This window comes from Poromitra crassiceps, assembly GCF_964638095.1.
Source record: "Poromitra crassiceps genome assembly, chromosome: 9".
NCBI lineage: Eukaryota > Metazoa > Chordata > Actinopteri > Beryciformes > Melamphaidae > Poromitra > Poromitra crassiceps.
In genome coordinates, this window is record NC_139630.1 from 7,647,129 (window position 1) to 7,719,217 (window position 72,089).

At 44.6% G+C, this 72,089-nt stretch overlaps 1 protein-coding gene across 1 annotated transcript; it reads right to left on the reverse strand.

Annotated features, from left to right (window-relative positions):
- Positions 1-24,697: 24,697 nt before the first annotated feature.
- bub1 (BUB1 mitotic checkpoint serine/threonine kinase) lies at positions 24,698-52,870 on the reverse strand (the record flags this gene model as incomplete). The annotated part of the gene is made up of 21 exons (XM_083642841.1): positions 52,795-52,870; positions 52,437-52,496; positions 51,572-51,713; positions 50,750-50,946; positions 47,125-47,294; positions 45,502-45,638; positions 44,791-45,234; positions 41,043-41,109; positions 38,078-38,197; positions 37,375-37,482; positions 36,799-36,877; positions 36,397-36,487; positions 34,248-34,428; positions 33,352-33,409; positions 31,959-32,878; positions 31,329-31,429; positions 30,512-30,673; positions 27,516-27,673; positions 26,456-26,633; positions 25,918-26,024; positions 24,698-24,890 (listed from the first exon to the last, which is right to left on the reverse strand). The coding sequence occupies exons 1-21, from the start codon at positions 52,809-52,811 to the stop codon at positions 24,698-24,700; spliced, it is 3,690 nt and encodes a 1,229-aa protein (XP_083498967.1). The 5' UTR covers positions 52,812-52,870.
- Positions 52,871-72,089: the final 19,219 nt, after the last annotated feature.

Consider the following 72,089-nt stretch of genomic DNA (forward strand, 5'->3'; position numbering starts at 1 on the left):
GACAGAGCGAAATATGGGATTATTTTGCTTACGTTACATTGCTGACAGTGACAGGGACTGACACTACATAGCCCGTCAGTAAACAATGTTTAAAAGTGCGGAGGCGAACTGGCGAAGGGAGCTGACCAAACGCCGACAAACATCCCGACTTAAAAGAGCAACAGGTTAGCGAATGTGATCGATAACCTAATTACATTCCCTCAAATAAGTTTTTTATTTTGTGACGAGCAAACATTTTTCACCGTCAGTTTGACGAGGAAATGTGCTCAGTACGAGCGACCCTCTGCCAAGTAACATTATTGAGTCATGACGCTGTTTATTTAATAGGGTGATCTGGTTGTAAAAATAAAACATTTACATCAGAAAGACATTGAAAGCAGTGATTGATAAATGAAATCCAATGTTTTTCTACAAATTGCATCATTGGGAGGTTGATTCTGGCACTCAATATTAAGGGTGGGCAATATATCGATTTTATATCAATATTGTGATATGAGACTATACATGGCAAGGCTGTCCAAACCCTTTTGAATGGGGGCCAGATTTGATAATGTGAAAATACCTGGGGGCCAGCTACTTTCTGTTGTATCTGAATTCTGTTGAATTGATACAGTACATAGAAGTTATGGCAAACTTAGTCTCGACGCCAGACCCATGAGAGTTCTTACGCTGATACACTAGGTTACTGCATGCTGCAGAGCTCTCTCTGGGTCTGGGACACTTTCCCTCAGAGGGCTGGTTATGGGAGGGAACCGTTCACTTGGCCAGTCATATGCCAGTGATGGCTTCAGTCCTCTCCAATCAGTAACGACTTTGCGATCAGACAACACGGGAGGCGCAGCCCATTTGCTCTCTCATCGGTGCTACGACCTGTCACTCATTCAATTTCAACCCGCCTTCAAAACCAGCAGTGGCTGTTAACTGGCACAGACTCACTTATGTAGTATACGGAGCGCAGCGATTCAACGTAATATTTGAGTCTGGGGAGAGACTATGGCAAACTAAGACAGATGGAATTGAATGCTTATGGGAGAGGAGAGTGACTGCTGTGAGGAAGATGTTGAAGATGATGATGGCTAAGACACATCCTTGTTTTACTCCTACTTTGACGTAGAAGGGTCAGACTGTTGTCCACTTATTTGAACGTGGGCTTGCATGCCGTCATGAAATAGCTTTAGAATGGAGAGGAATTTGGGTGGGACTCCAAATCGACTGAGTAGGTCCCAGAGTAGCTTTTGATTTACTGTGTCGAATGCCTTCGAGAGATCAATGAAAGCCATATACAGGTCTTGCTTATGTTCTCTGCACTTCTCCTGGATCCAGGCAGTGGTGGCCGATACAAATTGGCACTGACCTCAAACTATCCAATCAGACAAAAGTTGACATTTTCTCGGAAACGGAAGGTCAGATCGAGATGCCTATAAAGGACTATAATATATTTTCTCACCCCAAATCCATCCATGAGTCTCTACGAGTTACAGTTGCAGAGATACGTCCGCCCTGCATGCAGGACTACAGGAGAGACATAGAGGACAGCGAAGTTGGGGGTTTAAGTCACTGATCAAACACTCGATTTCAGTGATTGCTGTCAGAATATAGAGCCATTTAACACTTATTTTAACACAAAAACATTGCTGAATGTACCTTTAATGTGATAATCTAATTTCTTACGTTCTGAAAATAAATCCTGTTTTCTAAAATTCTGTATTCAATGTTGATTTTTTTCTTTTTGTGATACGAAAGTTTTGACATCAACCAGATTTAAATTTCTACCCATGTCTAGCCAACATTGGAGGCTGATGCCTAGCCAACGTTGGAGGCTGATGTCTAGCCAACGTTGGGTTTTGATGTCAACCCCAACCAAAATTCTGTGTCTATATAACGTTGGAGGCTGATGCCTGGCCAACGTTGGAGGTTGATGTCTACTCAACATGGGGTTTTGACGTCAACCCCAACCAAAATTCTATGTCTATCCAATGTTTGAGGCTGTCTATCCAACGTTGGAGGCTGATGTCTAGCCAACGTTGGAGGCTGATGTCAGCCCAAAGTTGGGTTTTGACATCAACCCAATTTTCATTCTCAACCAAACTTCTACATCTATCCAACGTTGGAGGCTGATGTTTATACAACGTTGGGGGCTGATGTCTGCCCAACGTTGGGATTTGATGTCAACCCGATTTTAATTTCCAACCAAAATTCTACATCTATCCAATGTTGGATGCTGATGTCTAACCAACGTCAGAGGCTGATGTCTATCCAACGTTGGAGGCTGATGTCTTGCAAACGTTAGGTTTTGACGTCAACCAGATTTTCATTCTCAACCAAAATTCTACATCTATCCAACGTTGGAGGCTGATGTCTATACAACGTTGGGGGCTGATGTCAGCCCAACGTTGGGATTTGATGTCAACCCGATTTTCATTTCCAACCAAAATTCTACATATATCCAACGTTGGATGCTGATGTCTAACCAACGTCAGAGGCTGATGTCTATCCAACGTTGGAGGCTGATGTCTTGCCAACGTTGGGTTTTGACGTCAACCAGATTTTCATTCTCAACCAAAATTCTACATCTATCCAACGTTGGAGGCTGACGTCTATACAACGTTGGGGGCTGATGTCTGCCCAACGTTGGGATTTGATGTCAACCCGATTTTCATTTCCAACCAAAATTCTACATATATCCAACGTTGGATGCTGATGTCTAACCAACGTCAGAGGCTGATGTCTATCCAACGTTGGAGGCTGATGTCTTGCCAACGTTGGGTTTTGACGTCAACCAGATTTTCATTCTAAACCAAAATCCTACATCTATCCAACGTTGGAGACTGACGTCTATACAACGTTGGGGGCTGATGTCTGCCCAACGTTGGGATTTGATGTCAACCCGATTTTCATTCCCAACCAAAATTCCACATCTATCCAATGTTGGATGCTGATGTCTAACCAACGTCAGAGGCTGATGTCTATCTAACGTTGGACGCTGATGTCTTGCCAACGTTGTGTTTTGACGTCAACCCGATTTTCATTCTCAACCAAAATCCAACGTCAGTTCAACGTTGGAGTCCAACGTCGATATGACGTTAAACTGACGTCCCGTGCCAGCTGGGTAACAAGGACCTCTCATCAGTCTTCCAGTTCCTACGTGAGGTTCGAGGGGGGACAGAGTTGACACAAACGCGCACACCTCAACAACCCCAAAGCGTTCCCCAGACCACCTTTTGAATTGGATCTTGTCATAGCGCGGAAGGGAACACAACATCAAAAGTGTGCTCGGGAACAGTACCGGGGCGGCAGTGTGAAAGCAGCCTTGGAGTCGATGTACACCGGACTCTGGAACATTTCCGTACCCGTTCTATTTTTGTTGGATTCCACATCCGTCAGACAGATGAGATGAGTGTGGGCCTGTTCGCTGCTGTGCCGTTCCGCATCTGTTCCGGAGGCAGGGTACAACATTGCCCCTTAGCCTACTGTTCTTACAGTTTTCATTGCTTTTATATTTACTCTTGTTTTATTACCACAGTTTTCATTGCTTTTATTTACTGTTTTATTACCAGTGTTTGATCAATCTGTAAAGCAGTTTGTAAAAGTGCTTGAGTTGCTTCTGTGCAATTGGCAGTAAAGACTGGTTGTGCTCCACAACCAAAGTTAGGTTTAACTGGGTTTTGTGAAGCAGCGCAGTGCTGGATAAATTCAAAGGTTAAAAAACAGCTCATTAAGAGCTCACTCGAAGCGATGATTCCCATCAGTCTTCCAGTTCCTCCGTGAGGAGGGGGGACAGAGTGGACACACCAGCCCTCTCGTGAGGAGAGGAGACAGAGTGGACGCGGCTTTAGCTCAGGAGGTAGAGCGGGTCGGCCAATGACGCAAGGGTTGGCGGTTCGATCCCCGCTCCCTCCCAGCTGCTGTCGTTGTGTCCTTGGGCAAGACACTTAACCCTCCTTGCTCCCGATGGTGTGTAGGCACCCTGCGTGGCAGCCTGCCGCCATCGGTGTATGAATGGGTGAATGTAGACTATCTACTGATTTTAAAGCGCTTTGGATAAAAGCGCTATATAAATGCAGGCCATTACACACCAGCCCTCTCGTGGGGAGGGGGGACAGAGTGGACACACAGCCCTCTCGTGAGGAGGGGGGACAGAGTGGACACACAGCCCTCTCGTGAGGAGGGGGGACAGAGTGGACACACAGCCCTCTCGTGAGGAGGGGAGACAGAGTGGACACACCAGCCCTCTCGTGAGGAGGGGGGACAGAGTGGACACACAGCCCTCTTGTGAGGAGGGGGGACAGAGTGGACACACAGCCCTCTCGTGAGGAGAGGAGACAGAGTGGACACACCAGCCCTCTTGTGAGGAGGGGGGACAGAGTGGACACACAGCCCTCTCGTGAGGAGGGGGGACAGAGTGGACACACCAGCCCTCTCGTGAGGAGGGGGGACAGAGTGGACACACCAGCCCTCTCAACAACCCCTTTCCTCACTATTTTCAGGAGAGACTAAGACCTTGTTGCCCTCAGGCACTCAAGAAATGTAAAGGATTTGTCATGTTTTATTTAGTTTTTTGCTGTATACACTCGTTCTGTAAAAAGGCTTTTCAGTCACTGTAGCCTGAATAAAAACACATCTGTCATAAGAAATTCACTGTTTTTCTTCTTTCTCAAGAAATTGTGAGGGGTGGGGGAGCAAGTTGGCAGTTTTGAATCTCTTTCACAATTTATGGACTTTGTCTTTGCCAAACGCACCTGTCCTGGAGAGATGTGCTGTAAGTGCTGTATTGTACAGAATGTCTGAAGTTAAAGTGGCATAAATCTGTTCTAGTGTGAGAAGTCTTAGATTTCAGTTTTAGTCTAGTATGGTATTGTATTGGTCTATAGCATACCGTGCCTAGCTTAAGGCCATTCAATGAAGTATATGCATTTTTTGAGGATTGAGGCTATATTCACAGTAGGGATGCACCGATATGAACATTTTGGCCGATGCCGATAACCGATATTAACATTGCTGTTATGGCCGATAACCGATATTTACCGATGTCGATATGAGCTGTATAAAAACACATTTCTATGATAATAAAATTTTGTACATACTGAAAAACACATGTAAACACTGAATTTGAAAAAGTAATGCATTTCTTTATTTCAAAAACATTTGTAAAAGCCCATAAATCATAGATTTACTGCATTATTTCATCTCAATGTGAAGAATTTGGCTGATACCAATAACCGATATCAACATTGCAACATCGGACCGATACCGATATGTTAAAAAATGACTAACATCGGCCAATACCGATATGATTGCCGATATATCGTTGTAGTCTACGTCACCTCCGGTGCGTTACAGGTCATACACGGTAGAGGTCACATGTTCCCGGAAGTGATCCGGTAGTTTATGATAGCTCAGAGAGCTAATGTCACGAGCATAATAAAGCAGAGTCAACTGTTCGTACTGGTGCCGTGTGTCAAGTGTTTACGTTAAATCAGGACACTACATTTGGCGACGAGGAACCAAAACGGAACGTGAGGTTTAATCCGAAGAAGAAAAAAAGAAAAGGGGAAATAAAAGAAGACGTGATGGCGCTATCAGGTTTACCGGCGGTCGCTCCTTTTGATGTGCTATCCGACTCAGCTAACGTTGGTGTGCGATGGCAGAAGTGGGTAAATAGTTTCAAAATCTATTTAACTGCATCGGGAGTTTGTGATGCCACACGGAAAAGAGCTTTACTGCTACACTTAGCAGGCGCCGAAGTCCAAGACATTTTCTTCACGCTAGAGAACACGGGAGAAGATGACGACTACAGTGAAGCAGTAAACAAGTTGGATGAATATTTCACACCTCAGAAAAACATCCCCTACGAGAGACATATGTTTAGACAAGCGGAGCAAGCACAAGGAGAGTCAATGGACAGTTATGTAAGCAGATTGAAGAAGCTGGCATCCACGTGTGAGTTTGGAGATAATAAAGATGACTTCATACGTGATCAAGTGATTGACAAGTGCAGCTCAAACGCACTGCGCAGACGGCTGTTGCGCGAAAAAGATCTAAAGCTGGCTGGGCTCCAAGAAATGGCAAGAGCAACGGAGACAGCAGATCAACAAGCTGCAAAGATGAGGCCCTTGCGATTGTGTGGGGATGTGAGAAATTCCACATCTTCCTCTATGGAAAAGACTTTGTGATGGTCACGGACCACAAGCCTCTTGAAACGATATATTCACCAAAGTCCAAACCGCCAGCGAGGATTGAAAGGTGGGCATTGAGGCTACAGCCATATCGTTTTAAAGTTGTGTACAAGCCAGGGGCACAAAATGCAGCGGATTCACTGTCACGCCTCACAGTGAACCCACCAATTAGTATTGGGACTACAGAGGAGCACGTCTACTTTGTGGCTCAACATGCAGTGCCAAATGCTTTCACACCACGACAACTAGAGGAACTGTCAGCAGAGGATCCTACACTAGTTGTGTTACGGAAATGTATCCGGACTGGAGACTGGAGTACATGTGACGCAGCTTATCGGACTGTCAAAACCGAGCTGTCCACTGTTGAAAATAGTGTTGAGAAGCTCTCGCATAGTCATTCCCCATGCTGCACGACGCCAGACACTGATGTTGGCGCACGAAGGACATCAAGGAATAGTAAAGACAAAACAAAGACTGAGAACAAAAGTATGGTGGCCTGGAATTGATAAGGAAGCGGAGGAGCTAGTCAAGTCGTGTCATGCTTGTCAACTCAATACCTCGACTTCACAGGAGGTCCCTACGACAAGAACAGAGCTCCCAGCTAAGCCATGGCAGACACTTGCTCTCGACATGTGTGGACCATTCCCATCAGGGGACCACCTACTAGTAATGACTGACTATTATTCAAGGTGGGTGACCGTCGATATCCTCCGGAGCCCCACCTCAGCAAACATAATCAAATGCATGAGACACGCATTTGCTACTCACGGCATCCCAGAGTGCGTTGTGACAGACAACGGCACTCCATTTCTTTCGAAGGAATTTAAGACATATCTGCAGGAAAGTGGTGTGTCACACCGTCGTGTCACGCCATACTGGCCACAGGCGAACGGTGAGGTTGAAAGGCAGAACAGGACACTTGGTAAAGCCATACGCGCAGCTCACGCTGAAGGCAAAGACTGGCGTGCTGAGCTTGATGTTTTCCTTATGGCCTACCGCAGCACACCTCACTGTGTTACCGGCCGCAGTCCAGCAGAACTGCTATACAACCGCCAGATCAGAACCAAACTTCCTGAACTGTCAGGCGACAGCAAGCGTCCTACTGGTCAGGATATTGCTGTCCGCCTAACCGATGCTGCCAGGAAGGAGAAGGGACGTGTGAATGCAGACAAATCCAGACGGGCAAAAGACAGCACAGTGCAACGGGGCGACAAAGTTCTTCTCCGTCAGCACAAGCAAAACAAACTCTCAACACGGTTTGAACGAGACCCATACACCGTCGTGGACCGAAAAGGACATTCACTGATTCTTGAAAAGGACGGCAGGAGGATGATGCGTCATGTCTCATTTGTGAAGCTGTGGGTTCAGCCAGAACAAGAGCAGTGTCAACCAGCATGGAAGGAGAGAGGTTGAACACACAACTGATGAACACTCAACCTGCTGAACCACCTCAAGCACACGAAATCCAATCTGCCGAACCACTAGCACCACCAGATGAAACTCCTCAGCAGGGCATTCGGCCTCAAAGAGACAAGCGTATGCCGCCCCATCTGATGGACTATGTCACTAAGTGAGACATTGCCATAACAGAGCAGAATCATCTCTGGCATTGTCTTAATGGCAGGGTAGTCCACCTCTCGCCATACAGGTTGTGATTAGGAGTAGAGAAAAAAAAAAAAAAAAAAGAGAAGTGGAATGGACAATATGTACGGATAAATTTGTTATGTATTTTCTGTGAATACCTGTACTCATATTGTTGGTTTATGAGAAGTTGAGCGTTATAAGATGGCTGCTGTCTATTGGAAGTTGAATGTTTATGGTATGCAAAGTGATCTGGGAAATTGTTGGTTTATAGAATACTGAATATGCTATTGTTAATTTGATGAGTATTGTTCTAGTGAAAGTGAATATGCTATCAGTAATATAATTTGTGACCGGAGTTATAGATGTATATTTTGTTACAGAAATTTGATATTGTAAGTCAACATCTAAGAAGGGGAGGGATGTAGTGTACGTCACCTCCGGTGCGTTACAGGTCATACACGGTAGAGGTCACATGTTCCCGGAAGTGATCCGGTAGTTTATGATAGCTCAGAGAGCTAATGTCACGAGCATAATAAAGCAGAGTCAACTGTTCGTACTGGTGCCGTGTGTCAAGTGTTTACGTTAAATCAGGACACTACAATCGTGCATCCCTAATTCACAGTGACCAGTGACCACCATGGTGCCTGCTTACTCTAACAAGGTTTAACTCTACTCTTGTTCTAATACGTGTTAGCAAACACACAAATTCACTATTCAGAATCATTATAGTACTCACGATTTCAGACGGCAGCCCGTCTTTATTGTCACACGAACACACTACACACACTCATGCTGACGGTGGCCGGTGAAATATGTCCTCTGCATTTGACCCATCCAGGCTTGTCCAGCTCCAGGGTTGTGTAGGTTAATGGACTTGGTGGCCACAATTTGTGTGAAAGCCACAGTTTTATTTTTTATTCTTGTTTTCTTTGTGGGTATATGAATAACTTATTTTGCCTTTTTATATAAATATCCTCGGAAGAAAATATAGATATGTGTCTGATTGGATGGATGGTTGTTTATGCCATCAGTTACATTTGTTTCCGTTGTTTACTTATTTCAAAACACTAAATGTAGCCTAACTCTTTGTGACTGCAAGGAATTGAACATACTCTACATACATTTCAATAAAATAAAATCTTTGAAACTGCACCTAATCTTTCCAAATTTTTTCCCCCTAGTGTTGGGTAAATAATTAACAATTTATAGCAATTTGGTCAAACTTCAATAATATTTTGGAGTTGAAGAGTACCAACTGACACATACTGTAGCACAGCTGAACATATTGATTGCTCATTCATTGTAATCCAAAGAGGGGGATCACAATCATATGCGAAGGAAAATAAAATGTACACTTTGCACTGTATTATTAAATATGAATTGCTTCTGATGTATATCTGTCTTTACATGGTGTCTTTTGCTTTTATAATATGAGAGCACATTTGTTTTCCCTGTAAACATGAACAGGTAAAAAGATGCTGTTGTGCAACAAATCCATGTGAAATATTCCTGATTTGTGTAAGGCATGTACTCATACATGCTTCTATTGTAGACACTGCTTTGTCATTTGCTTGATAAGATCACCATTGTACCATAATGGTATCTGACTATATTTAGGGTTTAGGATGGTACATGTAGCTGGATGATTTACTTAAGATATTCCAATTAGATATGTTCAGTTAATTTTGGTATTTGAAAGCTTTTGTTTAATGTGGAACATTTAATCAAGAGAAGAAACTAATATTGAGAAGAATAATACACAATGTAAAACTATACTAAACAGCTGGTTACAGAGGGACATCACGGTGTTTGGGAGAGTTTTACTCTATGGCAATTCTTCACAGAGTAGATTTACTTATCTGGCATACTCTTTCTATCACATCAAGAATGATAAAATCTATAAAAACCAAACGAATTTCAATTTCACTTGGAAAAACGTGTCAATATATCAGGAAATGTGGCCTCTTAAAAAGGGGGGATTGAACGCCATTGATTTAGACATTATGAATGGTATATGATCAAGCTGACGTGGCAACAAGCCTTTGTCAAAGATGAGAATGTGATGCTACCTAATGCAAAAATGGAGCGTTTCTTTGGAACTGTGATTGTCCAAGTTACCAATACATGTATCTGTCTTTCATAAGCAAGTTCTACAATATTGAAACTGCTGTTTAAACACAACTTTACCTGCCAATGATGCTCCAATTGGAAACAATAAATGTAGCATATCTTGTTTATTAAGAAAAAAATCTCTTGTCTTTGTACAGTGGTGGAAGAAGGGTATTTGGTCTATTACACACATCATGGATGACAGGCAATTTATAATGTTATAATGAATATAGTTTTTCCTCTACTTTTTTATTTGTTCCTTTCCTATTATTTCTTAATAATTTAGTTCTAATTTCCTGGCTTATGTGATTTTCTTGTAGGCCTACTGTTGACAGCTTGCTATGTTGTATTGAGTATAGTGTCCACTCCACTGTGAGATAATGGATTTGGAAGCAAAAAGTAGAAATAGGACTGAGGGATGCAGGGCAGAGTACTGGACACAAGCAAGTGAACCGGTCCAGATCAGCATGTCCTCTGCAAAAGCAAACCCCACTTCTTCCCTTCCATCCTTCCTTTCATCCTCAGTGATGAAGGAACGTCAGATCATAGCATGAGAAACATCATCCAGAATGAGTGATGGGGACATGAAGGAGCAAGGCATCCCACAACAGGGCTCATAAAAGGGGGGGTTAACCCATTATATTTGATTGCCTGTAATTTTTTATATAATTTGTGGAAGCAAATAAAGAATTCAAATGTGTGTTTGTGTGAGTGAGAAAGGGAAGGAAGCTTGTGGTTAAGAAGAAGAATTTTTAAGATTGTCATTTCTGATGTTTTCATTAGGGATGTAGGGATATTGGAATTATTATTTATGATATTTGAAAATTAAACCAATCAGTAGCCTAAAATAAGAAAAGAAAGTGCAATTCTTGTTCAAATTATTGTTCTTTCATTTTTAAGATTAATAAGTGTTAAGATCAAAATGTATGCACAGAAAAACATTGTGTATTCTTTAATTGTGGCGTCACGGCTTAACTCGCGCATGCGTACTTGCGTGGGAAGATATCTGTGCAGCCGAAGCAAAGAACTTTTATGGAAAGAAATGGCAGCTCCATATTGCCCCATTGCAACATCAGCGCCCAGCAGCCTCCGCCATTTTTGATTTTTGGAAGGCCCCTATAATCAGCCTCTCTAAACAGTAACTCAACGGGAGAACACTCTAAACTTTGGGGATTCACATCTTTTCCGGGCGTACTGCAAATCTTGATTGAAGTGGTGTAGTGCAAGGATGTAAAACAACAACCATATTGTGGAAACTAAGCAATTTTTTTTGTTTTTTCAAGATAAATAGCTAATGAAAAGGACCCGAGGTTAAAACCACAGCAACGCACTTCTGAGGGAGTGGACGACAGCCGCATTTGCGCAACATTGACAACACAAACTGCAGGATTAACATCTTTTCCGGGCGTATTGCAAATCTTGGTCTATTCTATTTACTTATACTATTTACTTATTTATTCAATGGCAGGATCAAAGCAGAAACATGTAAACGTTCATTCTGAATTTCATTTAGTAAATACAACACTTTGAAATCATGGGTTCAGATTGACTAATTCAATTTACTGATTTATTTATTTCTAAAGAAAACACATTTATTGATGAAAGATTAGCTCCATGTGTGCTTATACTGTATATAGATAAAGCTGCGTTAATTTGTCCCAATTTCCCCCCAGGGATCATTAAAGTCTTTCTGATTCTGATTACATTTGCTGAAAAATTCACTGACTACAACAGTATTATGCAGACATGGTCCAGACTATAATCGGGGGGAAAAAATGTCAATGTAGAATTTGCAATCATGTATAAATCTATACCCATAACAAACATTCAAGTAAATGTATGTTAACGTAAAAATGTAGAGTGGATAGGCCTGGATAGACTGAACCTGGCTAGAAAAGTTAAGCTATTCTTTTTTTTTAACTCTTTATTTAACAATTTTTCAAACAACAAAGAGACAAGACATGGCATACTCCCATTGCTAAATCACCCATTTATAAATTAGTCGACTCGAGTGGAAACGGTCAAATCATGGAATTTTAATGCCAACATATAAACATAAATTAAAACACTTAATTGAGCCAAGATAGCCAGCCTCTTTGACATTCTTCAGACTACACAAAATACATAAAAAGGTCCCCATAAGTTCTGTCTGGAGACATTTCTTTCTTTCTGACTAAAAAAAAAGTGGGGGATATACTGTAAAACTCCCCCAAACTACTGGATCTCTGAACTATCTCTTTAACCAAATCACATCTCCTTTTGATAACTAATGTAATAGCTCATATATTATTCACTTCAATTCACTGAGCCTCCCCTGAAACTGCTTGGATCCCGAGCCCCCCTGTGGAGGGCCGCCTCCCACTTTGAAAACCACATGAAGTAGACAAATCTGTCAAAGATTTATAACAGCACACTGCCTCCAACAGAGAATAGAAGGTACATTGAAAAATATTATAGCCAAACCAAGCTTGTTCAACTTTCAGGGCGATTTTCTCTGAATGTTGCCTTTAGGAGTATGGACATTCAAATAAGCACATCTTTTCAGGGTGGGAATTTCGTTATTTTAGGGGAAAGGCCATTTGGCCTTTGGCGTCGCAATTTTTTGTAGGGCACAAGGCCACATGCCAAGTCAAAAGGCCATTGCTCTATTGACATTGTGAAGAGCGAATTTTCTGAAATGTGTTCAAATGAGCCAATTAGAAATCTAACAGGGCTGAGACCACTGATGCTTTTAAAGCAACTGTCAGTAGCAGGCTGGTAGCAGGGCACTGCCAAGATGGCCTTAGGCATCACGGCCAGTGGGAGGGGCAACACAGGCTCTGTGTAATTCCCACTATATACTATTTACAGATTTCAATGTATGACACATCATTTGAAAGTTTACAATCTGCACTTTCATAATCTGTCAAAAAAAAGGGGGATGAATACCCGCAAGTTAAACTATTCTAATTTGAGATGAGCATTAATAAATAAATAAATAAATAAATAAATAAATAAATAAATAAATAAATAAACAAACAAACAAACAAACAAACAAACAAACAAACAAACAAATAAATAAATAAACAATGAAAAAAATCTAATTCAATTTACTGATGACTTATTTTGAGAAATTTTCTATTGCGCTTCTGATTTGGCTCTGAGATTCTGCGATTTTGGGTGCGTAAGATGTGATGAATTCTGATTCGTATGAAGAGTCTAACCATATAGATCAGTGACTTTTTGTACTTCTCCTGGTCACAAAAAACTCCCCTGCACTCACTCACAATCTCCATACTACTGTTAAACAGCTTCCATCCTAGGCCAACTGCGTGGTTAACAGAGCTGATCGTTTATCGGAAGTTAGACTCCAGGGCTACGGTTAAATCCACCAGTGCCATGGGCACTTTAAGGCCCTTCTCTCCTAACCTGAGGTCAGCATATTGTTTGTCCTTGAGGAACGTGTACCGTGAATCAGCAGGTATATCTGTGGTCAAGATGTTGCACTCCTTACAGAGACCATCTTTACGGTCTGTGAATTTCCCCACAATCTTATCGTGCGTTCCTTTTCGCAAAAGAACTGGGATGTGGAGGCTAAATGACGTCACATCCGTTTTGTTAGCGTTCCATTTGCAGAAAAGTTGAGCTGGGAAGTTCACTGTTTGTTCACTGGTCAGATCCACTCGCTAGCCATTGTTAGCAATAACAGTTGATAACAAGGCATTTCGTGGCATTTTGCGCATACAAATACTGCAGCCTCATGTCCACACAGATAGAAGTAGGCCGTGCTGTGTGTACAGCTGATTTAATGAGACACAAACAAGACAGAAGTGCTAAATAGCATTTATACGATTATAACTATTGTTGTTGCGCGGATCAGCCATCTTGGATTTTTTACGTCGGGGCTGCTGAGGCTCCTACGAGTTTGGAATGGGAAATACCAGCTCTAGTGACGTCACGTCCCAGCTCATGAACTTTGAACCGGTAAGATTACCAGTTCCCAGTTATAAAGGAATGCACGACTATTGCCCATATACCCTGCGACGTAAACCAGTACACTTCCATCGTGGTCAAAGGGAGATGTTGCTGCAGCTGGTGGCATTATCTGACTCAGCAGGTCCAATACTTCCTTTGGTAGGACACCCTCAGGTTGGTTGACGTCCGACTCCAGCACAGCACAGTTCTGAGGGGGATTATACAAATATTAGCCATAAGCTCTACCTAATGATATAAATGTCACACATAAAATAATACTTATTATGCTGATAAGGGTATGCATATTTTAAAGGTTGTTTATCTTTTTGGTGTGTATGTAGCCCAGTGGTTCTCAAAAGTGTGGCTTCAGTGCGCCCTTTGCCTGATTTTTGAATCCAAGTACCCTCTTTACTCCCAAATACAGCATTGTGCTTAGAAAACTGCAAGAGAAAACTATAGCATATGATGCAATGAATGAATGATAACCCACATTCTGAATAATACAACATTAATAACATTACAAAATAAGAAATGGAGTGAAAGAGTTCCAATTTGTGCCTCCTGACCAGATTTAATGTTATTATTTTCATGATTTATTCTTACATTTTTCCATATTCCACATACCCCCTCTAGTACCGACATGTACCATACGCGTACCCCATTTTGGGAACCACTTATGTAGCTTATATATTGTATAGTCTGTTAAAAAGTGGAATTACTTGTGTGTACTACACATAATCAGTGACAATAAACCAATTCTGATTCTGAGTTGCCTAAACCTCATATTCTTGGAGATAGCTGGTCTTGGCTGAGCACTCTTCTTGGATTCTGAGATTCTCCGGGTTATTGGAGGTAAATCTCTCTGATTCACAGATCCAGGAAGGACCACTTGTGACAGCCTAGCCATTCAGACTGCCGCCATCTTCTTCTTCTTCTCTGCCACAAGATCAAGGACCACAATGGAAATAAGTCTGAGACTTTATTGTGCTTATCCTTGTCAATTTTTAAAGCTATGATGTATTTTGTATTGCTTTTCAATTGCCGAATAAAATAAAATAAAATAAAATCAAATCAAACCATGGGACAGTCCATCGGATCTTCTTGATGGAAAATAAAGGGATTGTAATGTGTATATACACACACACATGCACGCACACGCACACACACACACACACACACACACACACACACACACACACACACACACACACACACACACACACACACACACACACACAGTATACAATTACAATATACAATTACAGTAACATACATGCAATGCAAGATACTGAAATACAATAGTTATTTTACTTACCCCTAATGGATGAGTAGGCATTCTCAAGGCAGTCTTGCACACTCTGTAGGTCCGATTAAGGCGCTCAGAGCTTATCCTCATCAAAGTTGAATTCCTCAGATTCTGCACCCACCTGGCACACCTGTAAAAGGCAGAAGCATGTATTTATTCCTAAATTCATTTGTTTGTTCCTTCATTGATTTGTAGGCTACATGACATTTTAATTATTAAAATGAACAAGAACTGCTGAGAGTAAGAAAATGGGGGTGGGGGAAACTGGAGGGGATTCAGTTCCAAATGCTAAAAGGCAAGCTTTGATGTTTTTGGATGTTTGTTCATAGTGATTAGTGGAAAAAGGTGACAGATACCAGCTAGGGCAGACATAAAACCATTCAGAAATCTGCCTATTTCGGGATGAAAAGGGTGACTCACCTAAAGGTGACTAGGTTGTAACCCTGGTCATCTTAGTTTCAATTAAAGGAACACTCCGCCCATTTTCAACCAGCTTTGTATCATTAGAACATCAGTAGTATATCAGAAAACTGTAAACGGTTTTGAAGTCTGTCATTTCATTTGACAGTTATTGAGTGTTAAAGTGTGGACCAGTGACATCACTGGTCCACACTAACTCAAATTAATAACTCGTTAACTCAAATCAACTCTCAATAACTGTCAAACTAGATGAATGATGAATAGTTTGACAGTTATTGAGAGTTGATTTGAGTTAATGAGTTATTAATTTGAGTTAGTGTGGACCAGTGATGTCACTGGTCCACACTTTAACACTCAATAACTGTCAAATTAAATGACAGACTTCAAAACCGTTTACAGTTTTCTGATATACTACTGATGTTCTAATGATACAAAGCTGGTTGAAAATGGGCGGAGTGTTCCTTTAATTGAAACTAAGATGACCAGGGTTACAACCTAGTCACCTTTAGGTGAGTCACCCTTTTCCTTAGCATGTACATAATATCGTGAACACAGCTTCAACTTGAAAATACTATAGCCTTAGAGCGAGACTAATAGCCTTCACTGTTCACGGTCGTGAATAATTACCTTCCAGGGTCTTTGGGGAAACGATAAAAGGCATGTTGTTTGCTGTCAGAGTTTCTGCAGTTAATTGCCGAACAGAGCTTATTTTTCAACTTTAATAATAATAATAATAATAATAATAATAATGATGATTGGATTTATATAGCGCCTTTCCAAGGCTCAAAGCGCTGAGACAGAATCATTATTCGTTCACACCATTTGTACCGGTGGTTCAGAAGCGTGGCAGCCACACATTGGCGCTCAACGGCCCCTCCGAACCACCATCATTCATGTCTACATTCATACCAATCATACCATTCATGTCTACATTCATACGAGGCAAGGACGGTTAAGTGTCTTGCCCAAGGACACAACGACGGCGGCTGGGAGGGAGCGGGGATCGAGCTGCCAACCCTTGGGTCATTGGCCGACCTGCTCTACCTCCTGAGCTAAAGCCGCCCCTTTAAATTCTCCTTCACCGTCATTGTGTCATCTCTTTCTGCATTGTTCTGTTACTGCTGTTGTCTGAGCCTTGCGAGGGAGGGTGAAAGCGCGGCTCCAACGTCCAGCTGTGACTGTCTTTATAAAACTGTAAACATATAAACCATATACACGTATAAAACTATATTACTGTAAAAACTGCGCTTATCCTCGTCAAACATCCATTCCTCCTATTCTGCACCCACCTGGCACACCTCCCGTAAAAGGCAGCGTGTATTTGTAGAGAAATTGGCGAGTTTTAACAAACTGCTTTATAGTGTTCCTGCCGACTGGCCAATTAACAGGTAGGACGCTTTGCGGTGGTGGTTTTAGCGTAACCTATGTGGGGTTTGGCCTAACCTATGTGGGATTTGAAATAACGAAGGTTATGCCAAACCCCACATAGGTTACGCTAAAACCACCACCGCAAAGCGTCCTGCCAGCCCTGCCAGTCGGCAGGAAAGTATCGCGGGACTTCACGAGACTTGGTGACCGAGATCACGTTTGAGGTAATTTGATCCCTGTGCGACTCCAGGAAATGGCCTGGGGTGAAATATAACTCTGGTGGATGTTGAGGGATCACATTATGACGATATTTGGGGAAAACGGGAATAAAAATAGCTATTTAGATGCAGGAAAGACAGGCTCACACTTGGCCCCAAATCAGCTCCATTTTACAACTGACTTGGACGCTATTGATCTCAAAACAACGCTAGGACGGCCAGAAACGCCGCGGACATTGCTGGATGAGTGGTCAAATCATACTTAATGCCAGGAGATGGGTCCAGGTTAAAAAAAACGAAATTCTCCTTTAACTCATTGAGTGCCAGCCACTTTTGGAGAACGGACGCTCCCAGTGCCAGAGTTTCAGAGCTTTTTTCAGTGATTTCTCGAGGCCCACAGAATATTGTGTGATATTACTATGTAAACAATGAACACGCAAAAAGAACGATGAGACTCTTTTCTATCATCAGCAAAAACAGGTTTATTGATATCATTTTCCGTTCTTTCGTTATCAGCCGGAGAAGATAGCTTGATTTAACAAAAAAGAGCCGTTTTTTTCTAGAAGCTGAGATAATGGCCCTTTTGTGAAATTAAACATTTCAAACACATCACTGACTCTGAAGCTAATTTTCTGATGTAGTCACACCTCAAAAATAATTTCCTTCAATAAAACAGTGAAGGCCAGGGAATTTTGTTTGGCAGAATAATATTTTTAGCTGCAACCAGCAGCGCTGGCCCCTGCTGGTTGCAGCTTCTTGCTGGTCTTTGCTGCTGGTGGGCATCGGATATTCTGGCTTGCGTTTGCCAACCCTGTCCTGCTGCCTGGGTCTGTCTGGGTCAGTGTTGTGTGCTGCTCTGCGTGCCCCCCCCCCCCCCCCCCCCCCCGCCCCACCCCGCCCCGCCCCGCCCCGCCCCGCCCCGCCTCAACTGCACACTCCTCCTTATGGGAGGTGGCTCTCTGCTGAGTTTGCTCTGCACTGTGAAGGGTGCACGACCATATCTATGTGCGCGACATCCAGCTTTTTTACAGCGTTTCCGCGTGTGTTTGTCACCGGCTCCTATGCTTCCAGTTGAGAATAATAAACAAGTCCACGGCTGATCATGCGAATGGGCTGTCGCAGCGGGCATGGAGGAGCTCAATTGTGGGAGCAGATTGGCTGCTGCAGGCGCATCTAACGTTAAAACGCTTCATGCATATCGATGCATACGGATGCGATGCGATTTCCGTTTCCCCAACCACTTATTCTCTGTTTTTCTCTGCCTTTCTGTTAACCTGGAGAGCACTGTCGCCACCTAAGGGTTCTGTAAAATAGGTTATAGACCTCCAATAGCTACAATAGTTGTACCAGAGATGTATCAGGGATTGATCCACGTCCCACCGTCAAAAAACGCAATTGACGACAATCGTCGTCTTTGGCACTCTACGTCAGTATTTGAATTGACGACAGCTGTCGTCATTGGCACTCAATGAGTTAATAATAGTTCCAGCGCGGCTGCGAAAATGTGGTGGCGCATTGTGTCAAGTGTACTGGCTCGGGGAACGGTTTCTGACAATGTGGCCCCCTGAACAATTTAGTTGAATAGCCCTGCTGTAAAACCCAGTCGCACTCATAAGTGCCTTTTAAACATGAACTCTGGATCATGTCCAGCTAGAGAGAACAGGATATTTTCAGGTTTTGCCTTTCTAAACATGAGGGGTCTTTGTTAAGAAACAACTGGATATGAGCCGTTTTTTCTGCCAGTGGGCGGCCGGGGGGGGGGGGGGGGGGGGGGGGGGTCGAAAACAAGAAATGTGATAGGAAACAGCTTTAGCTATGAGGCAGTCAAAATAGTGGTCGCACCGTCGTCAATCACTGTGGGTGATTTATTTTACAAGTGGCAACTAGTCATATCTGACTAGTTTTAAATGTATTTCTCCCCACAAAAGTTTGATAGCCTATCAGTCCGTCAGCTCCTATCCTCTCCGCAGTGTGGACGCACAGTCACACAACACTGCCTGCCTCACACAATAGAATTGGCTGCATCACGTTAGCGACAAATCTGGAGACTTCAAAAAACGTGCCGTTTTAACGGAGTCCATTCCAACGAGGGGTGGCAATGTGCCAAAAATGAGCGCTTCGCCTAGGTTACATAAAGCCGCCCAGTCAAAATAGTGGTCGGACTGTCGTCAATCACTGTGGGTGATTTATTTTACAAGTGGCATTTCAAGTCATATCTGACTAGTTTTCAATGTATTTCTCTCCACAAAAGTTAGGCTTTTTCTGACATGGGAGCAAGCAAGCAGCGCAGCAGTAAGCGTCCCTCCTGATGCAATGGACCTGGCTGCCTGGCTGCAGCTGAAGCGCGTTGGGACCACACGGCCAAACAATTCAAGCCCTTTTTGCAGCACTTGAGGAAACCGTGAGTTTGCACGTTGATATAAGCGATTGCCCGAACGATTCATTAATTAATAAACTAGTGAACGTGAAGTGAAGTGAAGTGAGTCACACCCGCCCACTCAGATCTGCGGATAATGACCTGCCACTGTTTAACATGAGGTGCGATTGCGTGGAAGCGGATCTTATACCGGTGGTCGAGGTAGATAAGATACGGAGTCGCGGGAGTGCGCGTAGGCCGGCTAATTGTTGTTTAACATGCAGGCCAACCGGCTAGGAGCAGGTTATAATACGGATTCCACTGCATGTTAAGAAGTGGCTATATTCTGGTTTATTTCAAGAAAAACATTTTGGCTAGTTGAAATTAATTGGCTCGTAACTTTAAAATCTAGCAGCCATATTGGCTGGTGATAAAAAAAAGTTTAATCTCAAACCCTGCAGGGAGAGCAGGTGGTGACATAGGAGTGAGTGAGAAAAGGAGCAAATATATGATTGTTAAGACTGAATACTGACATCACAACCGTCTAATCCTAATGTTAATTTAAAATTAGATATTCCTATATGAATCTGGCTTCAAACGACCAAAATCTTTATATCATGATAATAATAATAATCAATGATGGTGGTTCACAGACGTGTGTGACACGCCCCCCGGCCCCCCCAAGTTCAGATGCGTTCTGCTACCTATGCCAGTTCTAATGACCGAGACCGGGTTTGGGAGAGGAGGAAAGCCTCAACTATAATTCGGCTGTCTGTAAAAAACTGACTGACAATGAAAACTGACAGAATCCAAATTTAACAAGAAGCTACTAACCTGTAAACAGTTTGCGCAAATGCGGCTGTCGTCCACTCGGTCAGAAGTGCGTTGCTGTGGTTTTAACCTCGGGCCCTTTTCATTAGCTATTTATCTTGAAAAAACTTAAAAAAAAAAAAAAAAAAAATTGCTTAGTTTCCACAATATGGTTGTTGATTTACATCCCTGCACTACACCACTTCAATCAAGATTTGCAGTACGCCCGGAAAAGATATGAATCCCAGAGTGTTCTCCCGTTGAGTTACTGTTTAGAGAGGCTGATTATAGGGGCCCGCGCTACCGCAGCTGACCACTGCGAGGCGCATTCGGTTTCCAAAAATGGCCGGAGTGTCGTGTCTTTCCTTCCACGCTCTTTTTACTTACTTACGTACTTTTTCATAATCTGTCAAAAAAAAGGGGGATGAATACCCGCAAGTTAAACTATTCTAATTTGAGATGAGCATTAATAAATAAATAAACAAACAAATAAATAAATAAATAAACAATGAAAAAAATCTAATTCAATTTACTGATGACTTATTTTGAGAAATTTTCTATTGCGCTTCTGATTTGGCTCTGAGATTCTGCGATTTTGGGTGCGTAAAATGTGATGAATTCTGATTCGTATGAAGAGTCTAACCATATAGATCAGTGACTTTTTGTACTTCTCCTGGTCATTTTCATTTTTGTCCAGGGGGCTGTATAGCCTACTACCAGAAATTGGGCTGGGTGATCTGGTTGATAATAATCATGAGGATTTTCTTGATATCATTACTGTTGTTCATGCTAGGTTATTTGGAAATAAACACTCCAACAATAATAAAGTATTCTCTGGCAGGCAGGGATAATTAGTGTAACCCAGCCGTTTACAGAGGTTACACTTCCTCACACGATAGCCTATTTTTTAACTGCTGTAGTGTGTTGGTCATGTTTAACACAAAGTAGGCTACATTAATGTAACTGCTTTTGCAGGCTAAACATTCATATTTTTAGAGGTTAAGGTTCCTTGTACAATTTACAGCATTCATTTTTATGCACAGCCTGTGAGTCAGTGAAGCAAATCACTAAAAAATAAAATAAAAAAATTGAACACTACATGTAGGTAGACCAATTGTTAGTGGTATTGGTAGTCTAACTGAGAATATATCGGCCTATGTTGATCACTGTATAAAATCTGAAGTATTGTCCCTCCCCTCCTATGTGCGTGATTCCATTGACCTAATTAATTCATTGAAAATGTTTGAGGTCACCACAGACAGATCATTACTAGTCACGTTTGACGTGCAGAGTCTGTACACAAACATCCCCCATAGCGGAGGGACTGAGGCACTCCGGTTCTTTCTTGCCCCACATCAATCTAAACCTAGCACTGAGTGTATACTTGACATGACCAATATAGTGCTAACCAATAATTTCTTCCGCTTTAAGGGTGATTATTACATGCAAAAGAAAGGTACAGCGATGGGGAGCAAGATGGCTCTGAATTATGCATGCCTTTATATGGGTTATTTTGAAAATCAATATGTATTAAACCCAGCCAATCCTTTTCTCAAAAATCTTATTCTACAAAAGATTCATTGATGATATCTTTCTAATTTTTGACTCCACAGCTGAGGAATTATTGAGTTTCCATGAGTATTTGAATTCTTGTAATGAACACCTGATGTTTACGTTAGAATATGACATGCATCGCATAAGTTTTCTGGATGTACAGATATACAAAGATGGACTGAGTATTAAAACTGATCTGTTTCGAAAACCCACCGACCGTAACACTATATTACGTGGGGACAGTTTCCATCCGAGACCACTGGTCAAAAGTTTACCCATCAGTCAATTTCACCGGGTACGTAGAATCTGTAGTGAGGACGCAGACTACTCTGCGCAGGCTGCAGACCTATCTAATAGATTCCTCAATAGAGGCTATAAGCAAGAATGGATTGATGTGGCCAAGCAGCGGTTTGACCAGTTAACACAAGAAGAATGTCTAAGACCTAAGCCTTAGGAGAGGAAAAAAGATCTTAGAAAATCTCCTATGTGCTGTATTAAGTATTCTCCTCTGGTGTCTGACTTTAGAAAAGCAGTCAATAAGCACTGGCACATTATTGAGTCAGACCCCAAGTTAAAAACAGTTTTCACAGAAAAACCAATGTTGGTGTTTAAACGTGCGCCAAACCTGAGAGACCGTTTGGTTAAAAATGAAGTGCGCCCCCAGCCAACCACAGACCTACCAGTTATGTCAGATGGTAACTACCGGTGCGGAAATTGCGCACAATGTTCATACACACACAAATGTAAAATCTTTAATCACCCACACACTGGCCAGAACATTTCTATTAAAGGGGCCATCACATGCAGTACGACACACGTTGTGTATCTTATCCGCTGTCCCTGTGGGTTAGCCTATATAGGCAAGACGACGCGACCCCTGCGCACCAGAATCAGTGAACACCGGAGCTGCATTAGAACCGGGGATGAACGCAGCCCAGTTGCTGCTCATTTCAAAGCAGCCGGTCATAATGTCAGTGCCCTGAGGTATATTGGGGTGGAGAGAGTCCAAAAACCACCTAGAGGTGGCGATCATGATAAAAGACTCTTCCAACGGGAAACATTTTGGATATTTTATTTAAACACCATGTCCCCTCATGGACTGAATGAAGAATTTGATATAAAACCATTTCTGTAATATGGTAGGCTGAGGTCTGTGCATTCATTTGTGAATTTGTGAAGTAAGCAAAAAAGTGCGAATTGTCCCTTTAAGCTCAGCTCACTGGCTGTTGGTTTTCTTTCCCCTTTCCTCATTTTATTTTATTTTCTGCAACAAGGGTGTGGTTTATTGATGGAAATATTAATGTATTATTAAACTTTCATATTGTGATATGTTGAATGTAGCCTATGCCCCTTTCTTGGGGTTTTAAACCAATTTTATAAACAAATTGTTGTACAGGCCGGATCAGCTGATGGGCAGGAGTTTACCATTAACTAATCACCTGAACAGCTATATTAACTGCCTTTTTCCTGTCTGTGCTTTGTTGATTGATTGCCTGAAGAAGACCCGTGTGGGGTCGAAACGTTGCGCTATTTCAATTATTAAATTATGGGAGCTTAACCCGTGTGCGGACATTCATTCTCTCCTACTGAATATCACGCCTTTTGCCCTGCACCTGGCTGAAGGTGGGATGTGCACAGGCCTACTTTTGATACAATGTAATTTCCCACAGGAATCAAATCCAACATCAAGTCTCATCTTCAGCCATTCCATCTGCTAATTTTGAGCTGGGATGCTTCCCCTGAAGGCAGCACAGCAGTGGAGCAGCTTTCCATAGGTTTCAAAAGGTGAAACATTCCTGATGTGCTGTAGTGGAGCCTGGCTGGGGAAACCTGGAGGCTCATGACACGGTGTAGTAGGGAGAAATATGCAGGAGACAGCAGCTGCAGGTCTGGACATGACTGACAAGACGACATGAGAGGAGAGGAGCGGAGAGGTTTCACTTCACTGTCTACAACACACCCACTGCACATACATGTTTTGTATAGTGGGGAAAAACATACATTTGAGTGAAGATATCTGAACAGCAAGATTTGAGATTTGTTTGCTGTCTGCTGTTAATCTTTAATTAAAAGTGCATGATTATATATATATATATATATATATATATAATATATAACCTTAACAAAACTTTATTGTGAATCTCTAATTGGGCCATGTTCACCCCAAACCGCTGACAACTTTATTTACAATGACATATCATCTATGAGCTCCTGTCAGATGGGCGGTGGGTGTTGTTCTCGCACGTGGGCTGGGCCAGGGTGTGGCTGCCTGGCTCGGGGGCGCGCCCGGGAGGTCGGGGTTTTGAGGGGGGTGAATGGAGAACTAAACTGAAGAGAGAATAAATAAATACACCAACCTACATCAGACCGGCTTCCTCCTACGGGCTTGGGAGTGATCCCGGGTGTTTTTATTTTATTTTATTTAAATCGGTGGACCGACCACCCCCGACAGGTCTGGGGGTGGGGGGGTCCACTGCAGCTTCCCCCACAAAACACCTGAACTCTTGAGAAGAGTGAAAATTGTCACTGTTGAACTCTTGAAAACTAAAATTATTTGTGGTTGAGAGCAGAGGGGAGAGAGCGAGACAGAGGGAGAGGTTCTGTGAAAGTACAGAATTTTTTTATTGCTACCTGGAAGCAAGACAAATTTAAGATCCAGTATAAAAAAAAACAAGGCAAAACAAACTGATTGAACATGTGGAAAACATAAACCTCTAATAACTATTTAGGAAATTGAACAAAACTAAATGAGTTAAAACGCCCTGGAAAGAAATGATATTGCCGCAGAAATCAAATATCACAAATTGAACAAAATAAAACATCTATAAACATCATAAAACGTTCATGTCCTGGTCCGGTTCTCCAGCAGCAGCACAGTCAGGCGGGACTTCAAACCGGGCAGCTTGCTGCTGTAGGGCTGCAGGGCAGTGGTCAGCATGTGGCGCAGGTCCTGGAGCATTCGGGGTGGGGGGCCGCAGGCCGGCACGTTGAGCAGTGTCTCCAGCAGCTGCAGCCACATCTCGGCGTGCAGGATTCTGTTCACCAGGGGTTAACAATACACAGGCATAAGCTCCTTAGCTATTCTGTTCACCAGGGGTTAACAATACACAGACATAAGCTCCTTAGCTGTTCTGCATCATATCATTTTCTCAGGCTGGTGGCCCCAGGAGACAGCAAAACCTAACTGAATTCTGAGGACTATTTTCAAATTGGTCCAGTTACTATTGACCAAGATCGCAGCCTGAATTGCACACATGCCCCTCCTGCCTCGGCACCCCGTGCAGAGATGGGGACTTGGACTTGAGTCGCACTTAAGTCTCACTCACAGTGTCTTGAGACTTGACTTGAGACTCGTCCTCAAAGACTTGAGACTTGACTTGGACTTGAGTTTTGGGACTTGTGAACAATCTTTTTTTTTTTTTATTGTGCATTAACATCTATAAATCTAATTCTATACTGACAAATCTATACTGATGTCATCCAATCAATGCTGATACTGTATGCTAATAGATAAGCAGTGAGGATAATACAGTAGATGCTTTGAATTCCTTTGTTTTATCTATGCAGTGTTCAAAGCAGACCGGATGGCATCCAGCAGATGATAGAACGCTCATCCATAAAAGACTTAAAGGAAAACTCCGCCCATTTTCAACCAGCTTTGTATCATTAGAACATCAGTAGTATATCAGAAAACTGTAAACGGTTTTGAAGTCGGTCATTTAATTTGACAGTTATTGAGAGTTGATTTGAGTTAATGAGTTATTATTTTGAGTTAGTGTGGACCAGTGATGTCACTGGTCCACACTTTAACACTCAATAACTGTCAAATTAAATGACAGACTTCAAAACCGTTTACAGTTTTCTGATATACTACTGATGTTCTAATGATACAAAGCTGGTTGAAAATGGGCAGAGTGTTCCTTTAAGACTTGACTTGGACTTGCAAAAAATGACTTGTGAGCATCTCTGCCGTGCACTGCATCCACTAAACAAGCTTTGTTTTGCCACTGGCCTCCAATAGACATGTTGCTTGCCAGAGTGAAATATCTCTGGAGGAATTACCTTCTGAACGCATTGCCGCTCGTCCACCTGCCGTCCTCCTGCTTGACCTTCATGTAGTGCCCAAACAGCATGCAGTACACAGTCGCTGCAACTCCAAAGTAGTCCGTCTGAAATGTACATTCTACCTTAATATACCAGCTTTGAAATCATTTGGATCATTCCCACTCAGCACCCTGAACGCCTCGCCTGTTACTGCACCACCTGGATGTACTGTAACTGTTCCTACTGTAGCTCCTTCATATTAAAAGCTTTCCTCTTGCAAACTATTGTGAAGAACATATAGGAAGTGAAATGTGTTTATCACTAGCTAGCTTGAATAGTGGCACAATTAGCGACTTGTGTCAATAAATGTTGTGACAACAACATTTGGAGCTATTCCCCCCCCCAGCGAATCAGTTGCTGCCAAACAGATTCCTACATATTGGAGCTATTAATATTCAATTTGTAACATTGAATTATTGTTGTTAATATAACAAATCTACCGGTACATATAATGTAATAATGATAGCAGCTGAGGTTACAGTAAAGCCATGTGCACCTGGTAGTTCCAGCGCCGGTTGCTGAGCATCTCTGTGCACTGGAAGCCGGAGGTCTGACACTTTGCACTGAAAGCAGTGCCTTCTTGGAACAGGTCCATGTCGATGCTCTGGCCCCAGTCCACCAGTGCCAGGCCGTGCTGCAGGTCCTCCACATCACAACTCCTGTTCGCCAGGAACCTGAAACACCACCAGACAGTCAAGCCGTCTTAGGTCTGATGAGCAGAGACGTGTTTCTTTGCAACTTGTGCAGCCCAATAACTACAGTGCTGTTCTCTGTGTGTGTCTGTTCTCTCTTTGTTCAACTCTTTGTCTGGTCCAGAGCGGAGATACCGGAAACAGTTATTCCGCCATGACAGTTTCCCGCATGGTGAAAAAAAAAAAAAAAAGGCCACAATATTGTTATCAACAACTAGCCAGCATAAAGCTGGGGGGCTTTATGGAAAGAGCGTGACTCGAACTGGTTGAGAGTTCAGTTCAAACTGATCATTTAGTGGCGTTTTACTGCCATGTAACTAATGTAGCTCACAGCTAACAGCTAGCTAATGCCAGAGGCGAACGCCAGCTTTTTAATGTAACTCCATACTGTAATGTATTATCTGAATATCATACGTCAGTCGTTAGACAACCATAATGTCTGACGTCATCACCCATTTTTACCAACAGCTTATTTTTAGGACTTTGAGCCCAAGATAAGGTTATACGTCAACAAAATACACTGGCGAACCCTGTGGCTAATCAAGAGATCAGGGAAAAACCCAGTAACACATGAAATATCTTAGAAATGACTAAATACACTGGAGGGGGGGCTTTAGACTGCTGAAAGACTTACATTCATTTTCCATACAATTTCAGACCTTTGAACAAGTTTGTCTTCTCAGTGACATGAATGAAATGATAAAATTGATGTTGTCTGGAGCGATTTCGCTTCCTTACCCGTGACTAGTTCAGGATGCAGCAGATAGATCTTATAACTTCAGTTTCGTCTCCCTTAAATTGACTTAAGGGCGATGTGTTTTACAGTGCTTGGTGTCTTTCAGAACGGTACTAAATGATTTGTACCTCTCTCCCAGCAGGAAGTTGTCAGGCTTGATGTCGGCGTGGACGATGTGGATGTGGTGCAGCTGCTCCACCATGTGCAGGATGCAGATGGTGAAGTACATGACAAGGGGCTGGGGCATCATCTTCTCACTCAGCTTCTTGTACATGTTCACTGCGTTCTGGTGGGCGGAGTCACAGCGTGTAAGTCACATACAGTGTGCTGGTGGGCGGAGTCACAGCGTGTAAGTCACATACAGCGTGCTGGTGGGCGGAGTCACAGCGTGTAAGTCACATACAGCATGCTGGTGGGCGGAGTCACAGCATGTAAGTCACATACAGCGTGCTGGTGGGCGGAGTCACAGCATGTAAGTCACATACAGCGTGCTGGTGGGCGGAGTCACAGCGTGTAAGTCACATACAGTGTGCTGGTGGGCGGAGTCACAGCATGTAAGTCACATACAGCGTTCTGGTGGGCAGAGTCACAGCGTGTAAGTCACATACAGCGTTCTGGTGGGCAGAGTCACAGCGTGTAAGTCACATACAGCGTGCTGGTGGGCGGAGTCACAGCATGTAAGTCACATACAGCGTGCTGGTGGGCGGAGTCACAGCGTGTAAGTCACATACAGTGTGCTGGTGGGCGGAGTCACAGCATGTAAGTCACATACAGCGTTCTGGTGGGCAGAGTCACAGCGTGTAAGTCACATACAGCGTTCTGGTGGGCAGAGTCACAGCGTGTAAGTCACATACAGCGTGCTGGTGGGCGGAGTCACAGCGTGTAAGTCACATAGTCTGGTGGGTGGAGTCACAGCGTGTAAGTCACATACAGCATGCTGGTGGGCGGAGTCACAGCGTGTAAGTCACATACAGTGTGCTGGTGGGCGGAGTCACAGCGTGTAAGTCACATACAGTCTGGTGGGTGGAGTCACAGCATGTAAGTCACATACATGGTGGGCGGAGTCACAGCGTGTAAGTCACATACAGCGTACTAGTGGGCGGAGTCACAGCATGTAAGTCACATACAGTCTGGTGGGCGGAGTCACAGCGTGTAAGTCACATACAGCGTGCTGGTGGGCGGAGTCACAGCGTGTAAGTCACATACAGTCTGGTGGGCGGAGTCACAGCGTGTAAGTCACATACAGTGTGCTAGTGGGCGGAGTCACAGCATGTAAGTCACATAGTCTGGTGGGCGGAGTCACAGCGTGTAAGTCACATACAGCGTGCTGGTGGGCGGAGTCACAGCGTGTAAGTCACATACAGCGTGCTGGTGGGCGGAGTCACAGCGTGTAAGTCACATACAGTGTGCTGGTGGGCGGAGTCACAGCGTGTAAGTCACATACAGCGTGCTGGTGGGCGGAGTCACAGCGTGTAAGTCACATACAGTGTGCTGGTGGGCGGAGTCACAGCGTGTAAGTCACATACAGCGTGCTGGTGGGCGGAGTCACAGCGTGTAAGTCACATACAGTCTGGTGGGCGGAGTCACAGAGTGTAAGTCACATACAGTGTGCTAGTGGGCGGAGTCACAGCGTGTAAGTCACATACAGTCTGGTGGGCGGAGTCACAGCATGTAAGTCACACAGTCTGGTGGGCGGAGTCACAGCGTGTAAGTCACATAGTCTGGTGGGCGGAGTCACAGCGTGCAAGTCACATACAGCGTGCTGGTGGGCGGAGTCACAGCGTGTAAGTCACATACAGTCTGGTGGGCGGAGTCACAGCGTGTAAGTCACATACAGCGGCTCTGCACACTGGACCGGCTTTGTACGAGCTTCAAAAGGCAGGGTCAATCGTATTTTCTGAGTGCAGAGCTGTCAAATCTGTGCTTGTGGTCAATATGTCTAATAAACGTCAGATTTCTCATTCTGGGGATTTACATCATTGCTGAAGTCAGTGTTGCACAATTAATTGTGTGTATAATCTGCCCATTATAGTTGAAAATAGTCAAGATGTTAATGGCAAAGGTGCTGTAATATAATTTCATTACTCAAAAACATGGAGACTAATAATCTTGATTAACAATTGTGATCATACATCATGGACTTACCATTTTAGCCATAATTGTGTCGCTTTAACTGAAGGCATGTCAGGTGTATTATGCTTAGTAAAAAAGAAAAGGAAGTTTCAGCTGCTTCTTGCTTTCATTTGGGACACTATAGAACAGGGGTGGGCAATTATTTTTCATGGGGGCCACATGAGAAACCCAGATTGTTCCCGGGGGCCGAACAAATATTGTCATGCCATAACGGTTATGGATGGGTAACTTTGATGATAGAGAGGGCCACAAAAAATGTCCTCGCTACAATTTTGCTGATTTATGCAGCGCGAAAAATTTGGTGCATTTGAAGCCAGGTTTAGAGGAATAACTCATTTTAAATTAACAGTTGTGATGTCATTATTCAGTCTTAACCACCAATATTTGATCCTTTTCTCACTCACTCCTATGTCACCACCTGCTCTCAGGGCTTGAAATTAACTTTTTTGACCACCTGCCAATATGGCTGCTAGATTTTAAAGTTACCAGCCAATTAGAATTTCCACTAGCTGAAATGTTTTTCTTGAAATAAATCAGAATATGAGTGGGTTAATTTAAGCATAAGTATCAGTAAGTGTCCCGGGATGATCAAAGCCTGTGTTGAGGGTCACACGAACAAAAATGCAGTCTTGAAGCTAAATAAATCCAAAACCAATGAGTTATTTGAGTTATTTAAATTTCTACTTCAATGTAGCCTTTTAGTCATAAAGATTATTGAAAGATATTCCATATTCCAGACTGAACTGCTATAACAGAAGTGGAGTATTGGCCAGAATATGACATGAACATTTGGACACTTATTCAGCGGGTATCTTGCATGTTGCGTTCAGGTGCACTGTGTAAAAGAAAAAGATTTTTTTTTTTTTGCAAGGGCCGTATTTTGCCCATGTGTGCTATAGCTGGTTGCTTAATATGGTACTTTGAGTTGATTGTGATACATTCAGGACGTCTCCAGTTAACAGTGTGAAGTGATCAGTACATGTGAACCTACCAGCAGAGTGCCACAGTTGTAAAGCTTGCCCACTAACACGCTGCCGTCGTGGAAGACGTGAGCGGAGTGGATCTGGCTGTAGAGATGGCGGACGTCAGGTGGCATGCGAGTGTCCAGCTGGGTGTGGATATAAAACTCCCAGGGACTGGCTGGCTTCTGGACCTACGATGCCCAGACGACAAGAGAACACACAGTGACATGCAGGCACTCAGTGTGAGCTTGGGGGAGGAAACTAGCTTTTTTGCCTATAGTGGCAGGTAAAATAAATGCAAAAATGTTTTCACCATTTTACCAGCCAAACTGCTTTTCAGACTATGACAATGAACAATGATGGCACGACTGTCACGTGACGGCACACTAGCTCCTTGATTTGTCCTACATATCTGTCAGACTGAAGTGGGTGGAGCTTATGGGGGTACCGTTATAGGCTGATAAGGATTCATTTTGGGTAAGAATCTTAGTATAAAGGCAGCTGCAAAACCCATCTTCAGATCATCGTTTTGTTGTTTTAAACCAAATACCACGTTAGTTTTATTCTGTTACCAATCTGACAGTTCTATTAAATTACACACAAAAATGCTAATTTCATAATTGGCCACATACTGTATCGGCAGTAAAAAATAGTTGAGCGATACTGCTATTGCTTTTAAAAGCTGATAACAGGCAGATAGCGAGTCTGCTGATATATCGATGTGTCCCAATAAAAAGCTTTAAATCTGAGCCAACCGATATTCCCATCTTACCTTTAAAACCACCTTCTCTGATGTCATCACATCTTACCTTTAAAACCACCTTCTCTGATGTCATCACATCTTACCTTTAAAACCACCTTCTCTGATGTCATGGGGTCAGTGGCCTGGAAGACACTGGCGAAGGCTCCTTCTCCCAGCAGGCCGTCGACTCGTAAAGACGCCTTTCCTGTTAGCAGTCAGGCAGTTTCAACTTAGCAGTTAGCACACACCCAAAACACCAGCTTACAGTCAGACAGGTCCATCAGTGCAAACATTTCTGTTGTGGGAGGAGCCAGGCCCTACAAGCCCTGGCACTGAAATGTACTTAAAAAACAACAACATCCAAATGACAGAGATGCAAACTCATGGAGAAAAAGGTGACAGATCTACCAGGGCAGACACAAAACCACTAAAAAGCATGTGTAGCCATATGCACCAATGCAAACTCACGGACAGTGAAAAAGGTGACAGAAAACAACTAAAAATCATTCATTCAAGCGTACTATTTTGGGATGAAAAAGGTGACTGGCACCAAAAGGCGACTAGTTTGCATTCCTGCATGTGTGTATCAGGGCAGATTTGTGTGTGTGTGTGTGTGTGTGTGTGTGTGTGTGTGTGTGTGTGTGTGAAAAAGAACAAAGCAATACAGCAAGTTGCAACAGAGTCAAAGGCTAAAGGTTGCAGCAACAAACACGACAGTAAAAACTTCTCCTTACCCATGGTGATGGTGTTCTTGGCGGTGAAGCGGGGGACGTTACACTGCCAGGTAGTGTAGCTTGGGTGAGTGCTAAGAGGGGGGCTCAGTTTAGAAAGCAGAGCGGCTATCAACTCATTGTCCCAGGGATCTGAAACCAGCTGAGCAGGGGCTGAGCTGGCTGCTGCTGGACTCATCCTCAGCCCTCTGTCTGGACTCATGGCCATGTCTTCACTCATCCTCAGCCCTCTGTCTGGACTCATGGCCATGTCTTCACTCATCCTCAGCCCTCTGTCTGGACTCATGGTCATGTCTGCACTCATCGATTCGTCCGCGGCCTCGAAACACGCCCGCTGCGCGGGGCTCATGGGCACGTCGGAACAGAACGGTGCTTGTTCCGTGCTCATGGAGACATTCAGGCTCTTCTGAGGAAACGCCTCCGCTCTCTCGCCTCGATGTGGACTCAAAAAGGCATCGAGGTCCGGCTCGGACACGACTTTGGGGCTTTGCATCCCCAGCCACTCCGGTCCTGGAGCTCCAGACTCTGGGCTCATGGGAACGTCGGGCGTCTGGTCTCGTTCTGGGTTCGCAAGTCGCAAGAAATCGTTAAAGACGGCAAACCTTTGGCTTTTGGGTTTGACTGATGTTTCAGGTTTCTGTGAGAGTGGTGAGGCCGGTTTGGGAGACCTCTCTGGACTCGTGTCCAAGAGCACACCCCAGCTGGGTCCTGCGATCCTGGGGACGGAGGGTTCGGTGTGAGCCAGTGTCTGGTCTCTGAAGGACAGCGTGGCGGGAGGCGGAGGCTGCACCACAGTGACGGAGGAGGCTACCAGGCTGAGACCCTCATAGATGATGGTACCTTGCTCAGCGGAGCCTTGGATTCTCAATTGGCCCAATGCTGTTTCAGAGAGCGTGTCGTCAGAGCTCTGCTCTACGATGGGGCTGGACAATGACAAATAAGAGAAAAACTGATGTCAATAAAGATTGAATTTTATGGGATAGTATTGCTGTATGTCTACACTTTAGGACTGACATGAATGTCAGTTACAGTCTTGAAATACTTGGAAACGATCACTCAAATACTCATTCTCAATGATGAGACATATTTGCTCAAAATAACGTTAAACTATTAGAATCCAAAATGTACGTTTAAATGTCAGCCTGATGAACAAATATCCAAATTGACAGGGCCAGCCCTAACAACACACTTAGCATAAAGAAGGCTGTGATAAGCCTCCTGAGGATGTATTTATTTAAATCTGCATCATCTCTGGTTTTGGACGTGAAAATTGTGTTTCAGAAGCGTTACTTTATGCATCCTGGCATGTTTGGATCATCAAAACGACACTGGGACAAACTACTATAAACAGTAACCAGTCACATTAGCACCACTCAGTGGGGGACAGATTTGTTACCTGAGTTTTTGGGATTGTCGTTTGGTATAAGGGTTGTCCTCAGTAGCACAGCCGTTCTCTGGACACAGAAAAAATAAACTACAAATAAATACTTTCAATCCAAAATGAGATAAACAATTTGAACAAACAATCTTTTAAAGGCTAAACCACAGATGCGAATCTGAATTCTCCATGCTTTACAGATACTGAACTTACCTGCCTAAAAGCCCCCCTCCAGTGTATGTTGTCATTTGTAAGATATTTAGGTAAAGTCCCACTGATTGTCACACAATGTGTGAAATTTGTTCTCCGCATTTGACCCATCCCCTGGGGGAGCGGTGAGCGGCGGCGTGCGCCGTGCTCGGGAATCACATGGTGATCTAACCCCCCAATTCCAACCCTTTGATGCTGAGTGCCAAGGAGGGAGGCAAATGGGTCCCATTTTTATAGTCTTTGGTATGACTCGGCCGGGGATTGAACTCACAACCTCCCAGTCTCAGGGCGGACACTCAGACCACAAGGCCACTGAGCTGGGCCGTAACAATATTTCATGTGTTGCTGGATTTTGCCCTGGTCTACTGATTAGCCACATTGTTCTCATGTGTATTTTAGTGACAAATAACCTTATTTTGGGCTCAAAGTCCTAAGAATAAGCTTTTGGTCAAAACGGGTGATGACGTCAGACATTATAATTTCTGAGGAGTGACGTATAAACAATATTTACAGTAATTACCCTCCGCCGTTAACTAGCCGTTAGCCGTTACGTTTGTTAACTAAGTGTTCACCTGGCTTTAATTGCCTTATGCGACTTTGTTGTTTGTTGTTATAACTGAAAGTTCTGCTTAATTGTAGAGTCCTACAGTGAACATGGAGGATATGAGCAGGAAGTTGAATGTAGTTGGTAAGCCAGTAGCTACCTTGGTCCTCGTCGTGAGAAGTGAAGACAGGAAATGTGCCTGTGAACGGGGTGGAGACCATCTGGGCCGACATGGCGAAGTCTGTGGTGCTGTTGGGGCAGGAAGCCAGCGAGTGAAGGGAGTTGTAACGAGCACCCCACATCATGGTGCTTTCATCTGGTACCAGCTCCGGACCAGTCTCCTGATAAACACACACAGCACAATGCATTACATAGACCAGTCTCCTGATAAACACACACAGCACAACAATGCATTATATATTATACAATGCATATATCTATGTGTGTGTGTCTACAGCTGTTATTTTTATTTTATTTTTTATTTAGCCTTTATTTATACAGGGAAGCACTTGAGAGCGAGCGCTCATTTCCAAGAGCGCCCTGTTACAAAAGAACATATACAGGAGTTACAGACAGACAAGATTACAAAATTCACAATCAAGCAGCTAGGGATGGGTAATTAAGTACAATAATATATAACACAAGCAAATACAATAAAAAGTCCCTGCTGAGAAAACATTAGGTAAAACACGAGCATTCCTCCTGTAGAGTGGTCTGTGAGAGCGCTTTGAAGGCTTCAAAGGAGACAAAGTGGTCCAATTTCAGTGTGTTCTGAAGACTGTTCCATTTGTCTGAGGCATAATAAGAAAAGGCAGTCTTGCCTTGCTCCGACCTCACACGCAGAGTAAACAGTCTGATGTTAGAACGTGAGCGTGTTTGATGACTTATGTTGATATGGGTGAGGAGTGAGGACAGGTACAAGGGGAGCTTTCCGGTTAAGCTGTGTTCACACCGAGATATTTATTTTTCGCTCTGTCGCTCAAGTCAACCCTTTGGAATCGCTCTGTCGCTCTGTTTAAATCGCTCATCAACAGGCACACATGTGGGGGATATAACGTTACGCAATGTCATGATGTTTGTCCACTACGAGCCACCGTCATTGTTTACAAGCTAAGCCTATCAGCGTGCTCCTAATGCGAGCTGCATACCGGTAGTACAGACTTCATTTCATGTCAGCTGTCAGCCTGTCAATGCGGTTTGTTGCCACACAATAAACCAGCGGTTTGTTCCAAGCCACAGTGATCCTTGACTCGCTCTCACACGGCAGCCAATCAGCATTGAACAGCGAGCGACTGATGCCAGCGTATTTTCGCTCAAGTTGGAATATTTCATCTTGAGGGACGAGCGTATTTTCTCCCTATCACTCTGTCTCTGCCGCTCGGACGCCCAGCGATTATTCTCCCAGGCGAATATACGCTCAATCGCTCGTTTGCATTGACTTTGTATGTAAACTCGACGCCAGCGACAAACTTTAATAGGTCGGTGTGAACGCACCTTTAGAGCTTTATAGATGAACAATAAGCAGTGTTGCTCTCTTCCAACCGTCAGGGAGGGCCAACCCACCTTATTATATAAAGTGCAATGATGTGTACGAAAGCCGTCACCTGTGATGAAACGCAGAGCACTGTGGTATACTGCGTCTAGCGGCTTCAAAATGGAGGGTGAGGCGTACATATATAAAATGTCTCCATAATGGAAAACCGACATTATTAGTGAACGAACTAAAGATTTTCTAGTAGAAAGTGAGAGACAGGATTTGTTCCTATACAGAAAACCTATTTTTATTCTCAGCTTTTTTGTAAGGTATTCTACATGAGTGTGAAAGGAGAGTTTGGAGTCCAGCCAGATGCCGAGGTATTTATAGGAATTAACTTGATCTATCTGTTCGCCCTGAATTGTACGGATATAAATATTGTTGCTGGGAGTAGGGGATCTTGAGAATAACATCCATTTCGTCTTCTTTGAATTTAAGATCAAGCGGAGAACGTTGGAAGGTGTCAAAAGCAGCCTGTAGACTTGCAGCGGCCTGTGCAGAATTAGAATATAGAATTGTATTGTCAGCGTAATAGTGGACAAAACTGTGACCGGAGGGGGAGTAAATATTATTTATGTATAGGGTGAACAGGATTGGGCCGGAAATAGATCCTTGCGGGATTCTATGAACTCTTACTTTAATTGATTCTAAACAGACCCTTTTGTCTCATGTCGCTTGCCTGAAACTCTGCATCGACACGATTATCTAAACGATAAATGATGCATTTTCTGGCACTCGGCTAATGGATGAATGGTTTCAGCAATGCTGTACTTACATTAGGCTTGTGTGGCTGAGACACAGCCAGAGGCCTGACGGGTTTGGCCATCTCAGCCACAGGGGGAGCAGCAGCAGCAGCACTGGACAGACTAAGACAAATGCAAAGCAACAGGGCTATTATTGGTCTACTTGTAATGTGACAACACTCAATTTCAAATTTCATCATAACATAATGATGACATCATATTTTTTTTGTTGGAATACATTTTAAACACGGGTGCTCCCAGTGAGATTAAGTGCCTGCACTGGACAACACAGAAAATAATTGCATCCATTTTTCATAATCACAACTTTGGCCTGCAGGGAGGAAACCATTATCAATTCAAACCCTCGGAATCACAAAAGCATGCACAAAATCTATGTGGTTGGTTGGCTGAATGGTTCTGGAATCCATGTTTACCTGTGGTTCTGCTTGTCGTCCTGGAAGATGGTGAATGGGACTGTAGTGGCAGGAGGTTTGGTGAACGAACAGGTCGCTGCTTCACATGATGGAAAGAGACAGAAGGGTGAGGTTAACAGGATGGGAAACAGGGCGTCCGGGGAGTGTAGCGGTAGATTGCCTGCCTACCAACACGAGGGTCGCAGGTTCGCGCCCCCGCTGTTACCTCCGGCTTGGTCGGGCATCCATACAGGCCCCATTGGCTGTGTCTGCGGGTCGGAAGCCGGAAAGAGGGTATGTGTCCTGGTCACTGTACTAGTAGCGACTCCTCTGGTCGGTCGGGGGGGTGCCTGTTCGGGGCGGAAGGGAACTGGTGGGAATAGCGTGATCGTCCCACGTGCGACGTCCTGCCGGTGAAGCTCCCCGCTGTCAGGTGAAAAGAAGCGTCTGGCAACTGCACATGTATCAGAGGAAACGTGTGTGTGTACGGCTCTCCCCAGATAGGGCAGAGGGTGGGGGGGGGCAGCGACTACATTTTCAATGACTTTTACTAGCCTCAGACCCTTTCCACATCCAAAAGGGATAACAGTTAGTTACCATTTCTGGGGCAGCCAGAGTCAGACTCCTTCTCAGCACCGTGGTACATGTTGTTGAACGGATCTTCTTCCAGGAAAGTCGGGGTCTTGAACATGTCCATGATCACACCTGGATGGGACAAAACCATCAGCAGATGACAGCATCAGGCCACTACCTTGGTTCTGGTCCTCTGAATAGGGCATTCTGCTCCGTGCCTCAGTTCAAACTGTATTTTGCCATGATTAACATTGGCTGTGTGTTGTGAGGTTTCTGTCAAGTGTTTCAGAATTATAAAGACAATTCGAGTCAAACACTTTCTCATTTAGTTGTGTACTTTATTTATCCCATCAAATGTTTTTGGATAAATGGTCTTCGACAGTGACCCTAACAGAAAAGAGGGTGCAATTATTTATTATTATTATTATTTATTTATTTTCCACTGGAATTTAAGTGTTTGTGACATACAGTATGTACTGTGGTCCTGACCAAAGTCTGTGGCAAGAAGTTCTGCATTGTTCTGGATGGAACCAATGACAGCCGGGATTCCAGGAAAAATATAATAAAAATAAATAAATGAAAAATAAAATAAATAAAATAAATAAATAAATAAACATGACAGAGAAGATTTGAGAAAAGCAGTGGATTTTAGAGGGCCTGAGATAAAAGATGAATACAAAGAACTCCCTTATTACACAATGTAAAGAAGTGGTCGATCTGCACTCACCCAGTGCCTCGCGTGTGTTGACAGTGGGTGATGGCAGCACCCTTGATGGTGTGGCGTAAACCAATCCCAGTGAAGTGTTAGGAGTGACGTGAGACAGGTTACCTGTGCCAGCCTGTGACACTGAGAGAGAGAGAGAGAGAGACAGAGACAGGTTACCTGTGCCACCCTGTGACACTGAGAGAGAGAGACATAGTGAGACAGGTTACCTGTGCCAGCCTGTGACACTGAGAGAGAGAGAGAGACAGAGTGAGACAGGTTACCTGTGCCACCCTGTGACACTGAGAGAGAGGGAGAGACAGAGACAGGTTACCTGTGCCACCCTGTGACACAGAGAGAGAGAGAGACAGAGTGAGACAGGTTACCTGTGCCACCCTGTGACACTGAGAGAGAGAGAGACATAGTGAGACAGGTTACCTGTGCCAGCCTGTGACACAGAGAGAGAGAGAGAGACAGAGTGAGACAGGTTACCTGTGCCACCCTGTGACACTGAGAGAGAGAGAGAGACAGAGTGAGACAGGTTACCTGTGCCACCCTGTGACACTGAGAGAGAGAGACAGACAGAGTGAGACAGGTTACCTGTGCCACCCTGTGACACTGAGAGAGAGAGAGAGACAGAGACAGGTTACCTGTGCCAGCCTGTGACACTGAGAGAGAGAGACAGACAGAGTGAGACAGGTTACCTGTGCCACCCTGTGACACTGAGAGAGAGAGAGAGAGAGACAGAGACAGGTTACCTGTGCCACCCTGTGACACTGAGAGAGAGGGAGAGACAGAGACAGGTTACCTGTGCCACCCTGTGACACTGAGAGAGAGAGACAGAGTGAGACAGGTTACCTGTGCCACCCTGTGACACTGAGAGAGAGAGAGACATAGTGAGACAGGTTACCTGTGCCAGCCTGTGACACAGAGAGAGGGAGAGAGACAGAGTGAGACAGGTTACCTGTGCCACCCTGTGACACAGAGAGAGGGAGAGAGACAGAGTGAGACAGGTTACCTGTGCCACCCTGTGACACAGAGAGAGGGAGAGAGACAGAGTGAGACAGGTTACCTGTGCCACCCTGTGACACTGAGAGAGAGAGAGAGACAGAGACAGGTTACCTGTGCCACCCTGTGACACAGAGAGAGGGAGAGAGACAGAGTGAGACAGGTTACCTGTGCCACCCTGTGACACTGAGAGAGAGAGAGACAGAGTGAGACAGGTTACCTGTGCCACCCTGTGACACTGAGAGAGAGACAGAGTGAGACAGGTTACCTGTGCCACCCTGTGACACAGAGAGAGAGACAGAGTGAGACAGGTTACCTGTGCCACCCTGTGACACTGAGGGAGAGACAGAGTGAGACAGGTTACCTGTGCCACCCTGTGACACAGAGAGAGAGACAGAGTGAGACAGGTTACCTGTGCCACCCTGTGACACAGAGAGAGAGACAGAGTGAGACAGGTTACCTGTGCCACCCTGTGACACTGAGGGAGAGAGAGAGAGAGACAGAGTGAGACAGGTTACCTGTGCCACCCTGTGACACAGAGAGAGAGACAGAGTGAGACAGGTTACCTGTGCCACCCTGTGACACTGAGGGAGAGAGAGAGAGAGACAGAGTGAGACAGGTTACCTGTGCCACCCTGTGACACTGAGGGAGAGAGAGAGAGAGACAGAGTGAGACAGGTTACCTGTGCCACCCTGTGACACTGAGGGAGAGAGAGAGAGAGACAGAGTGAGACAGGTTACCTGTGCCACCCTGTGACACTGAGAGAGAGAGACAGGTTACCTGTGCCACCCTGTGACACTGAGAGAGAGAGACAGAGTGAGACAGGTTACCTGTGCCACCCTGTGACACTGAGAGAGAGAGACAGAGTGAGACAGGTTACCTGTGCCACCCTGTGACACTGAGAGAGTGAGACAGGTTACCTGTGCCACCCTGTGACACAGAGAGTGAGACAGGTTACCTGTGCCACCCTGTGACACTGAGAGAGAGAGAGACAGAGTGTGAAAACATCCAGCAGAATCTGTGTTTATAGGGCTGTTTATTTGTTTATTAAAAGGAGCCACCTAGGCGACAGCTAGTGTTCCTGGGGTCCAAGACAAAATATACATTACATGACACACAATAATTAAAATACAAAAACACAAAGTAAGAGAATAGAAGACAGAATAAACAACAAATCTAAGCTAAGACAAACATTAGCATGGTCAGCTAAGCTATCTAGGTGGCCAGTAAGACAAATAACAACATTTGGTCAATATACGCTCCTTTATACTAGAGAAAACAAATCATGGATGGAAAAGTGATGTGAGAACGTAGTTACAGTATTTGTGTGAGTGAGGGTAAGTGTGTGTATGTGTGTGTGTGTGTGTGTGTGTGTGTGTGTGTGTGTGTGTGTGTGCGCGTGTGTGTGTGTGTGTGTGTGTGTGTGTGTGTGTGTGTGTGTGTGTGTGTGTTATAGTGTGAGTGAGTGTAAGTGTGTGTGTGTGTGTGAGTGAGCTCTAAGCATCCTTTTAAAACAAGCTCTCCCTTTAATGGAACAAATGTTGCATGGAAGACAATTCCAAGTGGCTATAGACCTGTGTGTGTGTGTGTGTATGTATGTATGTATGTATGTATGTATGTATATATATATATATATATATATATATATATATATATATATATATATGTAGTTGGTTTTTGGTCTAGGTAAAGTCATCTGGCCACCATCTGGTAGAGTGTGTGAGAATCCCTGAACTATAAATTGTTATTGAAAATAAATGTGGGAGTTTGATTTTGAATAACTGTGAAAAGATATGAGTAGGCTGTGGTTGTGTAGTGGTTGTGTAGTGGTTGTGTAGTGGTTGTGCTGTGGTTGTGCAGTGGTTGTGCAGTGGTTGTGTAGTGGTTGTGTAGTGGTTGTGTAGTGGTTGTGTAGTGGTTGTGCTGTGGTTGTGTAGTGGTTGTGTAGTGGTTGTGTAGTGGTTGTGTAGTGGTTGCTTACCATCTAATTTCTCCTCAGGCTCTTCAGACATGCTGGCAGATACGTCCCTGGAAAAAACAGGTACTCCCTATTAAGCTCCAAAACATTCATGGGAGGAAGCTGTGTAAGCTGTGTCCAGGCTACATCTGGAAGCTGTGTCCAGGCTACATCTGGAAGCTGTGTCCAGGCTACATCTGGAAGCTGTGTCCAGGCTACATCTGGAAGCTGTGTCCAGGCTACATCTGGAAGCTGTGTACAGGCTACATCTGGAAGCTGTGTCCAGGCTACATCTGGAAGCTGTGTCCAGGCTACATCTGGAAGCTGTGTACAGGCTACATCTGGAAGCTGTGTACAGGCTACATCTGGAAGCTGTGTCCAGGCTACATCTGGAAGCTGTGTACAGGCTACATCTGGAAGCTGTGTCCAGGCTAGATATATTTTACTAGATATTTCAGGCCAACTAAAAACTACATTTATAAAAACACACAGCATCATGTCCCACACATCATGTGATCCCATAGATGTCCCCATCTTACTTTAAATTTAAACAATATATATATATATATATATATATATATTTTTTTTTACGATTATTCATTCAAACACATTGAGGGTTGCAGGGTGCGTCTTCATCAGAGTCCTGAGACTCTGATGAAGATGCAACCTGTGTCGAAACGTTGGTTCAATAAAAAAAAAGTCTATCCACCTTATTTTTGAATGCCCCGCTGTACAAATAATTGTGGGTACAAGTTCTGGTTTAACGACTTATTTTTGCAGCTTGCCATTTCCCAAAACGGTATTCTACTTGATTTGAAAAGATGGCCGCCTATACTGCCCTCCAAATCAAAACCGCAGTAACTACAATTTTGGTCAAAATTGAGTTATTATTAAAATTGAACTTTTAGATATCTGTTTTTATCACGTGACAAATTTTCTAAGTTCAGTCTTGCTCTATATTTGAAAAAACAGAGTATAAAAGTTGCAGTAACTACGAAATCCAACCAAAAACCAGACAAAACTGCAGTAACTACACTTTTTTCTTCTCAGTTTCAGTGTTGGCGTAGTTACTGCGGTTATGATTTGTAGGGCAGTATACTCCCTTGTACCCTGGCTGACTTGAACATAACTTGGCCAATAAGTATGTAACATATAAATAAAACAAACAGTAATGTCTTTATTTGATGTAGAATGCAGAGGACATGTAACTGTTTCGTTAAACTCGCGTTCCAGGAATATTGTATTTATTGCCCTGCTCTAAAATAACGTTAGTGGCGCACGAGTCGCGACTCAGAGAGCCTGTTCGTCCTCGCTTTGCGCCAGAACACAATCGATTTGGGGGTGGAACATGCCAGGATTGGCCAACGCCAGTGCCCAGAACTGTCAAATCAAATCATCGATGGCCCGCCTCCCAGTATTTTCAGAGTATCAGAGTTAGATAGAGAACGTGACAAATATAGCCACGTTATGGTTATAAACAACAAACTAACGCTGGTGATCCGTATGGAAACAGTGTTACTCGAAATGGTTCAAAGTTACCGTAAATTCCGGACTATAAGCCGCGGCTTTTTTCCCGTTTTTTGGCCTTTTTTGGCCCCTGCGGCTTATATAACGGTGCGGCTTATCTATGGATTTTTTCCAAACAAAAAAAAAAATCTCTCTTTTTTAGCACTCTTTCTAACTATAAATCCACTTCTGTTTTAATTTCCTCTCTTGCCCTCTTTTAACAACATAACATAACATAACATAACACAACACAGGTAAGCAGAAAGAAAAAGACGAAGAAATCACCGCCATGAATGAGGAAATGACTCACCTGCTGGAGGCTGGAGATACACGGCTTGGGCTAAACTTTTACTCCGTGAAACTAGGGATGCACGATATATCGGCAATCATATCGGTATCGGCCAGTATCGGCCGATTTTTTAACATATCGGTCAAATCGGTATCGGTCAGATGTTGCAATGTTAATATCGGTTATCATTATCAGCCAAATTCTTCACATTGATATGAAATAATGCAGTAAATCTATGATTTATGGGCTTTTCCAAAGGCTTTGCAGATAAAGAAATGCATAACTTTTTCAAATTCAGTGTTAACAAGTGTTTTTCAGTATGTACAAAATGTGATGATCATAAAAATGTGGTTTTATACAGATCATATCGACATCGGTAAATATCGGTTATCGGCCATAACAGCAATGTTAATATCGGTTATCGGCATCGGCCAAAATTTTCATATCGGTGCATCCCTACGTGAAACACTATTGATTAAGTCCGACATCGCTCAGAGGTTTGAGCAGCTTGAAAACAAGTTTGAAAACGTGCAGAAGTCCATCCACTCACTCACTAAAGAAAATAATGCAACCGTGAAGAGTTTCTAATGCGGAAAAGCGCATCAGCGCACTGGAGGACAAAAACAACACAGTGAGTCCGAAAGTGGATAAAATGCAAAAACATCGAAACGCTGCACACGCAGGTTGATGACTTAATCAGCAGGAGTAAAAGAAATAACATTCGCCTGATCAATGTAAAAGAGGGAGCTGAGATTGGTGACATGGACGCTTTCGTGGCAAAATCCTGTGTTACATCCTGGACCTGAAGGAAGGCGAGAAACCACCAGAGGTGGACAGGGCACACCGGGCGCCTCGGCCACGTCCAGACCCCGGCCTGCCACCGAGGGCCATCTTCATCTGCCTACTCCGCTGGCCCGACCGTCAACTCATCCTCCAGGCTGCGGGGAAGAAGCCCCTCACCTGGGAGGGTACGCGCTTTTTCGTCCGGCAGGACCTCTCCGCGTTGGTGCAACAGAAACGCGCAACATACAACAGCATCATCGAAAAGGTTAAAGTCAATTGATATCGCTTTGGCGTACTGTACCCAGCGAGACTCGTCATAACCATTGATGGACAGCGGCGGAACAAGAGCTCAAAGTGAAACTGCCGAATATCTTTTGAGTTGGACTGGTCAATAGTACTGTGAGTAACTAAAATAAAAAAATAAAAAACGGAATTCTCTCTTCTTTAGCACTCTTTCTAACTATAAATCCACTTCTGTTTTAATTTCCTCTCTTGCCCTCTTTTCACCACACCGCGGACACTGTGTGCACTGTAAAAAAAACAAAAAATACCATTAAAACACCCGCGGCTTATAGTCCGGTGCGGCTTATATAAGAAAAAAATAGTCACCTTTGAAGGTGCGGCTTATAGACCGGTGCGCCTTATAGTCCGGAATTTACGGTATATCAATTTGGTCATTCAGTGGCGTTTTACTGCCATGTAACATAGCTAGCTAGCCGCTAACATTAGCCACAGTAGGCGATTACACACATGATGCACTGCGCTCTATAAAGGGATATTTATCGACAAGATGTTTGCCAAGCTGGACCTGATTAGTGATTTGCTCCGTTCCAGTTTCAACCGTTGGTCTTCGTCAGCCTGACGAAGACCAACGGTTGAAACGCGTTGCGTATTTGTGTTTGCCCGTATCAAATTGAAGATGTATTCTGGTTAGTAACTCTTTGCAGTACGCAGATACAATTACTTCTCATTAAATGATATATTATTCTTTTCAAACTCCAAGTAGCTCCTTTTTTCGCCTTGTATTCTATTTTGCCTGCTGAGCTGCTTTGGTCCACATTTTTTGTGCTTTCCTAGAAGATGAATGAGGAAATACTCTTCCAGGAACCGAGGTGTCACGAGACTGTTGCGCTCTATAAGAGGAAACTGTGAAAGCGTGTGAGCAGAGGTGACTTACTGATCTGTGGTGGTGACGTGTTGCTGGGAGCCGCCGGCCGGCGGTTTCAACAGACTGTTGGGTTGAACACGATCTCCCAGGCAGAGAATGTCGTTATTCACTCTGGAGACGGAGGCAGGAGTCTGGAGCGTCGAGTACGACTGCTCAAACGCCACAGGCCCCTGACCTGCCTGGGGACAGAAGCTCCTGTCAGCCAGGACAGAAGGATGACAGGGTGTCTGGGAGCTGGGAGCTTGTGTGGGAGGAGCCCTTGTGCCATTCTCCTGCTTCTGAGGTTGTGGTGTGGCGGCGGTCTCATAGATGAAGGTGGGGTTGGAGAGCAGTCTGAGGCCCACAGACTGCCTTCTGCTCAGGCTAAGGCGGTTCGAGGGCCGCCTTCGGATGACAGGACACCCAAAGGATTGCTGCAGGTCCTGGGGAAGATCGGGATTCAGACTGACCGTCGTTTCGGCTCCGGACACCTGCAACAAAGACCAGGATCTAGTTTAACATGCATAGCTTTCAAAATGTGTCCTTGTCGCTATGGTGATTTTGATTTAAAAAAAAAAAGTTTAATTACATTTCTATTCAATTTAAAATGTCTAATTGGTTACAGTTTGTATGAAATATTCCCAAGCAGGAAATTTGATAAGCTCATCCCATAGTTTGATGGTCCATGATTTCCTCCTGGACTTCAAACTGGAGACAGAAATGCTAATGTATATTCAGGGTTCTTCAGGTCGTCTCACCTGCTGTGCGGCAGGGCGGCTGCTTGAAAACCCACAGGCTCCAAGATCCGGATTGAGATCCTGATCCTGATCCTCCAGCAGCCGCTTCATGCTCAGGATGTGTTCCTCCCCCTCTCTCACCATCTTCTGATGGGCTTCTGGTTAATGACAGAAACAGAGAGATGTCACAACTAAAAAAGACCTTACTAAATTGATAAAACACACACACATTAGGGCTGTCCTGAATACCATATTTAGAGCTTCAGCTGCTACTTCATCATGTTATAAACCAGGGGTCAGCAACCTGAGGTGCCACCTCTGGCACGCGAAGGGTTAACCAGTGGCACGGCAGCACGCAGGAGCAATAAGTGCGCAATTGAGATTTTTTTGTAGAAATGTTGAAGTGCCCTGTCAAATGACCTACTTCACAGCCATTCGCAATTGTGTGGCATGTTGTTATTTAGGATATTTACGGTAGTGAACCACTCTCTGCCTCCGATTGGTTGCCTTCCATGGCAGCAGCAGAGTAATCTAGTAAGACGCCAGTCTTACTAGATTACTATGTTTGAATTTGACAGTTTCGCCCATTTTCCCAGAGTTAGAAAATAATAAATACTTTCTCCTCGCAGACCTTTTTATGTATTTGGTGTAGTCTGAAGTATGTCAAACAGCAATATGAGGCTATCTTAGCTCAACTGTTGAGTGTCTATGGGATCAAATAACATAATCATGATCCCATCATAGCCTAGGCATCCAGGGAGGAAGCCTTGTTTGGAGGCCCAGTCTCATTCTTTGAAAACCCCTGGTTTAGGCTAAACACAGCTAATAGTGATGGATTGCTGGTTTAAATTGTATTAAACTTTTTGAAATCAGTGTTTTAAGGCTAATTTGTACTAACTTTTTAAAGAATTCTGCACCCCCAAAAAAACTCTTTAGGTCAAGTCAATGTCAAAAAAAGTAATTCCGAGCGTCATCTTGATTCATGTAGGCATCACCCGTAGCTCGGCCTCACCTGCCCTATTGGCGCATGTGTGTGTTGCTCACTAAATGTTATGGCATCAGTGATGTCACAATGCCCAATTGCGATGCCCAATTATATCACTGATGACGTCATCAGTGTGTGTCATCACTGATCAGTCTTGTCAAGTTGTCACAATGCTTCCTTGTGTGTGTGTGTGTGTGACATCACTGATCAGTCTTGTCACAATGCCTCCTTGTGTGTGTGTGTGTGCGCGCCCTTATGACATCACTTTTGACATCATCACTGATGATCACATCATTAGCTAATTAGCCTAATTAAAAAATCCGGCTCTGTCAGGTCACCCACACGGGTGCCCTTTACACACCCTGAAGGTTTCAGCCCGATCGCACCTAAAACGGCATAGCTGTGGCCGAACACAGAACTTGAAACAAACATTGTCCACATACTCAATTTTATATATAGACCGTTAAAAATAGTCAAACAAAAATAAAGGGAATGAGCACGGGAGGCTGAAAAAATAGAGCATCACTCACGAATATATATGTCACAACAAGCCCCGCCTCTTTCACCTTTTGGCCCCCCGCTGCCTCAAATCTGATCACTACTGACCTACTTACTCTGCAAAAACACGAGGGAGAACTTAATATAAACCATGGGCTTACCCCATTCTCTGTGCTGCTTGTCTTGCTTCAGCTTTGTGTAGTACTTGGCAGCTCTGACCTCCTCGAAGGTGAGCTCAGACCCTTCACACAAAAGGGCCACCTTTGCGTACATGGATAGGGTCTCAGGGCCTTCATCAGAGCTTTGTGTCTGCGTCCCAGAGCGAGAAAGGCTGTGGACGAGATGCTTGGTCAAAATAACATGACAGCAAACACCACATCAAATGACATTTGATTTTGGGGGGTCGTTTTTGATTTATTTGATAGCCGACAGTAAAGATGGGACGATATATCAAAATTCAATATCGCAATACAAAAATGTGACAACACTTATGGTGGGACAGAAAAATGAATTGTGATACCAGCTCCATGTTATTCTGCTGTCGTAATCACAAATGACACCTGACCATCAACATTTCACAAGCTCTCCATCCACAGTATATTAATTACAGCATTGTCACTTTCTAATGGCATTTTTAAATAGTGATTTACATTCTAGAAAGTCAATGGCATCGCTAGAAAGATTTGTGGGTAAGAAATAAACAGAATTCTGCAGTCAGACTTTGTTGACACTGATCTTGTATTTATGACATCGTATCGTGGTTGTATTGAATCATCAACCACACATCGCGTACCAAATCATACATGAGATCTGCACCAAATAAAAAGCTTTTTGAAGAAAATGAATGGAAACAACAAAAAGTAACTTACTATGTGTTGTACTCCGTGGCGCTCTGTAACAGAGAGAAATGGGGATGTGTGGGTTTGGGGAGAAGATGTGGAGTCATTACACAATTATTATAAGAATCTCTCTGTCACACAAACACACACACAGTAGTTACCTTGCTGGGAGATACGGGCTCAGTGTGGGATGTCATTTGATTGACGAGCTGGGAGTTTTGAAGAGGGGCGCGACGACTAGCTGCTTTAGAAAACAAAAGTGTATGGTTAGTCGCACACATGAGATAAACACCTAGCCTGGTAACCAGGGGCCTGTACTACGAATGTTGTATAAGAAGATCCAGGATCTGTCCCTTGAGCTGGTTTGTCTAAACCAGATCAGCTCGATTGTAGTTAACTTGTACTACGAACGTCGATTGGCACTCGTTAACTCGAACCAGGTTTTTCTAATCAAGCTCACAGCTCGTGCACATGAAAATGCCCGTGCACTGGAGCTCGTGCCCGCAAAAGAGGCGTGGTTTTTAACAACTGCCAATCACAGTGCAATATGGACTGCTCCAACTCTGACAGCACAGACACGCCTATTTCCTCATTGAATGAAACCGCAAATACAAATCTGCATTGGATATTATTACTGTTCCCGAATGACTGTCTAACTCTAAAGTGACCACTTTTATCCACACCAGTAATTTCTTTGAAGAGCGGTTTCGTAGGCTATCTACAGCTCTCTATCTACAGTCTTTTGTGGAAGCAATGTGTAATCTATCTCAGTCCAAAATCCGTATGTATAGACCATTTAGGCTCAATGAATAATAATGATCTCATGATGTGTTTAGTCGCACTGATTGAATAATTCCTATAGGCTAATCAATAAAAAAAGAATGATAATACAATAAAAAAATGCTTCTGAACTGAGTCGACACGGTACGTGCGGGCATAGATTTCATTTATAAAAAATAGCCTATTTTGTGGCCAATCACATTATGAACAGCTGAGTTGACACGGCAGGCACACCCATTTCCTCGTTCAATGAAAGCGCAGTGATCAGAGTTTTAGCGGATATTTAATGTAGCCTGTCAGAATGAAAATCCGCGTTGGATATAGTCTGCTGAAAGACTGTCTAAAGCTGACGCTTGTATTCACATCAGTCATTTGATTTACTTTGATCAGCGATTTCTGTCTCCTACAGCAGCTTTTTGCGAGTGTAAAAATGTAAATGTGTAATCTCAGTCTATAAATTTCCACAATCTGTAAGCCTATTTAGACCATAGATTTAGAAATGCATGCTCAATGAATAATGATCTCTATCACTCATTATGTGTGGTTGCACTGATCGAATAATTCATATATAAAATAATGATATCCTAATAGCCTATAAAAGAGAAAACTGCTGAACTGAATTGAGACGATGCGGGCATAGTTTTCATTGATAAAAACTAGCCTATTTTGTGGTCACATGGCTATTGTAATGTCAGCAGAGTCGCATATATCCATATTTCATATAATGATGCTGGAAATATGAAGTTCAATCACATCATACAGGCCAAAAGCAACACAGTTGCAGCTGCAAAATGCAGGAGTAGCCTAGATATGAATCATCTTAATATGGGATCGCCTGTGTGCAGGTGATCCCATATTAAATTGCTTAGATGTAGTAGGCTGTATGACCATTTCAATTCCAACCCAACGTCAGTCTCAGCTCCGTTGCGCACACGGCACCGTGCGCTTTGGAGACGTTTATGTAACCTTTTTATGCTGGTTTAGTGATATTTCTCCACTCACTATTCAGCTGCAATCGATCAGCGGGGTCAAACAACGTATCTAGGCTACTTGAGAGCACAAAAATGAATATATAAAAACATATTCCAAAGTGGTAAGTAGGGCTTAATTAAAATGTAGCCTGCAACAAGTGCAAGGCTTTAGTCCTTGGTTAATTCAACATTACAATTCGTGCTCCTTCCTTGTCCAGAAAGGGGTTGGCCATTTTTCCAAACTGCTGATTCGATTGGTTCGTGGGCGGTGTATTTAAGGTCTAATCTTATCCTTGCAACTTAACCTGCTGCGGACCAGGTTAAGTGTGAAGCATAAGTTGCTATGGAAATATATGTCGGTAAGTAGTTAACTTGCTTTGTAGTACGGCTAAACCAGGGTTAAACCTGAAGTTACCTCGCTAAACCACTAATCTTGCTTTGTAGTACAGGCCCCAGACCCAATGAATCCAGTGTTGTCAATTGGAAATTGTTGATTCATATGGGGCTGGATACCAGGCTCATAAACACCACCATAGAGAAACAAATGGAACGTTTGTACTTGAAAAAAATATGTTTTGTCTCTGACCTGATGCTGCTGCCTGGCTTCTCATGGTTCTCATTTGAAACTGCCTGCAAGTCAGAAATGTGTTTAGTACATTAAAGGGGATCCTGTTAGCCTTGGTGGTATGGGTGCAGAAACACACAGTTTCATACTATCACTGGCCAGGCATATCATCCACTGTTGATATGATCTAACCCAGCTACAGCTATGGGGGATGGGGGTGGAGATGTAATTCAATTGTTTTTTTATGTTCTTGTACTGTATATCAATTAGTTATTTAAAGCCCCCCCCCTACATATAAAATATTTTCCTCTGTATGATTCTCAAGTTTTTTTTATATCATATAGTATAATAGTATAGTATAGTATAGTATAGTATAGTATAATTGGTGTTGAAAAATGAGACCATCACAGTAACATTTTCTGTGTTGCTTCCTGTGTGCTTATTTCTGTGTTCCCGGGTGTGCATATTTACTATTATTATTATTATTATTATTATCATTATCATCACAGGCTTTCATGGGTCATGAGATTTGCTCTACTAACAATGCACCAAAGAAACCCTCAAATAATTCCATGAAAATCAGCCAAAATGGAGTGCCCCCCCCCCCCCCCCCCCCCCCCGGGGGAGTCACCTGTATTCGTGCAGTATGGTGTCAGTCGGCTGGGCTTGGTTGTCCACGGCTCTCTGGTAGACGAGGTCAGCCTGGTCGTTCATGCCACGCTGTTCATACTGCTCGGCCCAGGCCACATAGAGTTCTGCGGTCCTGGTGCCAACGCCGTTACTGTAGATGTAATCATACAGTGCGATGGGCTCGCTGCAAACACTCGCCTGCAACAAAGAGGTCCAATTACTGAACATCCTTGTGAGATTCTGCCAGGCTGAATATCAACATACATGTACATTGATTGAGAGGTGAAAGGCGGTTATGCGCTCAAAACCATGACAGTGTTTCTTGTATTCAATTCAAAAAAGAAAAAGCCATCACTGCTTGACACAAAGTGAAATCAACAGTATGAGTTACCGTAGTCTAATTTTCATAAGACATACCATTCAAAAGTTTGGACATGGCAAATGTCTCTTTTTTTAAACCATTTTTGGCATTTTAGAATAGTAAAGACATGAAAACTATGAAATAACACAAATGGAATCATGCAGTGACCAAAAAACCTTTAAACAAATCAAAACTAGCTTATATATAAAAATAAAATAAAAAAATAGCCGCCCTTTGCCTTGATAGAAAGGCAAAGGCTTTGGAAAGAAATTCACAAGCACCACTGCGCTGATGTATAGAGCTTGCAGAGTTGACGCCACGCATTGTTCTCAGCATAGAGGATACCGAGAAGTCCACTGTCTCCGCTTCGCTCCTCCCGTCCCAACATGCAACACGGCGCGTCATAACTCTGCGAGCTCTATAATCATTTACAATGTAAATCAGTGTGAGAAACAGACTTACAGCTTTGATGCAGTAGTTGACATATCTGATGTCGTTTGCGTATTGCTTGACTTCCAAAAATGTCTCTACGATTCGTTTGAACACCATCCACATCCCGCTGGCCTGGTCCGCCGGTAGTTTTTCCTTCAGGAACTCAACAAACCTAGGACAATGTAAAGAGTCCGCTAGCTGGTTATTTAGTACTCGTTGTCAGTCATGTACACGTATTTCTCATCCTGTTGTTCAGGTCACAGATATTGACAGAGCAACTGACAAATGAATGGAAACAAGGGAAAAACACATCACACAATATGAGAGCAAAGCCTGTATCAGTGTGTGTGTACATGTGAAGCAATCTGGGAAGCCATCGGTTAAACAAAACAAAACAAAATCTCTAACAAGTCTGTCTTGAGAGATTACATGTGAAGTGAAGCCAGGTGAGACAACATAAACTTTAATCATCCTTGTGAGGAAATTGGGTAAACGTAGGTTAAAAAAAACTCCAACTTTAGGCACATTTGCCATGTACCTGATTGTGAAAGGATAGTAAGATCTGTTTTCCTCTCTCTCTCTCTCTCTCTCTCTCCACACACACACACATACACACACACACACACACACACTGACCTCTGCAGGCAATTTATTACTAGCCGGGATATATCTGCAGGTTTCGGATTCAGAAAACCAAATTCAAGTTTAAGAATGTTGTAATTCTTGGTTCCATTAGCTAATGAACCCCTGCTCTTTGGACTGCAAAGTGATGTTGTATTGTACCAATGAGCTCCTGCTCAATATTTCTAGTTACGAACAAGCAACAGAAATGACGCCTGCTGGCAGCTAACGTGACTTTGTTTCCTATAGCGTTAACAGACAACAACAAACCGACCTGTCCCATTGCTCCAAAGGGTCGTCTCCTGAGTACGCGCTCATATGGTTTTCAAAACGCCTGAAAGAGTAAACATAACGTAACATGTAACATCATAAGTCAAGGCACGTACATGTAAAGAGTATAGCGTTTAAGTGCCGAACGTATTTGTCAATTGTATCTTCTTTGAGATACTGAATTCACGTTAGCAGTTAGCCCCTTTCGGAACTGCTAACCTAGCTTACGCTACTACGCAAGCTAGGTTAGCAGTTCCGAAAGGGGCTAGTTAGCAGTGTGGCTAGCTAGTAGTTCAGCTAACCGTTAACGCTAATGTTAAGCTAACGCCAGTTAATGTTCAACTCAAGCAAGACGGACTTACTGTAACTTGACTTCCATTTTCGTTTCAAACTTTGGGACTCACTCAACGCAACGCATGCCGGGAGGAGGGTGACGTATATTGTGCTGCGGAATTCGTCACAGCCAGAGAGACAGGACAGGAAGAGGGAGAATATACGAGCGTCAAGTGAGCAGTAATTTCACTTCCGGCCAGCGGGAATTTCACTCGGGTTTAGTGATTTTGCCTCCAAAGTAAAAGCATGATAAAGTTTTTTTTTTTTTACCATAAAAATTGAAGTAGAAATCTAACTATGTCCAACATAATGAACATACGAACACTAAGATAAACCTCTAGTTTAATGTTTGAATGAAAATAGACATACAAAGGAGACAGTGTGTTATTTCTTGAAAGGCTTGCCACAGGGTGTGTCTCTAGCTCACACTGGTCAATAGAGGCTACCTCTCACCTGATTATGGCCTCTATAGGGAAGACATCAAGAGAAAAGATGATCAAGCTATAGGCTAGGTGAGCCATTATGCAAATGCATGGATAATGTGGTCTTGTGAGAAGTAGGTACTTGCTAACCTGACGCTGCCAGATGGATGTAGGTTGGTTCACATTTGTTTCACAACCTGGAGGAGGGATTGTGAATTTGTGGAACAATGCCGCCCCCATCTGGCAGAGTCAGGTTAGGTACTTGCCAGATGTGTGCAAATAATTCTAAATCCATGCTTGTTGTACTCTCGCAGACCACCGGAAGGTCATGAAAATGGCCTGATTTCAAATAAATATTAAAAATCTAAAGTCAATTGTTGCATGTCAAACTCACTTGATACATGTAGCTGCATAGTCCATCTATCATAGGGAAGTGATCTGGTACATTTTTGTGTTTTGGACATGTAGGCTATGTACAGTGTCAACTGAGCAGGAATTTTCAAGCCGGCTGCTCCCATCAGTCAGAAGACCATGAAAACGGTCCGATTTTGCCTTTAAGCACTGGGTGTGTGTGGGAGATTATAAAGTGTAGGTGATCTCCATTATGCTAAATCGATGATGTGGTCTTGTACATACTTGTCTTGTACATTTTTTTTTTTTTAATATATATATATATATATGTTTTATGTTTATGTTTTATGTTTTTTATATATATATATATATATATATATATTGTAACGTTCTGCATATTCGTCCAAGGAACTGGAGACTTGAAGTTGGTACAGGCTTTTTATTCTTGTCTTCACAATATAGCTCCTAGCAGCTAGCTTCGCTGCTAGCTCTGCAACCACCCGGTCAGCTCGCCCACATGGCCTGACTGGCCTCCGCCCCGGCCGCTGGTCACATATATCCCCCTCCCCCTAGGAACACACCCACACATATCAGTTCCTAGCCAAGCACGGAAACACCCCAATACACGTAATTACCCGATACGCTACATTTCCCCCACCCAACTTTAATGTCGCTTCCACGCGACATGCACAACCCACACATATCCCTCTGTACCAAAACACACCCAACACAACATTTTGCCCATCACCACATCAAAATCTAATTCCCACAAACCCCACAACATTTCAATTCCCCACAATTAGTCCCTTCTTTTTTTCCAACACCCCCGTCATAATGTCCAGTTTGCACCAGGTACTCCGTAATGTCTAGTTTTCCATTAGGTACCCCCATAATGTCTAGTTTCCCATTTGGCACTCCATAATGTCTAGTTTTTCATTATTTCCTTCTTTTTCACACATTTCAATTCAAACACAAGCCCCCACATTTTCCTTAACTTTTCTTTTAAACCCCATTTCCATCCCCCCTTTTCCCAGCTTCTGTCCCGCCTGAAGCACTCTTTTCGGTCCCCCCCTTTTGTTTGTTCCAGTAGCCAAATGCACGAACGAGCACCGGATCGACATCCTCGTCCTCCGGTCTCCACTCGCGCCCGTCGACTCTCCAGATGACCCTGGCGTCGTCCTCCCGGCCTCGCACTCGCTCGTTTTTCCGTCCCCCTCCTCCAGGGTTGAGGACAGCAGAGCGAACACCACCGGCGTCCATCTTTCCCTCGGCTCTCCGCAGTGCAACGTTAGGGGGTGTATAGCGGTTAGGCTGGGCCGGTTCCCCCGGCGGTAACCCCTCTCGCTCACTCGGAGACACGAGCGTCGCTCTCCCGACTGTAACAACGCTGCAGACGATGTCCCTCTCTTCCCTCTGGCTGTTCCCCTGCAGCACCGTTCTCCTATCCGTCACAACGTTCTCTTCTCCCCGGCTGCTCACACTCTTCCCAGCCTGCGTCTCACCTCCGGCCTCCACACTCTCAGTGCAGTCCCTGGCCAAGTGCTCCGGCGACTGGCAAGTCCAGCAGAGTCTCACCTGCCCGCCGCCTGCACGTCTCTCTTCTCCCGCTGTCCCCCGATCTCCGACAGCCTCTGGAGACTCCCTGGCCAGGTGTCCGATCGCGCCACATGCCCAGCAGGCTCCCTGCTGTCCATGTCGTTGTCCCGCATACCCGGTCCGTCTCCCGGGACCGCCTCGGCACCACCTCGCCACGTGGCCCGGCTCACCGCAGGTCCAACACAGTCTCTTCCGTGGCTCCTCCGGCCGCTCTCCCCGCTGCATTACCTCCGCGCTCATCAAGTCCACCCGCTGCATGACTTCCCGCAGCGCCCGCATCACCTCTACTGCCCAGGCAGGAGTCTCTTCCACCAGCCGTCCGACCTCTCTCAACACACGGGCCTCCATGCCCGCCAGCATCGAGCTGATCCCCGCCGTCAGCTCTCCTTTCCTCCCGTTCACCGATGGCCATTCTCCGCGCACCATCGCACGTGGTCTTAGCAGCTAGCAGTTAGCAGTTAGCACCCCTGGTAGCTAACTTACTAGCGCTAGGTCTTGAGCCAAAAAGCCGCACCACCCGTCTCTTTTGCCGTTCCTTCTCACCCTCTCCCCTCTCGGCCGAATCAGAGGCGTTACCGCTTTACTTGCTGACACCAATGTAACGTTCTGCATATTCGTCCAAGGAACTGGAGACTTGAAGTTGGTACAGGCTTTTTATTCTTGTCTTCACAATATAGCTCCTAGCAGCTAGCTTCGCTGCTAGCTCTGCAACCACCCGGTCAGCTCGCCCACATGGCCTGACTGGCCTCCGCCCCGGCCGCTGGTCACATATATCCCCCTCCCCCTAGGAACACACCCACACATATCAGTTCCTAGCCAAGCACGGAAACACCCCAATACACGTAATTACCCGATACGCTACAATATATATATATATATATATATATATATATATATATATATATATATATATATATATATATATATATATAAAACATAGGCTATACTATTATAGGCTGTGTGTGGTAGTTAAAACATAGATTCAAGTTGACGTTTATTTATGTTTGTAGTTGAAACAAAAACATAAATACTGTAGGCTACATGTGCATTGTGCATGCACCATGAGCCAGATGTACAGAGCTCAAATCTGTTTGCACTATAATGTTTGTGAACTGGAAATGTTCATGAGCTGTATTTAATTAAAAAAAAAAATTACAAAGCATTTATACTTTATGAAACACTGTTTACAACATGCTGCTGTTCAATGATTCTGTTGTATAGTGGAAATCTAAATTTGTTTGGCTTCTCACAGAAGACTGTAAAGAAAGAGACAATAGACTGTGAAGAAAGATAAGATGTTGAATGACTATGTTGGTCCTGTTTAAATAAAAAAGAATTACATGATGTAACTGCTTGCTTTATGGTTAATTCTTAATGTAAATATTAATATTTTTTAATAATTTACCAGGTTAGAGGGTTCCTTGTACAATTTACAGCATTAGTTCTTTGAGAATCTCTTCCATTATCAAAGCAAAACTGGTATTGTAACTAAAATATCGATATCGAATCGTATCGTATCGAAATCATATCGACTTGTGTATCGTACGGAATCGTATCGTATCGGGAAGTCAGTGGTGATACCCAGCCCTATTGTGGACTAGCACATGCTTCCTCCGATACATGTGTAGCTGATTCTTTTCACCTGACAGCGAGGGGTTTCACCGGCAGAACGTAGTGCGTGGGAGGAGCACACTTCTCCTCCCCCTCGAACAGAGGAGGCGCTAGTGCAGCGACCAGGACTCATACCCCATTGGCTTCTTCCCACCCACAGACACGACCAATTGGGTCTGTCTGTCTGTTGTGTTACAGAGAACCCAGCAGCTCTCTGTGCTGTGTGTGAGCAGAGGGAGCCTCCATGCTGTCCGTGGACTTGGCTCCACGCCGTTCCCCCGCCACACGACCCCTCCGGCCGGCCCCGCCGCTCCCGTCCGGTCCGTCCTGTGTGTCCCGCCTCCCTCTGGTTTCCCAGCATGCCGAGCGGCGTCCGGCGGGTGGTACGGTGCAGTGGCAGACTCGGCTCCGGTCCACCAGGCGGAGCACTTCTGTCGCGAGTGGAACTGTGGTTTATGACTCTGAGATTGGGCTCCTGCAGCCAGAAACATTTGTTTGGTGTGTGGTGTATATTATTGTCCAGGGGGGCACTGTATTCTCTCACTGACGTGATTCTCAGGTGATCCGCCCTCTGCCCCGGGAAGCGAGTGATCAGCCTGCCCTTATAAGGAGGACGCCGACCATCCACGGGGAGACAGAACCCAGGAGGAAAGGGACGACGGGGAGAGCAGACTGGAGGAACTGGCCGCATCGGGACGAAACCCACACACAACGCTCGCTAAGCCCGCCACAAAGGGACGGTCTGACCTATTCTCAGGGAGTGTGTGGCGTGTCTTGGACGCAACTGTGTTATTGAGTGCTCCTGCTCTGTGTCTCTTAGTGAACGTGAGGAGCCGGCCGGACCAGATCGACGCCGATCTACTGCTGCGCTGAGACTGCTGTGCTGCTCTACAAGACGACCGACACCCATACACAACGCTCGCTAATCCCGCAACAAAGGGACGGTCTGACCTATTCCTCAGTGAGTGTGTGGCGTGTCATAGGCACAACCCGTTGCTGAGTGTGCCTGCTCTGTGTTTTTAAGTGACTCCGATCTACGCTGGTGTGGCCGACGGTCCCCGCCAGATTGCCGGATCCCTACCTGCTTGCCGTCCTCTGTCTGCCTGCTGCCTGCTTGTTGGCCGCCCTCCGCCCGCCTGTTACCTGTGGCCGTGTGGACGTTCTCCGCCTCGACCCCCGCCGCCATCGCGCCCGGGCCTGTTCCATCTGCCCGCCGTTGCTCCAGCCTACTGAGCTGGGGTCCATTGTCGGGGCGATATCCAGCCTGCCTACTATGCTCTGATAAGTACTCTTACCGTTCATATTATCCCAACTCACCGAAGGAACAGAGTGAACGTCGTGAGTTGGGACGGACATTTTAAACCTTTTCTCTTTTCGTTGTTCGTTTATTTTCTCCTTCTGCTCAACGCTGCTAATGTAGCTCGTGTTCATTGTCGGTCACGTGACACTGTAACTCAATATCTATGGGATTGCCCGTCCTAAGATCGCCCCTCTGTTAATGCTGTGTCCAGTTTGCTGTGCTGTTTGAAGTGGTCGTTTGCAGTTGCCTGCCATAATATAACAGGGTGAAATAATATTCTTATGCAGTGTGTCTGCCGTAATATATTGGTGTGCAGTGGTATCCAGATGAAATGTCTGACTTTGCAGTGGAGTGTGAAATGTTAATTCCTGTTGCTGGGAATCTGTGTGCTGTGCTGTGTGAGATCTGTTCATGACACACGTCCTCGGAGGGCCTAAATCGACCAGGAAAGCTAACATAGATATTTGAAATTGCAAGTGCCTATGTGATCTGATAAGTGACTACGATAGATTTATTTTTGTATTTTATCTGTTGAATAAAACATTGTATATTTTTGTACCGTAACTCTATTGGTTGTTGTGATTATTTGAAGTCCAGGAGATTTTATGGTTGCAACAGGCGACACTTTTTGGCGTTAGTCGGCAGGACTGGACTTTCAAAAAATCACAACAATGTCGACAGACGGGCAATCCCAGAGTGGGCCTAGCCAACTCGGTGAAGCAGAAACTAGTGAAACAAATAATAGTGGCGGACAAACGATGAATGCAGTGATGATGCCTTGGTTCATGAGTGCATCATGGGTACCAAAATTCACAGGAGAAGGGGTAGGAGTTGAATTTAGCACATGGCGGGCCAAAGTAGATTCATATCTGAGGGCACAAGGCCTCAGCTCCCAACAGTCAGTGGATTTCGTGCTGGATGCAGTAGAGGGGCGAGCTCATAGACAAATGATGTTGCTGTCCCCTACTAGAAGGCAATCACAAGTGACTATTCTGGAAGAACTGACGAGACTTTATGGAGACCGAAAAACCCCAGCGGGTTTGAGGTCTGAATTCTTTGACTGCAAACAAGAGATGGGGGAGGGGGTAGACACGTTCATTCTCCGTCTGTCTGAGTTATTTTCCAGGTGGCAGAGGAACGACCCAGGCAACGCAGGACCGAAGGATGAGGTCTTAAAGGCACAGTTCACCAAAGGCCTACGGGATGGGATACTTAAACTAGAACTGGAACGATACCTACGCCGGTCCTCAGATGCCGCCTTTGACAGTCTGTGCACGGAGGCTAAGGCCCTGGAGAAGGAGGTAAACCGTAAGGAAGCATGGGCCTGCCGCTCCTATATGGCGCCACCAGCTAGCCAGGTCCCCCAGGAGGCGATGGCACCCCCTGACTGGCAACAGCTTAAAGAGACGCTAAGGGCCGAGCTAAAACAGGAGGTGAAGGACCAAGTGACACTACTAGGAAAAACAATTGTGCAAGAGATCTGTGCCCAACTGCCAGCCATGCTGCCAGCCCCAGCCCCCACTCCGCAGGCAAGTCTATTGTTCCAGCCTAGACAATCAGCCACTAGGGGTGCGCAGCCCTTCCAGTGGGACGAGCAGGGCCGCCCCGTCTGTCGGGACTGTGGTGAAGCGGGGCACATACAACGCTACTGCCCTCGACGGCGACCCAACGCCGCAGGTTTTCCAGCTCGCCGGTCGCTGCAGGGCGAGTGACCGGTAGTAGGGAGACTCCAGGTGTCCCAGATAAGCCCTCTTTTGTTGGCCAGTGTCCGGAAGTGGAGATGATGGTGAGTGGAGTCAAGATTCCATTCGTTTTAGACACTGGCTCCCAAGTAACCTTGTTGAGTTATTCCCTTTTCCAGCGCTGTTTTGGCGAGAACCAGATGGGGGACCCCGCTGAGGTGCCCTGGCTCACCCTCAAGGCAGCAAACGGCCTCCAAATTCCCTACATAGGCTATGCAGTTTTGGATTTTGCGACGGGAGGCCTTGAGGTAATTAAGAAGGGAGTATTGATTGTAAAAGACGATTGTATGAACACCAGACATGGTCTGCTTGGAATGAATGTGATCTCCGAAGTTTGGCAGTGTGTCTCCCACAGTGATCATCCAGGTGTAACAGCATTCACCTCTACGTGGCCTAAGGCGGTCCAGAAGGCGTGGGCCAAGGCGTTCGCCGTCTGCAGGGGGGCCCAGGCAGAGGGGTCCCCGGACCCAGCCCCCGGCACCGCAAAACTGCCCCGTAGAGTCTCCATCACTGTACCTGCTGCTACAGAGATGATCATCTGGGCCCACGTCTCTCCATCCGTGGCTTCTACGGCGGGCCCTGTACTTGTGGAGAACCTTTCCACGGATTCCCATCGGGAGGGGTGTGATTGGCGGGTGGCGCGGACACTGAGCCTAGTCCAAGGGGGTAAGGTCCCCTTACGTATCTGTAACCCCAACCCCTTCCCTGTGTACCTCCCCTCCAGGCGGGCGCTTGCCATGGTGACCCCGATCGACCCCGGGGATGTTGACAGAAAAACAGAATTGACTCTGGACCACACCGCTCCCGATGTGGTGCAGGTGAATGTGCGGTCAGTGCAGACGGAGGCGCACGCTGATCTGCCGCCTTGGGAGCCCAAGTGTGAGGGACTTACAATGGAACAATCCAATGGTTTCTCTGCTATGTTGTCAAGGTGGCGAAATGTTTTCGCGGCTGATGAAGAGGATTTTGGCTGTACAGGGCTCGTGCAGCATCGGATCCACACTGGAGCTGCACCACCCAGCAGAGAGAGGTACCGGCCGGTGCCTCCCACTTTATACTCAGAACTGCGTAGCCTACTACAAGGTATGTTGGCAAATGGAGTGGTGCAGGAGAGTTCGAGCCCTTGGGCGGCTCCAGTGGTTCTGGTCAAGAAAAAAGATGGAACATGGAGATTTTGTGTCGATTATCGCAGATTGAATGCTGTAACTCATAAAGACTCTTTTCCTTTACCCAGGATAGAAGAGTCCTTGACAGGGCTGCAACGGGCGGAGTGGTATTCTACCTTGGATTTGGCCTGCGGCTACTGGCAGGTCGAGGTGGCCCCCGCTGACCGGGAGAAGACGGCGTTTACCACACCGGTGGGCCTGTATGAGTTCACAAGGATGCCCTTTGGATTATGCAATGCTCCAGCGACTTTCCAAAGACTGATGCAGCGCTGCCTGGGCGATAAGGTACACGATCATTTATTGATCTACCTGGATGATGTGATTATCTATTCCTCAGACTTCGAGACTCACCTTCACCACTTGGAACAAGTCTTTCAGCGCCTTCACAGTCATGGTCTCAAACTACAGCCGAAGAAGTGCCAGTTCTTTAAGCGGCAAGTGATATATCTTGGACATGTCGTTAGTGGGGAGGGCATTGCTACTGACCCCAGTAAAACCTCTGCCGTCCAGAATTGGCCCATCCCCCGCACCGTAAGGGAAGTTAAGTCTTTTTTGGGTTTTGCCGGTTATTATCGGAGGTTTATAAAAGGCTTTTCAAAAATTGCTATTCCATTAAATCATCTTACGCATGGTACCAGCGGTAACAGTACGGCCCCAGTCACCTGGCTCCCCGAATGTGACACTGCATTTGAGCAATTGAAGCACTCACTCCTTAACGCCCCGATCCTGGCCTATGCCGACTTCACCCAGCCATTCAGACTGTATGTGGATGCCAGTCTGGAGGGTCTGGGTGCTGTGCTGTCTCAAGAGCAGCATGGCCAGGAGCGTGTCATCGCTTATGGTAGCCGCAGTCTTATCCCGACCGAGCGAAACGATCAAAACTATAGCTCGTTTAAATTAGAATTTCTGGGGCTCAAATGGGCAGTGACTGAGAAGTTTAAGGACTATCTCTGGGGGGCTACTTTCACGGTGTACACTGATAATAATCCCCTCGTTCATTTGGACACTGCTAAATTGGGGGCTGTTGAGCAACGCTGGGCAGCCCAGCTTGCCAATTATACTTTTGACATTAAATATCGCCCTGGTACCAGTAACCGCAATGCTGATTTATTGTCCAGGAACCCAGAAGTAGTGGCTGCTAAAGTCCAGCAGACTACCGGAGAGCAGTGCAACGACCCCGGGGCTCCAGAGGGGGACTCACTTGGCCAGTTGGACAATGAGGGCAGAGCATGGCAGCGCCAAGACCCAGATCTCAGTCTGCTAAGCTCTTGGGTCCAGACAGGTGAGCGGCCAACTCTCGACGTCAAGTCCTCCGTCTCTCGTCAGCTGCGGCAGCTGTTAAACGAATGGGATCATCTGCGGCTGGTGGACGGGGTTTTGGTCAGACAGCTGAAGGAGCCAGATACGGGGATACTGGGCGAGCAACTTGTCCTCCCACAGTCTCATTCACAGGAAGTCTGGAGAGCCTATCACCAAGCCCTGGGCCATGCTGGGGCAGAGAAGGTTTTGTCTGTTCTGCGACGAAGATTTTTCTGGCTAGGTATGACAAAAGACATAAAAATATGGACATCTGCATGCTCTACCTGCGTGGTGAGTAAAGCTGGGCCCAAGTTTCGAGCCCCACTACACTCCATTAAGTGTAGCTACCCGTTTGAAGTAGTGGGATTAGATTATCTCTCCCTGGGCCGGCCCGCTGATTCATTCCCCTACATTCTAGTGATAACTGATCTGTTTTCTCGCTATGCTTTGGCAGTGCCGACCCGTGACCAGACCGCCGTGACTACCGTGAAGGCCCTGACGACAGCCCTAATTCAGCCGTTTGGGTGTCCTGAACGCATCCTGACAGATCAGGGTGCCGCGTTTGAGTCCTCCCTCATGCGACAACTATGTGAGACGTATGGCTGTAAGAAGACCCGGACTACCCCCTACCACCCTCAAGGTAATGGGTCTTGTGAACGCTTTAATCAGACCCTTCTGGGGTTGCTGGGTTCCCTGGAGGTGAGCAGTCAGAGCCAATGGCACGTCAAGCTTCCTGCCTTGCTGCAGGCGTATAATAACTCTGTCCATTCTAGTACAGGCATGACCCCCCATTTCGTGGTTTTCGGACGACATGCTCGTTTGCCAGTGGACCTGCTGCATGATGTCAGCCCGCCACAGCCGAGGGAGGCCTTGGAGGGATGGGCCTACCAGCACCACCGTATGCTGTTGGATGCTTACACTCGAGTCCAGGCTAACGTAGAGCGTCGTCAGATGTGGGACCAGCAGAGGTACAACCGGTCAGCTAAGGACTTGCCCCTCCTGCCTGGAGAGCGAGTCTTACTGAGGAATTTTCGGAGACGGGCCCAAGGTAAACTGGCTCCGAGGTGGGTGCCCTCTCCCTTTGTGGTGGTGTCCCAACCAAGGCCGGAGCAGCCGGTCTATGTTATTCGCCCAGAGGGTAAAGAGGGGCCCACTCGTACACTACATCGTAATAACATCCGTCCCTGTGATTTGATGGCTGAACCTACGGTTCCGGAGGAACAGATAGAGCCCCCCGAGCCAGTCGCACCCGCCCCGTCTTTTCCTATACCGGGAATCCACATTAAGTTTCCGCAGCAGACGTCTACGGCTGGTCTCAAACTGCCTCCCAGCCTGCCTACAGCTCCATTTGGCCTCCCTGCTTTTAACACCCCTGCCCCTTTTGACTTTGCTGCCCGTGGCCCAGCCACTGTCGAGGTGCCTATTGACATTGCCCTTGCGCCCATTAGTCCCCCTTCTCCTGTAGTTCCGCCCAATAGTCCTGTTGGTTTGCACCTTCCTGAGCTCTCCTCTGAAATGCGCACCGAGTTGGTTTGCCCAGGTAGAATGCCCGATGCGGGGGTGCTGGAGTGGGACATGGGGGGTGATCAGAGGGAAGGGGCCAACCATCCGTCACCAGAGTCTCAACCCCGCCGATCCCAGCGTGATAACATTGGGATACCACCGAGTCGCTATCGGTAGATTGGTGTCCGGGACGACCACCCACAAACCTGGGGGAAAATGTCGCGAGTGGAACTGTGGTTTATGACTCTGAGATTGGGCTCCTGCAGCCAGAAACATTTGTTTGGTGTGTGGTGTATATTATTGTCCAGGGGGGCACTGTATTCTCTCACTGACGTGATTCTCAGGTGATCCGCCCTCTGCCCCGGGAAGCGAGTGATCAGCCTGCCCTTATAAGGAGGACGCCGACCATCCACGGGGAGACAGAACCCAGGAGGAAAGGGACGACGGGGAGAGCAGACTGGAGGAACTGGCCGCATCGGGACGAAACCCACACACAACGCTCGCTAAGCCCGCCACAAAGGGACGGTCTGACCTATTCTCAGGGAGTGTGTGGCGTGTCTTGGACGCAACTGTGTTATTGAGTGCTCCTGCTCTGTGTCTCTTAGTGAACGTGAGGAGCCGGCCGGACCAGATCGACGCCGATCTACTGCTGCGCTGAGACTGCTGTGCTGCTCTACAAGACGACCGACACCCATACACAACGCTCGCTAATCCCGCAACAAAGGGACGGTCTGACCTATTCCTCAGTGAGTGTGTGGCGTGTCATAGGCACAACCCGTTGCTGAGTGTGCCTGCTCTGTGTTTTTAAGTGACTCCGATCTACGCTGGTGTGGCCGACGGTCCCCGCCAGATTGCCGGATCCCTACCTGCTTGCCGTCCTCTGTCTGCCTGCTGCCTGCTTGTTGGCCGCCCTCCGCCCGCCTGTTACCTGTGGCCGTGTGGACGTTCTCCGCCTCGACCCCCGCCGCCATCGCGCCCGGGCCTGTTCCATCTGCCCGCCGTTGCTCCAGCCTACTGAGCTGGGGTCCATTGTCGGGGCGATATCCAGCCTGCCTACTATGCTCTGATAAGTACTCTTACCGTTCATATTATCCCAACTCACCGAAGGAACAGAGTGAACGTCGTGAGTTGGGACGGACATTTTAAACCTTTTCTCTTTTCGTTGTTCGTTTATTTTCTCCTTCTGCTCAACGCTGCTAATGTAGCTCGTGTTCATTGTCGGTCACGTGACACTGTAACTCAATATCTATGGGATTGCCCGTCCTAAGATCGCCCCTCTGTTAATGCTGTGTCCAGTTTGCTGTGCTGTTTGAAGTGGTCGTTTGCAGTTGCCTGCCATAATATAACAGGGTGAAATAATATTCTTATGCAGTGTGTCTGCCGTAATATATTGGTGTGCAGTGGTATCCAGATGAAATGTCTGACTTTGCAGTGGAGTGTGAAATGTTAATTCCTGTTGCTGGGAATCTGTGTGCTGTGCTGTGTGAGATCTGTTCATGACACACGTCCTCGGAGGGCCTAAATCGACCAGGAAAGCTAACATAGATATTTGAAATTGCAAGTGCCTATGTGATCTGATAAGTGACTACGATAGATTTATTTTTGTATTTTATCTGTTGAATAAAACATTGTATATTTTTGTACCGTAACTCTATTGGTTGTTGTGATTATTTGAAGTCCAGGAGATTTTATGGTTGCAACAGGCGACACTTCCTCCTGGGCTTGCAGCAGACCGCCGGCCTACCCTGGTGGAGCAGCATCCTGCTCAGCACGCTGGCCGCCCGCACACTCCTCACCTTACCACTCGCCACCTACCAGATGGTCATCATCATTGCTAAGGTCAGAGGTCAGCCTGCCCTGGACCCACACATTGTGACCACATTGAACACAAGTGTAAATGCAATGCCTTCTCCCACTCCACATACAACAGTCACTGCTGTTTTTCTGCTGCTCTACGCTATGGAGCTTACCTGATGCAATCGCAATCAGATCTCAATGTGGACACTGCTGGAGACACATATCAATAGATCCAATCACCTGAAGAAGGGAATCTCTTGCGCTTCAGCTCCCCCGCAGAGGGAGGACGGTGCTTCTCAGAACAGGAGGATATCACAGCATCCAATCACCCATTTGTTTAGAATAAGGTCTGGTCAGACAACGCAGGTATCACGTAGAATGTTGAATGGAGCGGCGCAAACTGGGCCCTTAACAACTGAGATAAATTCAACATACATAAATATAACCATACTTACAACCATATAACAGCCAACATGAGTTTAATTAACATTACAATTTGTAATCAGCTGTTGTTTTCCTGCCACCATTGGCCGCCCATGTGCTGATGCAACAGAATACTGTGAATGCCTGATTCTTTGGTATAATGTGAGTATGGCCAAACAAATAGGAAAAGCTGATGTTCATGTCAAAATCAGCAGTTGACATTGATAAACTGATGGATTGATAGTTCCAGTCATCATAGAGCACTGCTTCTCCATGTGGGGTCCCGGGACCACCAGGCCTCCTTGAGGGGGTTCCAGCAAAACTGATCAATTGTTACATTTCAACATCATTTAATTGAGTAGAAGTGAACACAATTAGAGAATATAGAAGAATGACTGTTCTGATCATAGTTTCTCTTTGCCTACGTTACAGACAGTCATCGAGTTCTGGATGAAAAAATCATATCTAACAATAAAAATCTTCTCAGATTTGCGTTCAAGAGACAGAATCTGATCAATGGTGGTCTGTGGCTCTAAATTGAATAACGGGCCTTAATTTGTGACTCTGCTGTCCAGCTGGTCTTAACTCCACTTTTAGAGCAGTTCCATGAAGTTTATTATGTGTTGTCTTTGTCTTATAGAGATCATAGAGGGCTAAGAGTCTATTTCTGGAGGGTTTCTTACAGTTTCTCAAAGGATCATCACATGGAGGGAGACAATCTTCAGGCACTCTTGTGCAGTGGTGTAATGTAACTAAGTATAAATACTTACACACAGTACTTACTGTACTTAAGTATTTTTTCTGAGTATCTGTACTTTACTTGAGTATTTATATTTCTGTCAACTTTCACTTTTACTCCAATTCATTTCCCAAATAAAATGGATACTTTTACTCCACTACATTTCCCCCAAGCATCTTAGTTACAAGGTAAAATCAGAAGAAATTGCGTAGCCTTGCAAGTTACGTTAATCACGATCCACACGCCATTCCATTTGGTGGATGTAATGCAACATAACGTTGTTTGCCAGCGGCTATAAAAGTCAAGAAGAAGAAATAGACTTCCACTCAAGCGCAGGCATGTCTTTTGGTTGATTTTTTTTGCAGCATTTACTTGTACTTTTAACTTTCAATACTTAAGTACATTTAATATCAGAAAATTACTTTTGATACTTAAGTACAGAAAATATCAAGTACTTTAAGACTTTTACTCAAGTAATATTCTAATGAGTGACTTTGACTTTTACCAAAGTCTTTTTCTGGGAAGATATCTTTACTTTTACTTAAGTATGGTTTTCGAGTACTTTATACACCACTGCTCTTGTGGAGCAGGAACAAATAATACTTGAATTTGAACTTAAAGCCTTTATTCTGTCATATACATACATGTAGGTGACAATGACAATAATAATACTGTAGCCTAATAAAAAGAAAAGACAAATGACCGGTTTCGTCCATTTAGGTCTCCATACTGTACATGACTGGGAATGATCACCAAGCAGACACTATGAAATTGGCTCTCAAATGGATAAACATGGATCACAATGAGAAGCAAACTAAACAAATTAATGAACCGCATTTCAAGTCAACAATAGCATAACATCAGAATAACTTTACTTTTACTTGACTTTATTTGTTTATTTGGACGGGACAATGCAAAATTAATGAACACATTGGACATGAAGCAGATACAGTCACCTGAAACATGGTAAAAGTGTAAAAAGTGGTGGATTTAGCACGAGGCTAGTTTCCATCTGCAGTCCCCAAACATAAAAACAAAGAAATATAAAACAGAGTAAGAACTACATTTTTATTTATTTTTATTTTACCTTTATTTATACAGGGAAAGGCCCTTGAGAGCGAACTCGCATTTACAAGAGCGCCCTGTTACAAAGAACACATACAGAAATGTACAGACAGAGATGATAAAACACTTTAGATAAAACAAGTGCACTCTTCACGTACAGTGCTTTCGAGGAGTACTTTAAATGATTCCAGGGAGATCAGTTGCTCCAATTTTAAAAGTGTCCTGGAGCCGATTCCATCCATCTGGTGCATAAAAAGAAAATGCAGTCTTACCTTGCTCAGATCTCACTCGCTGGACTGACAGTCTATTAAGAGATCGTGAGCGTGTCTGATAATTTGTGTTAACATGGTTTAGAAGTGAACACAAATACAAAGGAAGCTGTCCAATCAGAGCCTTGTAAATAAACAAGAGACAATGTTGCTTTCTTCTAGATGACAGGGAGGGCCAGTTCACCTTATCATACAAAATACAATGATGCATTAAATAACCGTCACCTGTTATAAAGCGCAGAGCGCTGTGGTACACGGCATCAAGGGATTTCAAGATGGTAGGTGGGGCATGCATATACACAACATCCCCATAATCCAGGACAGACAATACTAGAGACTGTACAATTGCTCTTCTGGTACAAAGAGAAAAACAAGATCTGTTTCTGTATAGAAAACCAATTTTCCTCCTCAATTTCTTCATTAAATGGTCAATGTGAACGCAAAAGTTAAGTTTCACATCCAACCAAATACCAAGATATTTATATGAAGAAACACAATCAATATTGGCTCGTTCTGCACTGTGCGGATACTCAGATTTTCATTGATAGTAGAGGTTCTAGAGAACATCAGCCATTTTGTTTTCTTGGCATTTAAGACCAATTTCATGTCAGACAGGGCCTGCTGAAGACGGTCAAAGGCAGTCTGAAGCCTTGTGACTGCCTGTGCACGTGTCGCTCCAGTACAATACAAAACTCGGTAACACTTTATAATAACGTTCAGTAGTAAATCATTTATAAGCTATTAATTAATGATGAACTAATGATGAACTAATCATTTACAAAACATTTGTAGATGATTAATAAGTGCTATGTAAACATATTAAAAACGTGTTGTAAGTCATCTATAAACTTTCAGTAAATCATGAAATGATCATAAATAAAACGTAAATTGTAAATTGTTCATAATTAATCAATATACTATGAAGTTTTTATATTCCAACCATTATCTCTATAAACATTTATTAATCATGAACACATGATGAACAAATCATTAGTAAATGATCTGCATATAAGTTGTGGATGTCTCATTGAAGCTGCATTCAGTGATGTTCCGTTTGGAGGAGTCCCCCCTCCCCTCCCTACATCGTTCACAGGAACGCGCACACGCAAGCTGCGTCTGCAGCGCAGATCCAACATGGCAGCGGTCTGCAAACTGTAAACACAGCAGCAATGGAAGTAGTACAATATCAACCATGCCACTTTCCAGCCACCTACTGAAATTAAATCAGAGACGATACTGTGGCGATTCTGGTTTTTAGAGTGATGTTGATGTCTGACTAGGAACTGAAGTGCATGCATGTTTCCAGCCGGAACTGTGTTGTTGTTGCTTTCGCTCATGACTGACGTCCATGCTGAGAGTTGCTGGGAAGCTGTGAATTATTAAGCCTGTACCAAAGTAAGTCTCCTGCCTCCTTGACTCTGACGGGGGTTGCTAACACCCGCATGGTAACTTTAGTATGATTATGGTGTTTGCTAATAAAAATGTGTCCTAATGGCTAACTTAGATCGATAGCTGGCCACGGCTAGCGTAGCTAGGTTAGCGTTAGCCGAGCTAGCCATCAGGAGGAGTAGATAAACACCACACCAAGCTAGTATTACAGCAGTTTTTGCAAACATGTCTAGAGCAAAGCCAATTAGTTATTTATTGCAGCAAGTTATTAGAATGGGACTCGCTAAAATGGCAGAAAGCAGCAGTTAGCGTCCCTCGCCATTCAGAGAAATCTGAATAGTTTACACAAACGCACCTTTTTTCGCTCAATCTTGTGGCCGCGAAAATATTTTCTTTCAGAAATAAATGCTTGCTTGTGTGCCTTGCTACAGTGAGACGGTAGTCTCCTCCATCTGCCATGACCATTGTAACATAATTTTCTTTATCAGGCAGACGAATCGCTGGCTGTGGTGGCAGGGGAAACAAACACAGGGACGTCCGTCTCAAGATCTGCCTGCCTGTGGAGTGGACTTTGGATGATTTCAACAACCAGTTTCATCGATACAATATGTATTGTACATGTTGCTGAGATACTAAATGAACACCTTTTTCTTTGCTTATTTTCCATTTGTGCACTTCTAGTTTATAAGTCATCATCTGTAAATATATCCATACAGTATGCTGTCCTATAATTTGACAACAAAGCTATATGGAGAATATGTAGGCTTTCTCCTAAGGTTTAGAGACACTGGGCCCTATTCTCCCACAAGCCTTCGGCGCTAAAACGGGCCTTAAACGCAAAAAAACGTGCCTTGCGCCTGTTTTGGGACGATATCAATATGGCTTTACGCTGCCAAATGCGCTTTAGGCCGAATGGGCGTGGCGCAGTCCCAGAATGGGCCAAAGTGGGCGTGTCGGCCTTAAATACCGGCGTACTGCTATCTTCGCACCTGCCGTAAATTTAGCGCTTTGCGCCTTTGAAAACCAGGCCTATTCAGTGCGCCAGTGCACTTGTGCCTCTCCCCTGTCACCCTTCTCTGTCTTTCTCTGAAACCAGGCCTATTCAGTGCGCCAGTGCTCTTCTGCCTCTGAGTCACCCTTCTCTCTCTCTCTCTGACTCCCTCGCTCAAACAGACACAACACATAGCAGCACCCAGCTTCCCATAGGAAATAGCAGTTGTAAGTTTACTGCCTGTGAATGGCCACTCCCAGCATGCAATTGGGTCCTCCATTTCGCTACTAAATAGCAACCAAATGAGCCGAAATAGATATAAAAGGTAGATCTAAAATAATGTGTAATGGTAAGACAACCTGCAATTGTCGAACATTTCAATATTGGAGCAAATAAAACATCGAAATGAAACACCACCCTATGTGAAACATATATGTCCTCTTGAGCCTATATATACCCCTTGTGGGTTTAACGTGATTTAGATAAGTGACAGCGGAACGCGCTTCTGTGATGTGCTATACTGTGATGTCCGCTCCAATAACTTGGCCCTACTTGACATTTAGTTTTACAATAAAAACACATTTATGCAATGACTTTACATAATGTAGGGTATATTTATGTGCATCATTCTACCTGCAGCAGGGGAGAGAAAACGATATCTTTCTGGACAAACTTTCACCAATCTAATAGGCTATATTTTTCTAGCTGATGCGTTTAGTACATTATTTTCACTTTGATCTTGCTATAGTGTAGCGTATTTACATGCTTGCAGTATTGAAACTGCAGTTAGATTGGTTTGAGAAGCATAATAATATGGAATAATAGCCTATAATGCAGTCAGACAGACAGACTGGATGAAGGGGGGGGGGGGGGGGGCAGAGCGTTTGGCTTTCGTCTGGTTTTGCGGGATCACTGGAATTGGAGCTAAAAAGGCAAGCGTGCGATTCGTTTATTGAAGTTATCCAATGAGCATGACGGTGCATAATTTTACGCTTAAAAGGCGTGGTTGTAATGGTTGAGGCTGCGTCTAGCGCCAGCACGACGATATCAAGTGCGCTGGTCCACGCCCACTGATTTGAGCTGCGCCAGCCGCTCGGCCTAGAAACAGCGCCGATGCAACGATAGGGACCTACACTGACACTGTTTTATTGTTGTAATTCTTGTGTTTTCAATTTGTAAATCATGGTTCCACACATTTTCGATTGAAAAAAGTATTTATTTCCCCCCAGACCTTGATTTTTTGGTATATTACCCCTTTTTGTAATTGGAATGCTGTATTTTAATGATCCAATAAAAAAAAACATTTAGTAAAAGCTGCACAATATAGATGTATTCTGCTGGGGCCTGGGGTCCATTAATCATTTGTAACAGGCGAGGAAGATCTACAGATGATATGTAACACATTTATGAGTGATGAATTGTTTACACTTTAGATTAGGGGATAAATAAAGCTTTATAAATGATTTGTATACATGTACAAATCATTTGTAACCGTTGAGAAAGATCTACAGATGATATGTAACACATTTATGAGTGATGAATTGTTTACACTTTAGATTAGGGGATAAAGAAAGCTTTATAAATGATTTGTATACATGTACAAATCATTTGTAACATGTTGAGGAAGATCTACAGATTATATGTAACACATTTATGAGTGA